Raw genomic sequence first — 72,089 nt, 5'->3', positions numbered from 1 at the left:
ATTGTATAAACCTTGGCGACGATGTGACTTCGTGCCTATTTGATGAACATTGGCGACTATGGAGTTAGCGCTTGTTGAGTAAACCTTGGTGACTATGGAGTTAGCGTCTGTTACATAAACCTTGGTGACTATGGAGTTAGCGCCTGTTACATAAACTTTGGTGACTATGGAGTTAACACCTGATAGCTATGGATTTAGTACCTGATAGATAAACTTTGGCAGCAATGGACTTCGTGTCAATTCCTTAGGTAAATCCTGAGGAATGAATGAATGAAGGATAATTGGTTATTAGGGTAAAACCTTAAAAAATAAAGAAGATAATGAGGATGGGTAATTGGGTTGATTATTTGATGATTAAATATAATAATTATATTATTGTGGGTTGAAAACCCTATATGCTCACCAGGCTCCCAAGCCTGACCCACTCAGTTTTCTTTGCATTACAGGTAATGACACAAGGGTATAAGTTGGTGGACTTGACGAGAGATTTTGGATTATAGATCAGTAGTTATAAATAATTGTTGTAAGGTCTACTTTATATTGTTTATGCTTTTGGTCTGTATCGGAACATGACATCCCGAGATTTTGTTATTTAATGAAAATACATTTCTTTAAGAAATGTTTTGATAAATTTTATTTTATTTTGGGAACAAATTCCACAACTCTTTTAATCAAATGATTACTCTGATTTTATAAAACAAAGCATAAACAAATCGGTCTTTTCTGACCATGAAATTGAGAATGTCACAGTGTGGTTGCAGACTTCCGGTACTAACAAATTATATGAATCATATAAACAGTCAATTTGTTTTTTTTCGAGTAAAGTGTTTGTTTGGAGTATGTAATAAACGAAAGTTGTTAGTAAAAAGAGATTTACTTTATATAGCCCATGAAAATGGAACCAAAATAATATTGGAAAAACAAATAATATCAAGACCTAAAAGCTAAAGTTACGTTTGACATATTAATTGAAAAAATAGTTGTTAGCTTAAAAGTTAGCTGATAGATGAAAAGTTAACTGTTAAATAAAAATTTAGCTGATAACTGAAAAACTAGCTGATAAAAAATGACATTTGAAAAAGCTAGCTGAAATATATAAAATAACATGAAAAAACATTTAAAAGAATGTTTTTCTATAATTAATTAAGAATTATATTTGAAAAAAAATAAAAGCTCCTAAAAATTTAGTCTAAATAGTTTTTTTTAAAAGCTAGCTTGTAAGGTACTTATTGGTACGCCAAACATAACAATTTAAAAAAAAAAAAAAAAAGATAATTTATCAGCTAGTTATGGCGCGCAAAACACAGTCTAATGAATTGTTAAGGAAAACCTCAATCTTATGTATGAGCGTTATCTTGTCGATTTAATTAGTTTGGTTTAATCGGTTTTTTAACATCTCAAAATTAATCGTAACCAAACCAAATAAATGTTCGGTAAAATTGGTTGTGGGTTATTCGATTTTTGGGTTTACTCGTTAAATATTAAAAAATTATCTTAAGGTTGTATAACATATAATAACTTGTATTTACTTCACTCCACGCATTGTCGTAGAGAACTCGTTTGCAATTAATAAAAAATAAAAACTATAAAAACAAATTATGCAAGGGACCCAAACCATAACTTTAATGCATTAGGTAACTCTTTTGTAATTTGTGTACAAAATATGATTACAAATGTTAATATTCCAAATACAATATGGTGCCGATACCACAAAAATGTCAAAATAAAGTTTTGATCCAAACAATTATGTGTGAGAGATCGACAAAACTAAGACTTAAAAATGTATCTTAAATAAATTAATGAAACAAAACTAAACAAATAATTATGTAAAAGACTAAAACAGTAGGTTTAAAATATAGTAATTAACAAAAATCGTAATTTATGAAATACCAATAATTTAAATTTAAAAATATGACGGTTAAATCAAAATATTTTGAAGGGAAAGTATAAATATTAAATCGTCCTATAACGAGTGTTTAAATCTCTATTTTCAAAGACACTCTTATTTTATAGTATATATATTATACACTTAAAAAATTGTAATATAATTTTCTTTAAGCTATTTTTGTTTTGATAATCATAAATGAAGTGAAGAGGATATTTACCTTACATAAGTTACGTCAATAACTTTCCTAATTAATATTAACCAATAAAAAAGTATGTGTTATGCTACGACGTTGAATGAAGTGTGGTTATATGATAACATGATTAGGTGTAACATCCTAAAAATTTAAGATTGTGTTCTTAAAATAATAAAGTAAATAACTAAAATAAATGATATATATAGTTAAATCATCAAATGATAATTATATCATTAGTTGATATGAAGTTTAGAAGGTTAGAAGGGAAAATAATAACATTTTGAAAGTTAAAGGACCAAAATTGTTAAAGTGGCAAAATGAGTTGATCAAAGAGTTGACTCAATTAATAGGATGAACTACTAAAGTTACATAATGGATGAAGGAAAAATTTATTATGTCAAAACTTAAGTTTAAATCACAAAATATGAGTTTACGGTGGAAATGGGCAAAATGAGCAAACTTGAAGGACCAAATGGTAAACTTTTGGAAAATACAAGCATTCTCCTTCCCCTTGTTCGTCTTTTTGCAGGAAGGAGGAAGTGAAATGGCGATTCAAGAGCAAGATAAACCCTAGGAGTTAGGGATGAGCATCGGAATTGGGTACCCGCTTTTGGAACCGGAACCGCCTCGGAATTGTCGGTTCTGGAACTGGAACCGCATTAAGCGGTTCCAGTTCTCATTTTTTCGGAAACCGCTACCCTCTGGGTACCTGTCGGAACCGCCTTATATATATATATATATATATATATATATATATATATATATATATATATATATATATATATATATATATATATATATATATATACACACACACACACACGCACACACACACACATACACACATATACATATACATATACATATATATTTCATTTACATATGTGTGTGTTACTTAGACTGGTTTAGAATATATTGGTCTGATTTTATCCATCTTTGGTCCTAATTGATTTGATTTGAATCGAACTAAATTGCAGTTTTTTTGATAAAATTTGACAAAAATTAATGTAACCGGGTTACCCGCTCTCAGAACCGGAACTGCCAGTTCCGGGACTGATTCTAAACATTTAAGAACTGCCTAGAGCGGTTTTGGTTCCGGTTCTAACTTTCAAGGAACCACTGATTCCGGTTCTTGCGAAATAAGGCGGGTACCGCCTATGCTCATCCCTACTAGGAGTCGATCTTAAGCCTTCTTGGTTCATTTGGTGCAAGTTGTGAAGAAACCAAGTGGTTCATGGTATACTTTCTTCCTCCCTTAATGTAAAATTCGAGTTTCATCTGTGGATTGGGAGTTATATACGATTGTCATCTCATGTGAGGATAAGGGTTTGGTTTTCTAACCTTCCTTGAGTTGTTTTGATGATTCTAATCTTAATCTAATCACCTTATTGATGGATTTGAGGATTTTAATTAAAACCGAAATCCAAATTGCGGATTTCTTGTTTATATGTTAACTTGGAATGTATTCAATGACCTAGATGATGTTTGACAACAATAAATCCAATTGGAATGATCAAACTCATCCATGATGGCAGAATCATGCTCATCCATGATGGTAGAATCATGTATAGGCTTAGATTGAAATGGATAAGGGGACAATATGATGAAAGCAATGAAATCCGATAAGTTGAGCAATTTTTAAGAAAATGAAGTACATAACCATGAATGGGTGCCAATATAATGATTTGAATGCAAAAACATGAAGACTTGAATGATATCTAGTTGAATTTATGGAGTATTTGGCCATAAGAGCATTTTAGGAATTTACTATGGAATTGAACAATTTCATTGATGTTAAGAGCTTAGTATGGTATTAGATCGTGTTATAACATGTTTTATGCATTAGACAATACCCAATGATGCAATAAATGATTTGGGAATAAATCATATAGGTTGAAGGATGTTATTGAGAAATTTGAGCTCTTAACTCTTTCAATGAAGATTTTATAAGCATTGGAGTGTAATTATGAAATTTAGGATTCCATGGTTAAATTAAACACTTACAATTGTATTTATTATACTTTTATGTGTCTGACCACATTTATATGAGTGTTCAATAAGTTAGGAACAAACTATGTGAATTTTAGAATGTGCAATTGGAAATTAGACTAGTTAAATTTTCATTTAAAGCTTAAAGATCATCATGATCTTAAACATTTCAATGAGCACTCAATGATCTTAAAGATTAAGAGGATAAAATACCTCCAAAACATATGTGACAACCTAAACAAGTACAAAGTGAATTGGAATGAGGCTTCAAGAGCTATGAAAAGTAGAGTCCTAGTTCGACAATCATCTCTGAAGAATCAACTTACCTAATGAATTGTTTGAGTATATGTTTGACTACATAGCTAGGGGAGTTCTTAGACAGTGTAATTCATATGCAAGGCAACCAATCTTTCGAGATTTGATAAATATGGTATCCCATTTTATCTATATCTATAGGTTATAAGTCCATGCTAGCAACATAATTCACTAGACCACCTATAATAGTTAAGTGTTGTCATCTACCCTGGTCAATGACCCAAACATACCTACCGATTGTCTGATATGGACCCACCATTTTTGGTCATCCAAGAAAGAGGAGGAATACGAAACTCTGCTATCTGATCTCACACCCTACCCCATAATTAGACCTATCTAATGTCCAAGTTATTGGGAACTAAATACCTTTTCCATGTCTAATATAACTAATCCAGACTTATACTAAAGGCAATATATGTCCATTACAAATCCTAATAGGCAGTACTAACTTACTTATATTATTAACACATAATACATATAAATACATCTAACACACAATAATACTTTTATTAAATTTATGTCCTTAATAGTAACTACGTCCTCGCTGACAATTGTAGGCGAGTCAAAGTTAGGGCAGCGTTTCATCTTAACACTTTTCCAAAAGACCTAGATTTACATAATGCTAAGTCTTGGTCTAATTTCATGATTCATGAACTATTATCCTAAGGGTTTAGATTCCTCAACGATCCCAATGTCTACATCAAGATCTATCAAATAAGAAATAACCAGGTAGGATCATATTGGAGGTAGGGTCTGTTTGATATATAGAGTATATTGTTTGGAAATCTCACTTTAAACACCTCACTAGATCCTGCCTAGACATCACTCCCTTAACTAGATCAATTAGTATAATGATAAATCTTTATTACAAGTTCATAATAACGACTTATGATTATAACGATAAGTTGCACTGAAGCATAGCAAGTGTAGCGAGATTTATATAGTTTTCCTGACCAAAAGTCTGGAAAGTTCGTAGATAGGAATCCGAATCATACTATACTAATTGTTGGACTCTCAGATCCTCCAGAGCCTAACTAGTTACCCAGAAACTAGAGAATTCTAATGCTAAATGTCAAATATTTTAGAGGAAATGCAATTGAAATGGTGTGAAGAAGAGTATGGGGTTTGCAACTATCTATAGGAGGTTTTGGGGAAGGCGCGCCGTGCACCATAGGGGAGCTCCACGCACTTTGCTGGGATGGCTCCACAAGGCTGTTGACACGTGTTCGAAGAAGGATGGGGCTACGTGGTGGATTATAGAACGTTGTGTGCACCTGTTTTCAAATTTTCAAAATTACGTAACTTCTTTCCATTTTGACATTCTTTATATAAACACGTATAATGGGTTTTACATGTAATAATGTGGAAGAATCCTTATATTCTTAAGGGTACATTCAAACTACTTTTATCTAAGTCATAACACAATGAAGTAACATACGATTGAACAAAAAAACTTATAAACCCTAGATGAAATCGAAATTCATATTAAATGAGGGTTACATACCTTTTGTAGATCCCAATCAAGATAATCAAAGTCTTCTTCTTATCTCCTTGGAAAACCTAGCTCCAATAGTGTGCGAGCGTCTAATGGTTCACACCTAAAATGCAAGAAATCCTAGGATTGATGGAGAGAGGGGAGAGAGGAGGAGACTTTCGTTCTCCCCCTTAAGGTATGTGATAGTCACGAATTTTGGATGCCCAAGGGTCCTATTTATAGTCCAAGATAACTTGGGGACAAAACAAGATCTAAATGATTAAATAATAAATTTAATCCCAATCCAAATCATTTCCTTATTTACCATTAGAAGTTTTCTGGAAATCCTTAGAAGGTCTCGAAAACCATCCATGCGATGGACTATTCTAGAATTGCCTCTTTTGTTCAATTATTGAACAATTACAATTCACCCCTTGCACCTTTAATTAATTCCAATTGATCTTGTATTAATTCCTTATTAATTCTGACTAATAATGAAATAATTATTACCTATTTCTAATTAATTTATTACTTATATAATAAATTAACAAATCTTTAATTAACAATGTTTAATTAATATATTAAACAAATAATATATTAACAAAACATTTTCTCTCTCTCTCTCTCTCTCTCTCCTTTGATCAATCCAAACCATTTCCTAGTTATGAGGGCAACCCAAAATGACTTTACTTTTATTCATCAACATTATACCAATTTGGTTAGGAACTTAGATACTTAATCCAAGAGTCTCCTACTTGGATAAGTTGCTAACTACAATTGCAAGTACAACTATGAATAACTAGTAAAGAGTGTTTTCCAAAGACACCGTCAAACTTTGATTAGACGTTGGTCTTAAGATAAGTGATCAGCTATCCTTTCGTCCTACAAGATATCATATGGACACGAGACATGGCTTAGAATAAATCTCATGGTCCAAGATTCTGTTTTTCAATTTCCTGGTTTATGACGACTGAATTTAAACTACTATTTGAACACATCAATTTAGTCTGGGGTCGGCGAAGCACTTCACATGTCGGCAACAAATCATTGAGGGGACCAAAGATATCATCGGATATATAATCATTGATTTCACTCACCAAATCAAGCATGGAATTACACTTTATAACACACAGTTACGATATGCGTTGGAGTAAATCAATTCACAACAGATTTGCAAAACATGACTTGTATATTTCTGTTTGAAAAATAGAAGATATTATCGTCTTAGAGTTACGCGTGATTTAATCCATAAAGTATTCTCAAAGTGTGGGTTTAACCAATACTTAAAAATCCCTATTTTCAAAGTACTCATGAATATTGTAGCAATCCCTATGCAATTTCCAATCGATATGGACAATCTAAAATCAAATCATGATAGTCTTAAATCAATACTTACTCTCAAAAGTGTGACTAACTGTGGCATTTTGAATAAATTAATATTCAAGAAGTAAAACGCAATGAAAGAAAAACTAGTAAACTAATTGTTCCATAGTTTCATACTCTTTGAATATAAATATTCTATATTATTTAATCATCATAACAATTATATATTTATCTATTGTATAAATGTTTCGAGGTAATCGACTTGACAACTAAACTTGTTAAAAATGCTCATGCCAATGCTCTTAACATGCATATCATGTTTTCCTTTAGTTATCATTATTATAAACAAATCATCAGAGAGATATTCACTTCGCAACTAGGAATCTATCCTCATGTAACCTTTTATACTAAAACTCAAAATGAATATCCATTTAGATAATGACTCATAGTCATCTATAAAATTCATGTTACTCTAAATCTTCTCAATCATGTTCTTTACTTTCTACAAGCAACCATTCCTTCGTATCTTTCAATACTTTAGAATATTCTTGACAATTGTCTAGCGATCTGGTCAAACAAATTTATAATACAATCTCACGATGCTTAAACCATCTGAGACATCAGAATAAGCACAAGTCATAGCATTCATGATCGATCCTATATCTAATGCATATGGGACTAGACTCATCCTGTCATTTTCATGACAAGTATAAAAGGCCATTTGAGATTCACTAAACTCCTTGCTATGAAGCATATGAACAATCCATTTCTTGGAATTTTCTATATTGAAACCTTTCAAGATATTGTGCTTTTAATAAATCGTATTAAACATTTCAATCTATATTTTTAGATCCAAATACCAAGTATAAATGTCATTTCTCCTTGTCCATCATAGTGAAACAATTCCCGAGCTTTTGCCCCTTGTAACTTAGGACAATGTTTCCTATGAGGGGTATTGTCATCTACATGTAATTCTAGGATGGCAATGACACTCCCACTAGCTTTGACATATACTAAAGACTCGTTTGGACTTTTAGAAAGACAACACTCTTGAGTTTCTCATGGAAGAACATATTCCTTCTACGCGATTCTTGTCTAAATCCATGTATAGATTTCTCAATCTTACACACCTTATTTGGATACTTTGTATGTTTAAATACTTTCAGAATATGTCATATATTCTTTGAAATTTTTCCTATTGAGGAAAGTCATATAAACATCCACTTCACCATATCTTATATCAATGGTAACAAATAACCAAATAGACCCTTCTCAGCTACTAGTGGGAATGTTTCCTGATAATCAATTTCTTGAGTTCTAGGCATATCCCATTTCTACCATACTAGCTTTGAAGGTATGTACATTCATATCCATGATTAGTCTTCACATTGAAGATCTAATCGCAACTCATTGTCATAAGACGATGTTTTGGATCAACCAATTTCTAAGTTAGTTACCCTTCATGGATTGAATTTCGCTATCATTAGACTCTTCTAATGGCAGCCATAGCGACCCTCATTTCTTCCTAATAGATATTAGACTTATCCAAATTGATCAATGTTTTATCACTAATCAACAAGTCTCCTTCCATAGTTAGATGAATTTCATAAAACTTGGGAGGTGCTCTAACTCTACTATATTTTGTGAAGAGGTAAGGTAATATCATTTGACTCTACTAGTTTATCACCCTCAGGTTGAGAGCTAGTGCTAACTATAGGTTCATTGTCGATCACATCTCGAATTTCTTCAAGTTCAATGTGACTCTCATTGACTTCTTGATATTTATATGATTTTTCTCTCAAGGAACATTCCTTTTGAGCTATAAGCACAAATATCAAAAGTCTTTAGTGAATACCCAACAATGTACCACTTCGTAAATCTCAATTCAAGTTGGTCATTGGTTTCTCGTCCAACGAAAGACCTAAAAACACAATATCTAAATGTAATGGAACTTTCCAACTCCACATTTCATCAGGCCTCATCAAAACCTACTTAGTTTGATACAATGTTTAAGAATTCTCTACTAATTCAAGTGTATATTCCCAAAATTTCGTGAATGGTAGAGAAGCACGACTCATCATAGATCGAACTACATAGCGTTTGATTATCCTTTTATTAACAACATTACATTATGATGTCCTTGGAGAAGTCGATTATGGAAACCATTCCACAATCTCCAAGATGATCATATAACTCGATACTAAGGCATTATCCTTTTCTTTCATATTGAAGAATCTTTATCTTCATGCCCAATCCTGATTCCCTACTTTGTTATGATACTTTTTGAAACTTTTCAAAGTGTCAGAACTAGGCTCAATCATATAAACATAACCACATCTATTGAGCCTATCAATAATTATAGTAGTATATGTCATCCCTTGTGGTGGATCTGATGGGTCCACACACACTAGTGTGTGCAAGATCCAATAATACTTTGTCTCCATTACATGCTCATGTGAATGGTGACTAAGTCGTACTGCCAACATACAAGACTCGCATACATCATCCAACTCAAAGTCGAATGATTCCAAGTCGGGTACAATTAGAGCTTGCTGATGCAATTCTCACTTATGTGGCCAAAGCAATCATGCCAAAAGCGTGATCATATCTAAACTATTTGGAGGAATCAATCTTCAAGTCATAACGTATATTATTAGAAACACAAACTGCAATTTCATAATGCCAGATGCAAGAAGATGATTTAAACATAAAACTGTCATATTTAGAGGAATCAATGTTCAAGTCATAACTTATATTGTTAGAAACATCTTTCCATTTGCAAATGAAAATTGGAATTCATGTTTATACAACGCATAGGATGAAACTTTGTTTCTAAACATCTTCGAAGCGTAATATCAAGCGATTATATTAATCCTAACTCCATTACAATACACAAGCTCGAAGTCCTCAATCATTGATACATGCAACATTCGTCCATTCCAATGATCGGGTTTAGCTCTTTATGCTTAACTTCCTTCTTTCCTATAGACTCTATAATGCCATCTAAATGTGATTATCGCATCATGCCTCAAGTTTCCAAGAATTGGATGTATTGAAGTTTTCTTATTTAAGTACTTGATGTAGATTCAAACATTTCACTTTTCCATCCCAAAATACTTAGGGCAATCTTCATTTCCTATGATCTCTGTCATTACATTAATTGCAACTTGCCTCTTTTGAATCACGGTTGTTTGGAATAGAGGACACAATAATTACATTCCTTCATAATGGGAAGTTCTGGTTGAAACCATTCCTTTCCATTTAGGATTTGAACATTTCCAATTCATTCCACCAACATTCAAAAGCGATAATTGGAATTGGATAAGAATTATAATTTCTTTCCATTTTCTTAGTTTTAAGAATCTCATCAATGTTTTATCCATACTATTCATATGATAAATTAAATCGAAATTATCATAAGGACTAATGAAAGATCCAAGCACAACATCTATTGCAAGACTCTTGTCAAGGGTAACATTGAGACTCTCGAGTTTGTCTATGTAGCTCTCATTGATTACATAAACAATCTTTTCTTCAATTCAAATGCAATTAGGAAACTTTTTGATGATTTTTCAAATTATTCTTGTCTTGCCTTTTGGTGAAGCATTTCACTCAAATGCAAATTCATTTCATATGTTTACATATTCACAAAAGAGGGTTACATACCTTTTGTAGATCCCAATCAAGCTAATCAACGTCTTCTTCTTATCTTTTTGGAAAACCTACCTTTAATAGTGTGCGAGCCTCTAATGGTTCACACCAAAAACACAAGAAACCCTAGGATTGATGGAGATAGATAGGGGGAGGTGGAGAATTTTGTTCTCTCCCTTAAGGTATGTGATAGTCACGAATTTTAGATGCTCAAGGGTCCTATTTATAGTCTAAGGTAACTTAGGGACAAAAAAAGATCTAAAGGATTAAATAATAGATTTAATCTCAATCCAAATCATTTCCTTATTTACCATTAAAAGGCTTCAGGAAACCCTAAGAAGGGCTCCAAAACCGCCCATGCCATGGACCATTGTAGAATTGCATCTTTTGTTTAATTATTGAATAATTACAATTCACCCTTGCACATTTAATTAATTCCAATTAATCCCAAATTAATTCCAGATTAATTCTGACTAATAATTATCCAAACATTACCCATTTCTAATTAATTTATTATTCATATAATAACTTAACAAATAATTAATTAACAATTTCTAAATAATATATTAATCATATAATATATTAACAAAACATTTTATCTATCTCTCATTTGATCAATCCAAGTAATTTCCTAGTTATGAAGGCAACCCAAAAAGGATTTTACTTTTATTCATTAACATTATGCCAATTTAGTTACGAACTTAGACACTTAATCCAACAACATAGCTATCCACAGGATCTACAACATTCATTTAGACTTCGTCGGCTAATTTTGACTTCATTTTTCTCACACGGACTTAGACTGTTAAAGCCCGTATAAAATGCATAAATTTCTCACTGGCGTCCGTTTTCGATAAACTTTATATCGTCATACTCCTATTAACGAGATCTTCAATTCTCGTTTAGATTGTTTTGGGTAAAATCAACCGATCTAAATTTCGATATTAGTGTTGCATACTGTTGCACTGAATCTTAGAAAAAATCACAATTTCCTCTAATGAAGTCAGATTTGGACATTTTCTATATGCACGCTCTCGGTTTAACGACTATATTGACTATCATTTAGATCACTTTGGCTAGTATGAAATCTATCTCCGATTTACTATTTTGCGACGTCCATAGACATACCAAATTTTAACACGAAACTTCAACTTACCATAACTTCTTCGCTCTAAGTCAGATTTGAACATTGCTTATATCTTCGGAATCCTTATTACGTATACTACAATTAGGTTAAGATTATTTGTCCTAAATAATCTATTATTTTTGACGCGTATTTTAATCCTATTTATTTTATAATTTTCGTAGAATATCGTATAAAACACATAAGCACATAAATATATGAATAATAATTTCTTATTTGTTAATAAAAAGATTACAATACTTGGCCAAAATGATTACAGATGATGACTAATCTAGCAGGAAACATGGGTGTAACATATACAGACTCAGATTTACGCATGGTTTTCGCCTATGTTCATATTTTTGCATAAGGAATAGTTTAAAGCAATATAATTTAGTAGTGGTGTAACAACCAAAAATTTAGAAAGATTTGAATTTTAGTCAAATATTGACCAAAATGGCAATTTGGTCATTTATAAGTAAAAGATGATAATATGAAGTTGTAACATCATGAAGATGGTTAGAACAAGTTTAAGTCAACATACGAGGTTAGATGAGTGTGACATCCCCATTTTCACAGAGAGGAAAGACCAATTTGATTATGCTTATTTTAAAATCAGAGTATCCTTTTTGAAAAGTAGTATCGCAGAATTTGTTCCCAGAAAACATGATAATGATGTTAACAAAACATTTTCGAAGAAATGTATTTTTTATTTAAAAAATTTGGATGTCATCTTCAATACAGAAACATAAGCATAAACAGACCTTACATTCATTTACACTAATGAATTACATCTCCTTTAATCTCTCAGTGTAATGTACCTTAGCATCGATACATATGATACAAATGAACTGAGTGGATCAAGTTGGGAATCCTGTTGAGTACATGGGGATTTCAATCCCACAATGTTATATATATATATATATATATATATATATATATATATATATATATATATATATATAATATTAGAAATCGCAATATACAATATCACCACATATAAACAATTTACCCACCCTGTCGATCCTCTCAACAACACAATCCATACTCTCGGATTTAAAATTAACAGCTTCGCCTAATCCATACTCGCGGATCAGATATGTCTAATCCATGCTCTCGAATCAATGACAAATGACTATACTCACTCCATACTCTCTGACTAGGGACGAATGACTATGTCTAATTCATGCTCTTGGATTAATGACTATGCCCTCTCCATACTCTCGGACTAAGGACGAATGACTATGTCTAATCATATTATGACATTTCCAAAAACATGGGTTTCATCCATAACAACATAAAACATAGTATCACAAAAACATTGTCAAAAGCGAAAATTGAGTTCTTGTTTTGAAATCAAACACTAAAGATAAACATAAATGGATGCTATGCCCTCGAAAATGTATGGAAAGCTGGAATGAAGGAATAAACGGATTAAGGGCTTATCTCGTTACGCCATTTGGAAGCAATGACCACGATGTGACATGGAGCTCGCCATGACGTGAAGAGTGTAGTATGCACGACTGTTTTGGCATTTAGCTGCCATGGCGTGGTGGTCTTATGAGTTAATGATTTGACCATTGACTTTTGGTATTATTGCTAGTTTTAGAAGGTAGACTAAGGGTTTACCTTGTATATTTTACTAGGTGGTGTGTAGTAACCGCTTTTCGACTGTGTGAGCTTGTTAGCTGTCGGCTACATTTGTCAGGTGTGTCTTCTCACAATACTATATAGGACACTAGGTATCAGATGTGCTTGTTGTCTTTGTGACTCTTGATGTTATGTTTTGCATGAAAGTCCATGGGGAAGGCCATGGGAATTGCAGGAGTGCTGTAAGATTACGAATTTTGCATGGTGCATTCACTTGGGATGAAATAGGCATGTAGGCTGAAATAGGCCGTTACAGTAGTGATTGTAAGTCTAGGATTGGGCCGATATCATTTCACATGGAACGAAATAGGTTCGATGGTTGAAACTGGTCGTATTGCATGTTCATGGTTACGTATGGTATGTGGTGTTTTGGGGAGCTCACTGTAACACCCGTAGACCCGGGCTCGTCAATTTAGAGGCAATAGGGGTCGAATACGACTTTTCGACAAAATATTATTTATAATAAATAGTCTTAGCTAAGTTGTAGAATATGTCACGAGGTTTTCGTAGATATAAAGAACGCCGAAATCCGAGTTATAACGAAGAAGTTATGACCCGTCGGAGTTTCGCGACGGAACCGGCACGACACCAGGAAGCGTAAATAGTGAATTTACGATAGAATGAGACTTAGCCTTATAGATCTAAACAAAAGTCGTAGAATGTGTTAAACTAAGAACATCGATAAAAAGAACGGCCAAATCTGACTTCGTATGAAGAAGTTATGATTTTTTGAAGTTTCGGATTAGCAGTGTACAACCCGAAATTCGAATATTAGATCGAGTGATTTTTAGCCAACACGACCTAAATGAGAATCGAAGATCTCGATAAGAGTAGCGTAAAGAGAAAAAGATGGGCGAAAATGAACGTCGAATGAAGAAGTTATGAGAATTTAACGGACCAATCTTGTACCGGCCTGTTAATAATATAAAATTTAAAATCGAGCCAAAATTAGCTGACGGAGTCTAAACGAAAGTTGTAGAGTACGTTCCCACCTTCGCGTGGATATAAATAACGTCGAAAAAGGAGCTCTTATGCGAAATATATGATTTTTAGAAGCCGAGATGGAAAATTGCGAAACTGAGATGACGTGGCAACATCTGGACCCTCCATCGCTGATAGACCTCGCTTCGGATCATGCCATGAAGCCTTCGCATTACGCCCCGCGTACTTCAGTTCTTATCCGTCCGATGGGTGCAAGACAGTTGGGTCCAAGCTGGTGGTCTTATTCGAGGAGTACGCCCAGCGTACGCTCGGTACGCCCAGCGTAATGACCGAAGCCTGGCACTATGAATAGAGGTGCGAAGTGCTCCGGATTCCACACACATTTCTCATATCTTTCTCTCACTAATTTCTCTCTCTATCTCATCTAAACCCCCTTAAGCCCTAGTTAAACCCATTAGCTCCTGATGGAAGCCCCGAGGCTCCCGGAGTCCCGAGAAAAAGAGCCTTTCGGTTTCGAAACGCTGCTCCAATTAAGTTCCGGTTTTCGATAAAATTCGCTGTAAGTGTGCTACGCTTACGCAATTTTTAATATAGCTTTCAAATAATTATAGGAATGTTATTAGGTCCTTAAAATAATTATTTGGGCTATTATTATGAGTTATATTGAGTAATAATAGTCAGACTAATTAATTTGTCGTGGTTATCGTTAGACTAAACTCTAGTGGTATTGGTACTAGGTTTTATCAAAGGAAAATTGTTTTAAGAGTATCGAAGCGTTGTCCGAGTGCTGAGTCACCACCTACTCAGGTGAGTGCATGGTCCCTTTCATCTTACACATAAATATGAAGTATTTTATATAAACTACGTGCTATGTGTGCATATTATCTGAATACTTGGTGTCTACGTTGGATGAACGTTTTATACATGTTTTAAAGGATTTAAACTGTATACGTATTTTATATATACGAATATGTTGGGTATGAGATGGGTAGATGAATGATGAGAGATAGAAGATGATGTGAGTATACATTGGCAGCTATAGACTTAGTGCCTATGGGACGAACACCGGTAGCTATGGACTTAGTACCTGTTAGACGTTGGTAGCTATGGATTTAGTACCTGTTAGGAATTGGTAGCTATGAACTTAGTACCTATTAGTTAGACGCTGGTAACTATGGACTTACTACCTGTTAGGAAATTGGTAGCTATGGACTTAGTACCTATTGAACACTGGTAGCTATGGATTTAGTACCCGATGAGTAGAATATAGCAGCTATGGAATTAGTGCTTTACGAACGAACATCGGCAACTATGGATTTAGTGCCAGTCCTATTACCCTGGAAGTAAGGGACTTCGGAATAAACGAATGCAGCATAGATGACTCTCTTAAGAGTAAAGAAGATAATGGGGATGGGTAATTGGGTTGATTGTTTGATTGTTTAAACATAATAATTATATTATTGTGGGTTGAAACTCTATGTACTCACCAGGTTTCCCAACCTGACCCACTCAGTTTATTTATATCATAGGTGACGATATGAAGTGACATTACACTGAGAGATTTAAAGAGATGTAGATCACTAGTGTAAATAATTGTAAGTTCTGTTTATGCTTATGTTTCTGTATTAACGATGACATCCCAAACATTTTAAAATGAAATAAATACGTTTCTTCGAAAATGTTTTATTAACGTATTTATCATGTTTTTCTGGGAACAAATTCTGCAACGTTTTTGTTAAAAGAAGTACTCTGATTTTTATAAAGCATAAACAAAATCGGTCTTTTCTGGCCGTGAAAATGGGGATGTCACAGTTGGTATCAGAGCATTAGTTTAAGCGAACTAGGAATATGGATTTATTTCTAGACTTAAACTTAGAATGCTAAGCGATGATTGTGAGGTGTGAGCACTAGCCTATTTTAGGAATGATGCCTAAATTGCTTTTATGTGCTAAATGCTTTGTGCATGATATGTTGTTAATTGTTCGGATCTATGGTCTGTTGCCGACCGGATCTGGAAACCTTATGTGTTTAGGATTCTAAACGTACGACTACGATATTAGAACTAGCATGTAAACGTTTCGGAGTGATAAGGATGATTTAAACGTCAATTCTAAGTAAAGGTCTAGATTCACCTTATTCGGTGTATAGATCAAGATGGCAAGAACCCGTAGCGGAAACGTAAACGCAAATGGGAACAGAAACCAACCCCAGTAGTTCAGCAAATACCTGTTGTAGAAGAAGTTGCGCCTGAGCCAGTCACCATGGTTGGAGTTCAATCCATGATTCGGGCTATGATAGCTGAACAAAGGGAGGAAATGAGACAGATGCTCCACGAAAATAGGGACGAACCTACCGTACGTGTTGAACCGACGGAGCCAGTTCCCGTGCAATCTGAGGAAGGGAACTACAGCCGCCGAGTGAGTCAAGTAGGGACTCCAGGTGAGCAAAGGGATGTCCCGGAAGGGAGAAACAACAAGGATGGGTGGATGTACAAGAATTTCTTGGGTGTGAAACCACCAAGTCTCTCAGGAAGCCCAAAGCCTATTGAGATTATGGATTGGATCTCCGAGATGGAAATGATGTTTGAAAGTTGCGACTGCAGCGAGAAGCAGAAGACTGTCTTCGTTGTGAGACAATTGAAAACTGGAGTCTTGAGCTGGTGGAAGCTATTGGCAGATACGATGCCACGAGGAGAAGCCTTAAGGATGTCATGGGAAGAGTTCTTGGAACAGTTGAAAATGCAGTACTGCTTGGAGGTAGATTTAATAGACCTAAACAACGAGTTCCAGAACCTGAAGAAAGGGAAGATGAGTGTGGATGAGTATGCCACCGCATTCACCGAGAGGATGAAGCTATTCCCCTACTTGGTGCCTACCGAACTCTCCAAGATTGATAGGTTTGCTAACGGACTGCACACTGAATTTGGCCTAATGGTCAAAATGGCAACTACCTTGAAAATAGCTGTTAGGGCAGCTAAGAACGTAGAGGCCCATATAAGAGAAAAGGGTCTAGAAAAAGATAAGGCAGGAGAGAAGCGGAAGTTGGAATGATCTTCAAGGTCCAACAAAGAAAGCAAATTCTCAAAGCTTGGAGGAGGAGATGGAGGTGAAGCGAGATGGTGTGATCAATGCAAGAAGAAGCATGGTGGGAAGTCCAACGAAGAAGTGACTTGTTACAAGTGTGGGAGGACTGGTCACTATTCCAAGGACTGCACACATAATGATAAAGTATGTTATGGATGTGGAGGCAAGGGGCACATGTCTAGAGACTGCCCAAGGAAAAATAAAGCAGCAAGACCAAAAACGCCACCAAGGCCAAGGGCATTTCACATGATCCTCGACGAAGCAGAGAACCATGCGAGGAATCAAGGATGAGGACTTTATACCCGAAGATCAAGTTATGCAGTAGCCATAGTATCGTATGATGTAGCCCGTTAGTGGCATAGTCCAGGGTGAACTTGAACACCTATGTAATAGTTTCAAGAAATAATAAAATCTTCGTTTTGTTATCTGGTGTGTTAAATTGTTATGTGATTTTCTTGTATGGTGACTTGGAAAACTACGAGACTATACTTAGGACTAGTATGCGTAGGTGTGAATGGTAGTAGAGGCCTATACTATCGGAAGCACAGGACTCACACTTGGATCAGGGAAAGTCACAAGGTTACCAAGAAGCTAGTAATTGATTTCTTTTTGTTCAAGTATGTCATTACCATTGTTTCGGTAATGACTAAGAAGATTGTTGATATTCCGACCCTAGTGGTCATATCGAATTGAGTCCGACTACGCTAAGTATGCTATGTGGTTTAGAAAATCAAGATCGATGTAGCGTCCGACTTAAACCAAACGATTGAAATCAAAGCGATCAATAGAAGTATCGCACTCGTTGTTAAAAAAAAGTTGGTAGTGTGATTATATCACATTAGAACATGAAGGAAGGCATAGCTTGTTTTAGAATTTGACACTAAGAGACCTGAGTCTAAGCGTGCATCGCATGATGATAGGTCATAATTTGGGGTCTAACCTGAGGTAAAGAGCAGGTGCACGATTAAGCACTGCTTACAGTCAATAAGTCTAAGAGATAAACTTGAAGGAATATAGAAGTTATAATTAATACCGAGGATGAAAAGATGACATATAGAGTCATTATACGAGCCCTGTTTCGTTGATGATTCCAGGACGTAATCATCCTAAGGGGGAGATAATTGTAACGCCCGTAGATCCGGGCTCGTCAATTTAGAGGCAATAGGGGTCAAAAATGACTTTTCGACAAAAGATTATTTATAATAAATAGTCTTATCCAAGTTGTAGAATATGCCATGAGGTTTTCGTAGATATAAAGAACACCGAAATCCGAGTTATAACGAAGAAGTTATGATCCGTTGAAGTTTCGCGACGGAACCAGCACGACACCAGGAAGTGTAAATAGTGAATTTATGATAGAACGAGACTTAGCCTTAGCAATCTAAACAAAAGTCGTAGAATGTGTTAAACTAAAAACATCGATAAAAAGAACGCCCAAATCTGACTTCGTATGAAGAAGTTATAATTTTTCGAAGTTTCGGATTAGCAGTGTACAACCCGAAATTCGAATATTAGATCGAGTGATTTTTAGCCGACATGACCTCAACGAGAATCGAATATCTCGATAAGAGTAGCGTAACGAGAAAAAGATGGGCGAAAACGGATGTCGGATGAAGAAGTTATGAGAATTTAACGGACCAATCCTGTCCCGGCCTGTTAATAATATAAAATTTAAAATCGAGCCAAAATTAGCCGATGGAGTCTAAACGAAAGTTGTAGAGTACGTTCCCACCTTCATGTGGATATAAAGAACGTCGAAGATGGAGCTCGTATGCAAAAGATATGATTTTTAGAAGTCGAGAAGGAAAATTACGAAACTGAGATGACGTGGCAACATCTGGACCCTCCATCGCTGATCAGACCTCGCTTCGGATCATGCCACGAAGCCTTCGCATTACGCCCCGCGTCCGAGGCCAAGTATGCCCCGCGTACTTCGGTTCTTATCCGTCCGATGGGTGCAAGACAGCTGGGTCCGAGCTGGTGGTCTTATCCGAGGAGTACGCCCAGCGTACCCTCGGTACGCCCAGCGTAATGACCGAAGCCTGTCACTATAAATAGAGGTGCGAAGTGCTCCGGATTTCACACACATTTCTCATATCTTTCTCTCACTAGTTTCTCTCTCTAGCTCATCTAAACCCCCCCTAAGACCTAGTTAAACCCCTTAGCTCCCGATGGAAGCCCCAAGGCTCCCGGAGTCCCGAGAAAAAGAGCCTTTCGGTTTCGAAACGCTGCTCCAATTAAGTTCCGGTTTTCGATAAAATTCGCTATAAGTGTGCTACGCTTATGCAATTTTTAATATAGCTTTCAAATAATTATAGGAATGTTATTAGGTCCTTAAAATAATTATTTGGGCTATTATTATGAGTTATATTGAGTAATAATAGTCAGACTAATTAATTTGTCGCAGTTATCGTTAGACTAAACTCTAGTGGTATTGGTACTAGGTTTTATCGAAGGAAAATTGTTTAAAGAGTATCGAAGCGTTGTCCGAGTGCTGAGTCACCACCTACTCAGGTGAGTGCATGGTCGCTTTCATCTTACACATAGATATGAAGTATTTTATATAAACTACGTGCTATGTGTGCATATTATCTAAATACTTGGTGTCTACGTTGGATGAACGTTTTATCCATGTTTTAAAGGATTTAAACTGTATACGTATTTTATATATACAAATATGTTGGGTATGAGATGGGTAGATGAATGATGAGAGATAGAAGATTATGTGAGTATACATTGGCAGCTATAGACTTAGTGCCTATGGGACGAACACCGGTAGCTATGGACTTAGTACCTGTTAGACGTTGGTAGCTATGGATTTAGTACCTGTTAGGAATTGGTAGCTATGGACTTAGTACCTATTAGTTAGACGCTGGTAACTATGGACTTAGTACCTGTTAGGAAATTGGTAGCTATGGACTTAGTACCTATTGAACACTGGTAGCTATGGATTTAGTACCCGATGAGTAGAATATAGCAGCTATGGAATTAGTGCTTTACGAACGAACATCGACAGCTATGGATTTAGTGTCAGTCCTATAACCCTAGAAGTAAGGGACTTCGGAATAAACGAATGCAGGATAGATGACTCTTAGGATAAATCCTTAAGAGTAAAGAAGATAATGGGGATGAGTAATTGGGTTGATTGTTTGATTGTTTAAACATAATAATTATATTATTGTGGGTTGAAACCCTATGTACTCACCAGGTTTCCCAATCTGACCCACTCAGTTTATTTATATCACAGGTGACGATATGAAGTGACATTACACTAAGAGATTTAAAGAGATGTAGATCACTAATGTAAATAATTGTAAGTTCTGTTTATGCTTATGTTTCTGTATTAACAATGACATCCCAAACGTTTTAAAATGAAATAAATACGTTTCTTCGAAAATGTTTGATTAACGTATTTATCATGTTTTTCTGGGAACAAATTCCGCAACGTTTTTGTTAAAATAAGTACTCTGATTTTTATAAAGCATAAACAAAATCGGTTTTTTCTGGCCGTGAAAATGGGGATGTCACACTCACTGAGCTTTGTGCCTACAGTTTTATGTTTAAATGTTTCAGGTACTTTTGGTTCGAATGGGAAGGGCCCAACTTGATCGCACTGCATCCCCTAGAGTTTTTTTTGCATTATCTTTTATGACCGATATTTTATGTTTTTATAACACATTATACTCTGATTATATTTGGGAGTGAGTGAATAAATGTTTTGGTTGTTTCAAAAGAGATTTTTTTACTTAATATTTTTTGGGATGTTACAAATAACAACAAAAAGATGAGCTTAGAAGACGTGCATAAGTCCAAAAGATGCTTAAGACGTTGAATCGTGCTAACTTGATACTTCCTTGATCCACTAGTACTCTTATTCTTCCTTCAAAGGGCAAAAACAACCCAAAATTGCTCAAAATGCTATAAGGGAGGGATTAGGGTTTGACAATGACTCTTTGGGGGTGATGGAGGCTGAGGGTGGATGACACTCTAGCTCAAGACTCGAAACATACAGTTTTGTGCGCATTGCGGCGCCATGCTGCGATAATTAAATGGCCACCACGCCTCGCAGACGTGGCAACACCATGCCATGGCAGCCCAACCACCACGTCACGGGAAGGCAAAACCCCCAAAACCTAAGTTAAAACTTTAACCTTTAATAGTATTAACTCATACCTAATTTGGGTGTTACATATGCAAAAAAGTTATAGCAAAACAGCTAGTATTTATAGAAAAAATGGAATGATTAATATTTAGTGGCATTTTTTTAAGCATGTTGCTATTCAAACAGCTGATCAAACACAAGCCAAAGAATTAAAGCTTCCAAACTTTCTCATTGGTCGTGCCCTCTCGTGCTAAATACAACAAACCGCTACTATCGTGACACCAAGAGTGGTGTTGCGGTGTGGCCTTGCCATTTGACCGTAAATGCTTTTGAAAGTTGTGAATTGCACCAAAACCCATAAGTAAGAATCGAAGAAAATACAAAAACCAATGAGTAAGTACAGAAAAAATAAACAAGTTTTAGATACTAAGGCGATTTTGCTACTGCTACTAATTGAAGATTATTCCTTTGGTGCTTGATATTCATGAGGAAGATAAGTGATAAATTTTTCACCAATGTCTTTTTCAAATATCAAATTCTACAAGATAGAATACAAACATAATAAAGTAATTGTTTTATATGTTATCTGAAACTATTCTAAAATTCTATGTGCCTGAAGTCGGATGACTTCACCATCTGATTTTTTGTTGTATTAGTAAAATTCAGGTTGAGCAAGTGAATCATTGACTACTTCACCATCTTTATATGATGGATCTCAAAAAATCAAGAATATAGTATCAAATGGGTAAATAAAATTAGGGAAAATCAAACACTTACATATAGTGTTAGAACAACTTCCATGACAAAGCCCCTTAATGCAGCTCCAATGGGTTCGCTGGTGGTTGAACAAATCGCGAGGAAGGGAGATCTAATCTCCGACAGGCTTCCCTTGGTTCACTATCTCCGTCTCCGTTAGCCACCAATTGTGGAAAGGAAAGGAACGGATGCAACAATGTTGCCGTCAAGTGGCAATGAAGGCTGCTCCTTCTTCTATCCAACAACAATCACACAGGGAGGGAAAGACTTCGGTCCTTTGTTGATCGAAGAAGAAAGAAACACAAAAACAATCAGAAAAATGGCCGGTGACTCTTAATCGATCGCAAGGAAGGGCAGCAATCGGTGGTGGGAAGTCACTGATTTTCTTCTCTTTAGTGGTGATGTTCCAGGCAGGAAACGAAGGTGAAGGGTATACATCAGGAACGATCCTCAAGGGGAGGTGTCTCTTGGCGGCTTAAGCGAAGGTAACAACCTCCTCATTTTGATTTCATCCTCCTAGTAGGTGAAAAAGAAGATGCGTAGGAAATATAAGAGAGGATATAAGATTGAGAGATAGAGAGAGAGAGAAACTATGTCAAATATATTTAATTTATTTCCTTTATTGTAGGATTTCAATTAAATGATTTCCTTAATTAAAAATACAAAAGGTCCAAAATACCCTTTAATGATTTATTTAATTATTTATTATTTCTTAAATTTTCATCGGTGCATTTAGACACACAATAGTTGCTAGAAACATTTGAATTTATCTCTCTCTCTCTCTCTCTATATATATATATATATATATATATATATATATATATATATATATATATATATATATATATATATATATATATATATATGAGGGTTCAATTGAGAAAAAAAAAGGTTGAAAATGGGGAATCATTCTCAGCCAATCATTTATTTTTGCCGCAAAAGCTCCAACTTACCGGCGGAAATGGGAAAGGAATGCACAATTGTTTTCCAACAAAACATGTTTCCTTTAAACTATGCTAATCATTACCTTAATATGTACAAAAACATAGTTTTTTTTTTATTTTTTTTTTATTTTTAAGGAATTATTTTTATCAAAAAATAATTTTAAATATATCAAAATTCATAATTTTTTATTCTCTATAAACAGACATCTATAGTGATATAGTTTTAAGATAAAATAAAAATTTTATTTTTTTTATAGTTTCAGCTTTCGTTATTCATAAGTGAATAAAAACGAATCAGTTTTTTACTACAGTACATCGTTATTCAATTATGAATAAAAAATATGATTAATTTTTTTTACAGTTTAGTATCATTCATATGTGAATATAGCATATAATAAACATAGTATATTCATATTTAAATATTAAACGATGCATTCATTTGTGAATATTACATAATATATTCACTTGTGAATTTTATATGATATATTCACTTATGAATATTAGATGATATTTTCATATGTAAATATTATATAGTATTACATAGTATATCATATGAGAATAGTACATAGTATATTCACTTGTGAATATTAGATCGTATATTCACTTATGAATTATAGTTGGTATATTCATATGTGAATATTGCACATTATATTCATATATGAATATTACAAGGTGTTTTCAGAAATATATATAATTTTTATATGTTATTCACACATGAATAACATACAGACTTGCATATTTGTTTTGTGTTTTAATAATCACTTGTGAATATTAGATAGTATATTCACTTGTGAATATTAGATGATATATTTACTTATGAATATTAGATAATATTTTCATATTTGAATATTACATAGTATTACATGGTATATCACATGTGAATATTACATAGTATATTCACTTGTGAATATTAGATAATATATTCTTTTATGAATATTACGTGGTAATTTAGTTTATGCATTTCATCAAACAGTTGGAGTGCATACAATTTAACTTTTTTAAAAATGTTAAAAACATGATAGTTTGACTATTTAAATCTTACAAAATAGTAGATAGATAGAGAATTATATGAAAATTTTCAAACAAAAAACAATTTGATCTTTTTCTAACCTCAATTTTGAAGTTTTATTTGAGAATCGATGTTGAATGAATGATATGAAGTGGATTTTTTGTTGATTATTGATGATGTTGATCTAATAACGTTGGACATATAATTAATCGTAGATGTTGAAGATCTGATCGTATTCAAGCAGAATTGAAGGTTGGATTGAAAGAGCAAAAAACAAATTTTTGTTGTCAACACGTGTTATTGACGAATATCGATGATTGATTAACATAGGATGACGTTGATCGATGATTTAATTGAAGAAATCCGGATGAATGTTGAAGGTTGGAAGAGAAATTTGGATGATAAACGATCGATTAGAATGAATTTCAACTGTTATCTAATTTTCTACACTTACGTATTTGTGATTGAAGGCTATTATATCATATTACAAGTTTGCCACCGTGTCCTTTATGTTTAAAGGCTAATTAAATGAATGGCTGAGAATGATTCTCCCATTGTCAACTTTTTTTATTTTCTCAATTGAACCCACCTCTCTCTCTCTCTCTCTCTCTCTCTCTCTCTATATATATATATATATATATATATATATATATATATATATATATATATATATATATATTTCATTAAATCTAGAAGAAAAGGAATCACATTATTCAGAAAATGAACTCTTTTTTTTTCCTTAAATCAAAATCAAACAACACATAATTAAGCCAAAAAAACAGCAAAGAGCATACAATATAATTATAATGATTGTTTGGAAAATCAAGAATGTAATTGCACCACCAGCCACATGGCTACAGCTGATTGGGTGGAGGCGGCCCTCCTTACAAGGCCAATAATTGATCATTCTCCTAATCCACTCTGGATTCTTGCTGGCAACCCTCCGCCCCCTCTCCCCTTCAATTCCCTTAAACCCTAATCTTCTCATAAAATCACCAACACCTGAAGGTCTTTTTTCGCTACAATTAATCCCCAAACTCCAATGCCCTAGAAAACCCCACTTCAAAAAATATGGCAAACATTCTTCTTCAACAACTTTTCATTAGCGCCCTTTTCACTCTCTCACTTTCAACTCATTTCTGTCTCTCATCCTCTAAACAATCGGCAACTATCTACGATATCCTTAGATCAAACGGATTACCAATGGGTTTGTTACCGAAAGGCATCACCAATTTCACTTTTGACGATTCGGGTCGGTTTGAGGTTCACTTGGATCAAGCTTGTAATTCCAAATTCGAGAATGAATTTCACTACGATCGGAATGTTTCCGGCACGTTGACTTATGGCCAGATCAACGGAGTCTCGGGTATTTCAGCCCAGGATTTGTTCATGTGGTTTACTGTTAAGGAAATCCGGGTCGATATTCCCAGTACCGGTTTGATATATTTTGATGTGGGTGTTGTGCATAAACAGTTTTCTTTGTCTTCGTTTGATACACCAAGGGATTGTTTGGTTGCTACTATGTCTGTTAATAATCAGCTCATCATTCAGAGTGTGCCTAAGGTAAACAGAATTAAATTTTCTTTGACTTTCTTTTTATTTTGACTTTTTTGCTATCGAGTTTGATAATTTGACCACCGATTAGAATGTATTACAAGAACTTGAAATCTGAGTTGTGTAATATGTTCAATTTTGAAAATGGGTTAGCTTTGACTTTGTTGTTTCTCAATGCCATGCTCTTGATTTTCTTGATTAGAATTGGGTGTTGAAAGAATCTTTAAAACATCTTCTATTTTTTTTTTATTAATAATCAACCAATTGCCTAATCAAAAGCTTGAAAGCTTACATATTGCACTTGAAGTAAAATTCTGATTGTGTTTCTGATTTTCAGAGGCTATCAAGAAAACTCCGGACCCCAAATCACCACCTTCAAGAAGATTTAATGGCAGTTTTGTGAATTTGAAGTTGTTGGCTGCATAAAGATGATTAAATTTAAAAATGGCACAATAGCTCAATCAAGTTATGGGTATTTCCGTTCCTTGTATGTACATGTTTTTTTTAGAAGATCCGAAAATCTTGTGGTGTTCTTGGTTTTGGGTGTTCTTTATATATAATAGTATAGAGTCTGTAAACAAGTCGCAAATCGACATTTTTGAAAGGATATGAAGAACACAATGCAGAAGAATGTGAATTTTCAAAGTAATACATATTGGAGCAAGGGATCAAAGGTTGTATATCAGGTGATCATACGAGTTTATTTTAATTCATATTTAAAATCATAAAACCATTCGTTCATGTATGAATTCTGTTTTTGTAATGTTAAGTACTAAGTCATACCTACTTCTTGATCGAATAAATAAGAAATATATTGGAGTATATATTTTGTTTACATCATCAACCATTTACTACATGTTTCTTTACTTATGATTGTATAAGTGGTGTATACTGTACAAGTATTTAATGCATGAGTGATGTGAAATTTATGTAGAAAATTGTTGTGATGTAGAAATAGAGCTTAAAAGTGGGTGGTTAGTAGATATACTCACCTACTTGTGGCTTGCCAATTGTTGATTGTTTACTATATTTGTAGGTATCCACACAATTAGTTGTTGCTTCAGGTGCAACTCTACTTTCAAATTATATAAATAAGGGGAAGGAAAAGTATATTTGAGATTTTATTTAGTAAAACAAATTGCAATTGAAGTTTAAGTACAATAACAATATTTATTTATGTTGTTTTTGTAATATCTCACAATAAATATATGTTAACTGGTTTATGGTCTTGATATTCTTATGTAAATCTCATTATGATTGTTATCAAATGATAACAAAGTAAAGAAATTATGTACACCAAAAGTAACAATCGGGTACCATTAATGATTAGCGGTTTAGCATGCACCACTAACACATGATAATTAGTGTGCTTAAGGTAATTATTTAATTTACTGGAGTAACTGTATGAAGTGTGTTTGATTGTAATCATGAATATTATTTCACAAATTTAGATTGTCAAAGTACACTTAACATTTTTTTTTGTGTAATATTAATATATTATTCGGTACTTTGGATAGTTAAAAGTCTATCTAAATTTGTGAAACAAATCAATATCCATTTATTTATTATTATCCATACAACAGGGATATTTTTTGTTTGGTTCTTTGATTTAGAACAAACCTCAACTACATTAACAATTTGTTTGGTTCTAATAACTAGAATACAGCGCATAGTTTATTACTTTCATTTTTAAGTGTTGTTAGCATAGATGGAGTAGCTTCTTTAACAACACATCCGTAACCACAAACAACCTCCTCCGATCTCTAGAGTTGTTGGTGGGTGTTTGTTTGACTAGTGATTTTGAGGGAGGTGTTCATAACATATTAACAGTCGATGGTTTAGGTTTTTGGTGGGAGCTAATGTAAGGGGTGATGAAAGAAAATGGGGTTATACAGGTCGGATTAATTGATGTGTCACGGGTGGGTCATTTTTAAGTGCATTAAAATGAGAAATTTTCTACTATTGTCTATGTGATATGTCCATGTGATATGTTATCATACGTTTAATTTTATCATAAAATAAACTTCGCAAAGTTTGTAACTTTTTTTTATGTTTTTACATTAACTATGTTTTGTTTTCTTCATATTATATGTATTAATACATAAATATGTATTTTGTACATAGGGTTATTACTGTAAAAGCCCTCAAATTTACACAAAATAGTTGATTATGCCCAAAGTACAAATTTATGTTCATTAATGCCTAACATTTGAGCAAATTTTACCACTTATGGCTTTTTATCAAGTTAACACCAGGTAGCCGGTCATCTACTCACTTGATCCTTCTTAACAAAAACTTGGTCGCTGCTCACCACCACCGACGCCAGGCGTCGTCACCACCACCACCTTCAGGCTTGTATCCGGCAACATCCCCTCCCATCTCCAACGGTGTCTTCAACACCCTCTACGACTTCACCATTACAATCACCCAAAAATCACAGCTTTATTTTCTTGTGTAACCCTAGCTACATGCTTTCACGACCTCCAATGGTCATCATCTCCAACTCCCTTTCTGCCTTCACCACCAACCCCCCAAATAAAACCCTAGCATCCTACATCAGATGAACCCGTATCCACCTCCAACAGACGAAATCCTAGCTGCCTCCATCGGAAGAACTCTGATTCGTTTAGTGCTTCTCACTCTTTCCTCTCAAACAGCGACACCTTAGCAACATTTGGCCCATCCCAGAGTAAAACTTTTGTGTTTCTTTCTCCCTCACGCAGGTATGTAACAACAATAGATTTCAATTGCACCCTTATCCCCTTCTCTTTCTGATTCGAATCGCACCATACCCTCTTCGATTTAACTTGGAGGGGCTATGGTGATGACTGGAAGTCTTTTTGTGTGTGAACAGGGTAGGGAGAAGACAATGGTAGCTAAAATGTCGATTATTGAAGGTTTGTGGAGGTTGGTGGAAAGTGGTTGTAATGGAGGGTAATGGTGGTTTTAAGGTGTTTGTGTGGTGGCTTATGGTATTAGGTTATCGATTTCAGGCATGTATGATAATGGATAAGCAACAGCAAGAGAAGACGATGAAAAATTGAAGGGGTTTAGGGTTTGCTTTCCAAAGTCTCGTTTCCAAAATCTTGTTTGATTTCTGAATTGAGTTTGAATTCTTCTTGTTTGAGTTCTGAATTGTGTTTGAGTTTTGAATTGTTGAATTCTTCTTGTTTTAGTTCTGAATTGTGTTTGAGTTTTGAATTGTCTTTAGTTCTGAAAATCATTTCCTTGTTTAAGTTGTTCTGAAAATCATCTTTGAGTTTTGAATCCTTGCTTGAATGTGTGTATGTTTGTGTTTCAGTATGTATGTTTGAATGGAGAAGATGATGGTGGTGTGATGATGGGTTTCTGTGATGGAAGGAGAAGGGTGGCGTTGGATGGTGGTGGATGATGGATGGTAGTGGTGGTGATGGTGGATGATGGACAATAATGGTGGTGGTGGTTTGTGTGTGGCTGATGGTGGTGGTGGTGGAAAAGTGTAGTGGTGGAGGTGATAAGTAAATATAAGAGCTTTTATGACAAAGGTGACTGGCACAGAAGGTAAAATCTGGCAAGGGGCAAAAGTGAACAAAATTTCCGGTAGTAAAGGCATCTGTGGCAAAAAAAAGACGGCTTTGGGCATAACCGGTTTTTTTTGTGTAAAATTAGGGGCTTTATGACAAAAACCCTTGTACATATTTATACACTAAAAATTGTTTAATTAAACATCACATTTATATTTTTTTTAAAATGTTGTTTCTTTATATATGTTTTTTTTCGCCTATTTATATGGTTTAGAACATATTTATAATTCTAAAGACGTACAAATGTATTTTTACTTCTAAAAAACATAAAAAATACGTATTTATGTTTTTATAAAATGGTGAAATAACTAAATTCTTAAAAATATTTTTTACGGTTTTAGAAGTATAAATACATTTTTACATATTTTTTATATTTTTAGAAATACCGATACCTATTTTTACATCTTTAATGTATAAATATGTTTTTAGAAGTGTAAATACAAATTTTTATATTTTTATAAGTATAAGTATATGTTTTTATGTTTTTTAGAAGTATAAATATGTAGTTCTACTTTTAAAACATGTTTATACTTTTAAAATTTAAAGACGTAAGGTTATTTTTTTCTTCTAAAGACAAAAACATATATATTTTAACTTCAAAAACCATAAAAATACGTATTTATACTTCTAAATAGTTTATTCAATGCTTCTAAAATATATTTTTACTTCTAAAAAAACATAAAAATACGTATTTATACTTCTAAAAAACATATTTACACTTCTAAATTTTTTATTTATACTTCTAAAAATATAATTTGAATCTTCTAAAAAGGTAAAAAAAATATGTAAAAATATATTTTTGCTTCTAAATTACATAAAAAACGATTTTAATAATTTTACATTTTTACCATTTTATAAAAATGTGAATAAGTATTTTTACGTTTTAGACCATATAAATACTAAAGAGGCAAAAAAAATGTATATAAAAATAGCATTTAAAAAAACATAAATACGATTTTATTTAAATATTGTTTTAGTATATAAATACGTAAATATATATATATATATATATATATATATATATATATATATATATATATATATATATTTATATGTGAATACGTATAATATGAAGAAAAAAAATAGTTAAGGTAAAAGCATTAAAAAAATTCAAACTTAAGGGTTTTCTTGTTAATTTTATTTCATGATAGACTTTAAAGTTTAAGATAACATGCCGCAAAGGTAACAATAGAAAAAAATAGAAACTTTCAGTTTTAATGCACCAAAGAGCATCTACAGTATGAGATTTTTCGAACAAAAAACCCTTGAAAAATAAAAAACATAGAGATGTAATCTGGTCTAAAACCAATCGAACTGGAACGAAATCAGAAGAACCGAAAACAGGTTAAAAAGTGAACGGAGAACCGAGAATTGGACCGAATATCACTAACCGGTTAGAACCGGTTCGGTTCTACTAGAAAATATGTTATCTAAGAAGGTGTTCGGTACCGACACCAGCCTGAAGTGAAATAAGCAAAAATGATGGATTGGGGGAATCGAGAACCAGGTTGAATACCACTAATCGGTTCCAACTGATTCCGGTTTCGATTCCTGTTCGATTTTTCGATTAAAAACTTATCCCTAGAGAAACCAATAGTAAGAGCTTTTATAATTCTAACCAAATGATTTTTCGTTTATTGTGTGAGACTTATATATTTCTAACCTATATATTTTTAACCAATTAAAATCATACAACATATAAACACAACTAATAAAAAGCAAACGAAAAAGCTCATATATTATGAGAGACACAATGAGTTTTTGTATTATGAGATTTTTCATGAAAAAAGTTCAAGCAAAAAACTCCATGTTGTGAATGTGCTAAAAGTGATTTTATGATAAAATCATATTTTTTTTAATAAAACTAAGGGTTTTTGTTTCAATAACCATAACACAAAAAATTAATTGAAAAGATAAATGCATTTTAGCATATTTAACATACAAAAACAAAAAAAATGTTAAGTTAAAGACTAAATCAACAACCTAAACCACATAAAAGTGATTATTTTTGCAAAAGAAAACACAGAAAACAGCAAACTATATGGACAATTTTTATAGTTTTTTTCAAATAATTATAACGGTTTTTCGAACATGCTAAATACACAATTTAATAACACAACATTACAACATTCGACGTGTGTAAATAATTATTAAGATATTCGTAAATTTGATTGAAATTTAGTAAAATAGGTGGACCTTAATGATATATCAGCTTTTATCAGTAAATTATTATAACAAATTTACAAATAGGTAACCATTTTAGTTGTTATGACTTTGTAAGACATGTGGAAGATATGATTGATAACTTATTGACTTATGTTCAAATCATGACACTACTCAGCTCATATAGTCATGAAAGTTCGTCTGCAGTGACTCCATGACATGAGACATAGCCTCATGTTAGTAGCGGGAGATTAGTCGGTGCACGAAAGCTGGTCTGGAACCCTCGCTAGGGAAGTTCCATTTCCAAAAAAGCTTTATAAATAGGTATGCTCATTTGCTTAAAGTGGAGGATATATATCCCTTCCAACCCACTCAATCCAATTGTACATCAACTCCACATCATTTTTTTTTTCTTTTCTATTCCACAACACATGAAAACTCGTCTTTCTCAACCTACTCATTTTTTTATTTTTAAAGAAACACAAACTAATTAAAAATTTATAAAAATAACTCACAAATTATTAAAATTATACAAAACTAATTCACAAAGAAATTTAAAACATACAAACACATTTTAGTACAGGTTTTATGCATGATGTACAAGTAACCTTTACTTGAAGGAGTGTGAGAGAGAGAGAGAGAGAGAGAGAAGCATGTTGTTGGGTTATGAGAATCCTTAGACAAAGAAAGGGACAACATATGTAACATAATAATCATAACCCATAAGGAACCTCTGTTCACCAGATCTAGGCAACTAGTACATAAATGAAAACAAGAAAGGTAGAATACATATACACTTGTGTTCTTTGACTAGTTTGATTTCTCCAATTGATTGGACTCGGAAGATCCAACATAAAACCCTTCTCTTGTGATCACACCGAAGAATCAAAAAGCAGATAATAAAATACACTAACTGGAAGCACACCAAAAATCGTAATGATTTGACACTAGATTAATTCTACACAACACGTAGGAGGAGCTCTGCGATGCGTGTTAGGCTTTTTAGGGTTTTTTGGATTTTCAAGAGCACCATCGAATTCTTTATAATTTTGACTGATTTCTCTAACTGTTGAATCTGGGTGTTGACCTCTCTATTTATAGGGTTTGAATTCAAACTCAAACGGATAAATATCATGGCTTATAATAATTATATCTAACTTTGCAGTTATCCTGATATTTAAATCCTTTATCTGGAACATTCCAAAATCTCCATGTTTCATTTAATTAAATAAACACTTATGTATGTCTCCTATATAAGTGACAATATATAGCAAGACCCTGATATTTGTGGGCAACGAGATAGCTTCCACACTTACCGTCCAATGCCACCAGGGTCGGTAGTTGTCTGTGTTGATGGTTCAAGAGGTGAAGTTCAATGTAACATCTTGATTCGGACTGTCCATGATTAGGGTTCGTGGGCCACGATCTAATGGGTAAAGAGCTTAATGGGTAAAGAGAATAAGTGTTTTGTGTGCTTGTGGCTTCTTCAGCCATGCAAAGGCTTAAAGTCATTAGCTTTATGGAGTAGGAGATGTTAGGAAGTCCAGATCTAAGAGATGAGTTAAGGTCTTAACGGGTTAAGATCCATAAATTAATTTAAGCAAAACTGAGAGTACGCCCAACGTAATTTTAGTATGCCCCGCGTACTGGGCTGAGGTCCCCGATCAGATTTGTGCATGCTTGAGTACGCTGAGCGTACCAAAGGAGGTACGCCCCGCGTAGCCCCTCTGTGGGCTTTTGGGCTAAGTGATGTGTTGGGCCTGGGATTCGGGCTTCACGCAATAGAGCCTTGGATCAGAGAATCATACGTATGTGCTTTGGGCTCTTGAGTTGGGCTTGCCTTTTAGTTTGGGGTTTTGGGTCGTGTGAGGCCCCATTTATTATTGGGCCTTGGTGGGCCCAATGGGTTCAGGGCATTAATGGGCTGGTAGGTGGTCTATCTTTAGACCCAAATAGTGAGAGGTTGGACTTAGCTCCTAATTGAGATAATTGTGGGTTTGGCACAAAGTTAGAGGTCGGAGTGTGGCAGCAATGTTTATAGGAGTTGTTCTTCATTCGAGGTGAGTCTTCTCACTATACTTTACCTTGAGTGGTAGTTATGTGTGACCGGAAGGTCTTATGTGCTTACATTGATTATTATGTTATCATGTTGTATGTGACATGATATGCATTATGTCTTTGTGATTTATGCTATGCAGAGTTTATAGATCGGACCGGAGGGTCCAACGATTCATGAGGCCGGAAGGTCCAACGATTCATGAGGCCGGAAGGCTCAAGTAGACCGGATCGGAGGGTCCAACGAGCTTAGGACCAGAGGGTCCACAGAGTTATGGAACTGGAGGGTCCCACTGAGACACATTGACCAGAGGGTCAAACAGAGTTATAGCCTTGAGTGGCTAATATGTGTTGTATGTGGTATTTTGAGGAACTCACTAAGCTTCGTGCTTATCGTGTTATGTGTTATGTGTTTCAGGTTTTTTTGTTTGGATCGCGGGACAACACCGGCTTGATTGTACACACCAGAGAAAGAGTTAAGAGGATCTTGGATTAATAATGGAGTTGTGCTTTGTAATTAAATAAAAGAGATTTTTATAAGATATGTTATGAAAAGTATGCATTTTAAAAATGAAAAATTGTTTTAAATTTTCACGTCGTTACATTCAACGTGATGTTGATGTTCATCTGAAGTTTACACGTGGTGAATGGGTTACCCTTCAATATGTTCTTCATGTTCCTCCTATCTCGAAGGGTTTGGTTTTTGCTTACAAGTTTGACAAGGGTGGGTTCAAGATGGTGCTTGAGCATGGCAAAATTACAATCAATTAGGGCAAAAGATATGTTGGGAAGGCGAACAATTGTTCTAGGATGTATCGTTTGTGCCTTAGTGATGAGGATAGTTCGAGTGGGCCAAGTGTTGAGAGTAATAGTGCTAGTTCGAGTGTTGTGAGTGTGCCTTGTGTTGCTAGTAATATGTAATTGGTGGATTGGTTGCTAATGTGAATGAAGTGAACTTTTCAAGTTATTTTGTTTGTTCAATTTCTTTATGGCATAAACGTTTAGCACATACTAATGTTAAAAACATTGAAAAAATGCAACCTAAAGGAATGTTAAAATATGACTTAAAAGATTTTGAAAAATGTGAAACTTGTGTGAAATCAAAGTTTACAAAGAAACCAGTTCCATCAGTTAAGAGAAATACATCATTACTTGAGTTGATTCATTTTGATATATGTGAATTAAATGGAATACTTACACGAGGAGGAAAAAGGTATTTCATCACATTTTGTGATGACTCCAGTCGATATCTACATGTTTATTTGATGAGATCAAAAGATGAAGCTTTTGATGCATTTAAACGGTATAAGGCTGAAATCGAAAATCAACTTGAAAGACACATCAAAATTCTTCGCTTGGACAGAGGCGGAAAATATTTCAACCAAGAGTTTGACACATTCTGTGAAGAGAATGGAATCAAACATGAGAGAACTTCACTATATACTCCCCAACATAATGGTTTGGCTGAAAGAAAGAACCAAACCCTTTGTAAGATGGTCAACTTATGTTGAACAAATCGGGACAACCAAACAATCTGTGGGGGGAAGCACTATTAACTGCTTGCTATGTTCATAATAGGATCACTAGTCGTGTGATTCCTACAAGCCCTTATGAGTCGTGGAAAGGCAGAAAGCCTAACCTAGACATTTTGAAAGTGTAGGGGTGTGTTTGCTTATTACCGGACTCCAGATCCTAAGCGAACCAAATTGGGAGCACGAGCTAATAAGAGTATATTTATTGGATATACTCATAATAGCAAGGCTTAATGATTATTAGATATTGAATCAGGTGTTGTCGTGTAATCCAGAGATGTGGAATTCTTTGAGGACAAGTTTTCTAGGGATGAAGAAAACTCCAGTTATACAAGACCTGCAAGTACTTCTCGTTAAATACTCCCACCTCTTCTTATTGTGGAGGAACCAATGGGAAGTAGTAGGGCTAGAATAGATAAAAGTTTTGGAGATGATTTATATTCCTATTTGGTCGAAGAAACACAAGAGAAAGTGACAAGAGAGGTCATCTTCACCAATAACTTGGATGATGATCCTAAGACATTTATTGAAGCCATGACGTCTAGAGATGCTCCTTTGTGGAGGGAAGCCATCAATGATGAAATGGATTCAATTATGGGTAATGGAACTTGGGAGTTAGCTGATCTGCCCAAGGGTAGGAGACACATAGGATCCAAATGGATATTCAATAGAAAATATCATCCAGATGGATCCATATTCGCCTATAAAGAAAGGTTAGTTGCTAAGGGCTATAGGCAACGAGAAAGGACGATTATTTTGATACCTATGCCCCGATTGCTAGGATTAGTTTTATTAGAACTCTCATAGCAATATCAGCTTTGAAAGGATTATACACTCATCAAATGGATGTGAAAATAGCCTTTCTGAATGGTTAACTTAAGGAGGAGATTTACTTGGAGCAACCTAAAAGTTTCGTGATACATAGACAAGAAAACAAAGTATTCAGACTTGTTAAATCCTTGTACGGGTTGAATCAAGCTCCTAAATAGTGGCATGAGAGATTTGACACCACTGTAACTGCTTTCGGATTCCAACATAATAGTGCTGACAAGCGTGTTTATTCTAAATGCTCTTTCGAATACACAGTTGTTATATGTATTTATGTTGATGATATGTTGATCATTGGCACTCACCTAGAAGGTATTATTGAGACGAAAAAATACCTATCCTCGAATTTTAAGATGAAAGATCTTGGAGAAGTTGATATAATTCTTGGTATCAAGCTGAAAAGGATAGGTGGTCAAATTTCTCTAAGTCAATCTCGTTATATGGAGAAAATTATGACAAATTTCAACATTTGAACATTAAGGAATTCAACATTCCTTTTGATTCAAGTGTTAAACTAAATGTGAATTCTGGTCGAGCAGTGGCTCAACTCGAATATGCTAGTGCAGTTGGAAGCATGATGTATGCTACTCACTGCACTCGACCTGACATCGCATTTGTTGTAAACAAACTGAGTTAGTATACTATTAATCCAGGGACGGGGCAGTGGACGACAGTGGGTAGAGTACTGGGATACCTGAAAAGGACAAGTACTTTTGAGTTGACCTATTCGTAATCTAATAGAATACTTGAAGGTTATTCCGATGTTAGCTAGATTGATCACACTAGTGATTCAAAATCCACAAGTGGTGGATTTATACTCTAGCTTGTGGTGCTATTTCTTGGGCGAGCAAGAAACAGACATGCATAGCTCATTCAACAATGGGAGCAGAGCTAATTGCCTTAGCAGTAGGAGGCAAAGAGGCAGAGTGGATTCGAGATCTACTTATGGATATCCGTATATGGGATATTCCAATGCCTTCAATACCCATGTACTGTGACATTGAGGCCACATTGTCTAAAGTATATAATGCAGTTTATAATGGGAAGTTGAGACATGTAGGTCTGAGACACAATTTTGTGAGACAACTAATTGAAAGTGGTACCATCAAGGTTGTCTATCTCAAGACAAGTAGGAACTTGGCAGATTCGTTTACCAAACCTCTGACGAGAGATTTGGTAACATCTACCACGAGAGTCATGGGTCTAAAACCACAATAGAATCACTTAGTGATGGAAACCTAACTTGACATTAGTGCTCATAATTCTCAAGTTTAAAGGGTAACAACGAAATCACTAATGATAGAAGGTACTATCATTAATGATAGATCCATGTGAGGTAGGATAGTACATCGTTGTCGAGAACGAGGTTGAGTTACAACTCTTAACAAATTTATGAAGGCATCTAAGGAATGGAGATGTTATAAAACTTTTCCAATATGATCTAGAGGTGGTGCCGCCTCAAGAGAAGATTAGTGGTTTATCTTCTAAAGGGTCATAAAAAGGGTTTATAACGTATGACCATATTAGCGCTTGGGGAGAACGCAAAGAAGACTTGTGATGTGTGGGGGTAAACCGGGGATGCCATTAAGGTTCGTGGTTTAAAGCTATACGTATACCATGGAATCGGTCTCTTCTTGTTTATTCTCATTAAACTAGAGTTTAATCTTCATGACACCTAAGTAACATCATCTGTCTGAGTGAAAGGAAACATTCCAACTTGGTGGGGGGATTGTTGGAACTTTATATATATAAATGAACTGCAAGTTGGTAATTTCCTTTTGTATCCCACATTGGTGGGAGGAAGAAATCTTTATGGGTTTATAAGCTTATTTTCTTGATAGGCCATCAAAGACTTTAGTGGATCAAAGGAATGGGCCAAGCCCACGCGCACACCTAGCCTAGCCTAGCACTAGCCGACGCTGCGAGTGCACGAAATGGAGCGATTTAGGCGAACTTTGCACTTCGCACGATGCATCGGTTGCTGGCAGCCGATGAGCTTTTATTTTTGTGTAATGCCCCGTTTAATTAAATAAATTAAGAAAAGTAAGTCCCGGACTAATTTGTGAAGAATTTTGAAAGTCGAGGGTTAAAAGTGTACGTTTAGGACTTAAATTGAAAAGATTTGAAGGCTTAAAGGTCTATTTGGTATGTTTTGGATTTAGTTTGAAAACGAATTAGGATGGAGGGGCTGAAGTTGATTAAATTGATCAAATGTTTGAAAAGGAACACGGGATATACCCGTATCCCTTCCCCAGATCGCATCCTTCAACCCTAAACCCGAATATTTGTTCCAGCCGCCACTACTCCTCATCTCACCACTCCGATCGGGCATGGAGGTCGCCTACAGCCTCGCCGGCGAGCGCCACCACCATGGGTAGGGTATCTCCTAGTCGCCGCAATGTCGATGTACCGTCCACCGCTCGCTACCGTGCTCTTGAAGCACTGTCACCACCACCCGCTGCCAGCAACACCAAGAACCACCGAGGGATGCATTGAAGACCGAGGGAGGTGCTGTGTGCGTCGTGTGAGGGTCAGGAACCACCGGAATCGCATGGTAAGTCCGGCTGAAACTCATCTTTCCTCGTTTTCTCGTTCTTTTATGTAGATATGACGTCTCCGACGTCGTTACAGTCGTCAGTGGCCATTGGGCTGTGGTTCTCGTCCTTTCCGGCGACACCTGCCACCCAAGCGGTGGTTGTATAGGCATGTGTTCGAGTGTACATGTTGGTTACCACATTCGTGGGGTCTTAGGTGCAGTTTTGGACGGAGAACCCTCTGCCACCACCATGCGGTGGTGGCTGCCAATGTTTGTTGTCGTGTTCTGCCGCCACCAGCCACCATGCGAGGGTGGCTGTGTGTGTGATTGGTTATGTGTACGCCGTTTTCATAATGTTACTGATGTGTAGGTCTTCTTTGGATAGGAACCGGAAAGAAAGATCCACCATTGCCGCTGCGTGCCGTCGTTCCACCGCTGGCTGCCGCCACGAGCCACCATCGGCCACCATGGTGTGGTTGTGTGTGTGTGTATTAGTTAATGTGTGTATTAGTTAGTGTGTGTATTTTGGATAAAAGCCTTGTAATTTTAATTAGCATGGAATAATGAAAATGAACCAAACCACCATCGTGAGGTGGTGGCCGCCGCCGCGAGCCGTCTTTGACCACCACTACCCGAGGTGGTAGTGGGTGGTGCCCCACTAGCAAAACCTAATGGGCTTATGGATTAGTTTTGGGCCTATTGGGCCATGTTTGGGTGGAAAACCCTAATTGTGAGTATTTGGGCCTTAGACTTATTGGGCCCACTTGTGGGCCATTAGGATTGGATTGTGAATTAAGCCCAAATTATTCCATGCCATTTATCTAGTAGAGTAAAGGAATTAATGGATCAAGTTCTTAATGGGCTAATTGAGAGAAATCCTAATATTTGAGAATTTATTAGGACACACACGAGAGTTATTTAATAAGTGAAATATTAAATAATAATCATTGGCAGAAATTAATCTAAGCAATAATGGACTTAATGGATTAAGTCCTTAGTAGGTTAAGCCCTTAATGGGTTAAGTGAGAAACACTTAACCCTAATCGTCATTTTATGAGAAACCCTAATTTCACTTGGGTATATTATTAGGCCATAGTTTGGGCCTAGAGAGTTGTATGATATTGGGCCCTAGAATGAGACATGTTGGACTGGACTGATCAATTGGGCCTTAAGGGAAGTCCATGTAGATGTTTGGGCCCAATTTGGAAAATTGGGCCATATGTTGGGCTTTGATCCTTAGTTGAATTTGGGCCTATGGATTGGGCTTTGGGCTTGGGTAAGCCAAGCTAGGGGTAATTTAGTAATTATCCAAAGTATGTATTTATAGTTATGTGTTAGAACCTAATTATTAATTAGGTGTTATTTTTGTGTTGACAGTTTGAGAATCTGTCATCCAGCAGCTAAGGTTGAGTCTGCGGGACTTTAGCAGTATGAGATTGTGTCTACGGGACTTCAGCAGTGTGAGTTGAGTTTCCTTTCAGTAGGAACAGGTCTACGACCACAATGTCGGCCCGTTTAAGTTAGTAGTAGTTCCGGACATCAGTTTGATGTAGTAGTTCGGTATGCTTGATGTCTTTGTGATACAGGCATGGTATGTGTTATGCGTTCCAGACTATGGTCCGATGCAGTATGCAGTATATGTGTGAAGGGTTTTGAGCATTCTAACACTTCCTAAGTATACATGCAACCCTAATAAACCTTGGATCTATGTTTGTCTAAGATACAGACAAATAATTATTTTTCCAAGGCTTATATCCTAACTAGCATGGCATGGGGAACTTGAATCAAATAAAGCTAGTAGAAACACTTACCTTGTAGTTGTAGTTGATTGCTTGGAGTTTTAGAGCCTAGCACCAATAGTGTGGATGCCTCAAATGAAAGTCACAAATCACCACAAACTTGGAACTTTGAGAGAATAGTCACCACTTCTCTTGAAATCGGCCCTCACCTCAACATGTGTCAACTAGTGTGATTTCAAGAACCAAGACCTCCTTTATATAGTGTGGTGGATTAGGGTTACATCCATGTAAACCCTAGTACCCATGTCTCTTCATTTCCATGAGATCCATGGGTTAAAGCTCCATGGAGTATCCATGGACTTCTCCATCCAAGCCTAGCCCATTCCAAATAAGCATAAGCCCACACTATATAAATATAGAAGCCCATATTTAATTAGTAATATCTTTGATCACTAAATTAATCCTAGATTAATTATAGATCACTACTAATTAAATAATATGATCTTATATTAATATATTAGAACTTATAATATATTAATAAATCATAACTTGTACTATTCTCAAATATTATCCATAAATTGTTCGGGTGAAGTGCAACCCAAATGGACCATGGCGGGTCGGGTCAAGTACATACCAAATATAGTTATGGACTTAGACACTATATCCAACAGTCTCCCACTTGGATAATTCTAGTAACTATATTTGCAAGTATAACTTCAGGAACCGATCAGCAATCGTAGCTCTTTAAACTCTGTTGAACTAGAACGCGCCATTTAGATAAGTGATCATATAATCCTCTGTTCTAGATATCAGCCGGACAAATACATGGAACATTGTCTTGCTTATTGTCCAGCATTTGTTTCCCGATTTCCGATTTGTTTGACATAGAACTCAACCGAACACATCAATTTAGTTCTGACCGGGCCCGGTACATAGGTCAAAACAAAATCATCGAGGGGCCCAGATATCAGCTTCTAATCCAAGAAGGAACAGATAAACTTCGAATCATATGTTTGTTCTACCACTCATTGAATTACACACAAAAGCACGTTTTATAACATCGAGTTACCAATGCGTTTTCGTACAATCAATGCATAACCAACTTGTAAGTAACAAATCATATCTCTAGGTTTGAAGACTTATATGATATTACCGTCTCACGATCACTCGAGATAAAATTCCATGAAGTGATTCCAGTGAGCGTGGGTTGAGTCCAATGCTCAGAACTTATGAGCACTCATGAATGTTGTAGCCATGTCCAACACCTTAGACCTCTACAACCAATCATGACAGTCTTGATTCATACCTACTTTCGACATATGACCGACTGTGGAGGTTTGAGTAATATGATATACCAAACATAATTATTCTGGAAGTCAAAACATGCAAAAGAAATATAGTAAAAGATCGACAAGAGATAGCAACATTTTACTCATAAATAAAACACCTTTTATTCATCATCAAATGTCAATTACACTTTACAAATTTCATAATTTATCTAACTACTAAAACTTATATCATCCTTCAGTCCTATGCTCCGAGCATGCTGGAGATGCTTAACCCTACTCAGTCCCTTCATGAGGGGATCTGCTGGGTTCTCATCCGATGAGACCCTCTTCGCCATGAGGAGTCCTTCTTCGATTCGATGTCTGATAAAATGGTATTTTCTGTCGATGTGTCTGGATCTACCGTGATCCCTTGGTTCCTTGGCTAAGGCAACCGCACTATTGCTGTCACAGAAAATCTCCATTGGCTCTTTTATAGCTGGTACAACTCCAAGGTCTCCGATGAAGTTCTTTAGCCATATCGCCTCCTTTGCTGCCTCGCTTGCTGCTATATACTCTGATTCACAAGTGGAATCAGCCACTGTCTCCTGCTTGGAACTCTTCCAAGAAATTGCTCCTCCGTTTAGGGTAAAGACCCAGCCTGACTGAGAGCGGAAATTATCCCTATCAGTCTGGAAGCTAGCATCACTATACCCTACAACTCTCAAGTCATCACTCCCACCGAAGGTAAGGACCCAGTCCTTAGTCCTTCGCAGGTACTTGAGGATATTCTTTACCGCAGTCCAGTGTTCCTTGCCAGGGTTCGCCTGATACCTGCTAACCATGCTCAAAGCAAAGGCTACATCAGGTCGAGTACACGTCATGGCATACATGATCGATCCTACAGCTAAAGCATAAGGAAGTCGACTCATTTCTGCTATCTCAGCCTCAGTACTAGGGCTTTGTGTCTTACTCAATCTGGCGTTACACTGAATGGGTAACTCACCTTTCTTGGAGTTATGCATGTTGAATATTTTCAACACTTTGTCCAAGTAGGTACTTTGACTAAGTCCAATTATCCTTTTACTCCTGTTTCTCAAAATCTTTATCCCTAGGATATAGGCAGCTTCACCAAGGTCCTTCATAGCGAAACACTTCCCAAGCCAGGACTTTACTTCCTGCAGGGTTGGGATGTCATTTCCTATGAGTAGTATGTCATCCACATACAGTACCAAAAAACTGACTATGCTCCCACTAGCCTTGATATAGACGCAAGATTCATCTTCACTCCTTGAAAAGCCAAATTCCTTGACTTTCTCATCAAAGCAAAGATTCCACCTGCGAGGTGCCTGTTTCAATCCATAAATGGATTTCTCGAGTTTACACACTCTATTGGGGTACTATGTACTGACAAAACCCTCTGGCTGAACCATGTAAACATCCTCAGCCAACTTTCCATTAAGGAAAGCGGTTTTGACATCCATTTGCCATATTTCATAGTCATGAAATACAGCTATGGCTAACAGAACCCTGATAGACTTTATCTTGGCCACTGGTGAAAATGTTTCATCATAATCAATTCCCGGAGTTTGAGAATACCCTTTTGCAACCAGTCGTGCCTTATAGGTGTGTACATTACCATCCATGTCGGTCTTCTTCTTGAAGATCCATTTTCACCCTACAGTCTTACGACCAGGTACATTCTCAACCAAGTTCCAAACTTGATTGTCATACATGGATTGTATCTCGCTATCCATGGCCTCTTTCCATTTAGCAGCCTCAGGGCCTGTCGTGGCTTCCGTGTAGCTGTTAGGTTCATCCAGACCTACTAGTGTCTCATCACTAATAAGTGTCTCACCTTCCGCAGTAATATGGAAGCCATAATAATGCTCAGGTGCATTCCTAACTCTCGTGGAACGCCTCAGAGGTACAGGCAGATCAACTGACTCAACAAGAGTTTCCTCTTCAAGTTGAGGGCTAGGGTTCGAAGTTCCTTCACCGCTTGACTCTTGAATTTCTTCAAGATCAATTTGCCTCCCACTGTCTCTTTGGCTTATAAATTCTCTCTCTCGAAAAACTCCTCTTCTTGCTACAAAGACCACATTATAACTAGGTCTGTAGAAGAGGTAACCAAAGGATTGTTGTGGATAGCCGATGAAAATACACCGCTCGCTTCGAGGTTCGAGCTTATCATGAGTCTCGCGCCTCACGAAAGCCTCACAACCCCAAATCTTGATGTGGTCTAGCTTAGGTACTTTGCCAGTCCACATCTTGTGAGGAGTTTTGGCAACTTTCTTTGTAGGGACAAGATTAAGAATATGGGCGGCAGTCTCTAAGGCATACCCCCAGAATGAGATTGGTAGCGTAACTCGACTCATCATGGAATGAACCATATCCAATAAGGTTCGATTACGCCTCTCAGCCACACCATTCAACTGTGGTGTCCTGGGAGGTGTCAATTGTGAGACAATCCCACATTCCCTAAGATAGTCGAGGAACTCTGAACTAAGATACTCACCTCCTCGATCGGATTGAAGCATCTTAATGTTCCTGCCCAATTGATTCTCGACTTCCTGTTTAAATTCCTTAAACCTCTCGAAAGTCTCTGACTTATGCTTGATTAAGTAGACATATCCATATCTACTGTAATCATCAGTAAAAGTCAAATAATAACGATTAGCATCCCTTGTGGCATGTTTGAATGGTCCACACACATCCGTGTGTACAAGGTCCAACAAACCTTCACCCCTCTCACACGAGCCTGTGAAGGGTGACTTTGTCATTTTTCCAATTAAGCATGATTCACAACTATCATCTGACTTTAGGTCAAACGACTCCAAGACTCCATCCTTTTGGAGTTGGCCTATGCGTTTCTTGCTTATATGTCCAAGACGACAATGCCATAATGATGCTTTATCCAAGTTATTATGATTAGTAGAATCAATACACAAAACATTATTTCCTAAGTTATCTATAACAGATACAACTTCATACACACCATCACAAGGTAATGCTTTAAAATAAAAAAACATTATTATAGAAAACATCAATAGAACCAACTTCATTATTAAATGAAAAGGTAAACCCTTGTTTATACAAAGCATGAAAGGAAATAATATTTCTTGCCATTCCTGGTGAATAACAACATTTATTCAAATCTAAATTAAACCCACTACTTAGCGATAAAGTATAAACTCCAATCTTGGTGACAGGTGAAGCTTTCCTATTCCCCATGATCAAGTTTATTCTTCCTTGCTCCACATCCTCACTTCTTCTTAGTCCCTGCAAGTCACAACAAATATGAATACCACAACCGGTATCAAGGACCCAAGATTTAGAATGGGGTGAGTTATTAGAAATGATAGTGTAAATACCTGCATGGTTGGGTTTGACTTTCCCATCCTTTACATCCTGCTGGTACTTTGGGCAGTTCCGCTTCCAATGAGACTTTTCATGGCAATAGAAGCATTCAGCCTCTTTTGTGTCAGAAGAAGGAGTGACGAAACCTTTCTTGGTTCCACTTGAAGAAGAGCCATCAAGGGTCCGAGCCTTGGTACCCTTCGAGGATCTCTTTCTCTTCCTCCATCGACTTTTCCCAATTGCCAAAACCGGAGTTGAGTTTGGAGTAGGAGTGATAGCAACCGACTTCCCCTTAAGACCTGATTCTGCGGTCTTGAGAAGTCCCTGAAGTTTGCTGAGTGTGACCTCTTCCTTATTCATGTGATATGTCATGCGGAATTGATCATAGCACGATGGTAAGGAGTGCAAAATGATATCTATTGCAAGATCCTCATGGAAGTTCACATTAAGCTTCAGCAAACGATCCACATACCTTTGCATTTTCTGCATGTGGCTCGTGACGGATTCCCCGTCCTTCATCATGGTTGTTATCATGGAGCAGATGATTTCATACCTCTCTTGTCTTGCACTTTGATGGTATCTTTCCATCAAATCTTGGTGCATTTCATAAGGGTAGAAATCCTCATAAGACTTTTGGAGTTCCGCTGTCATCGTGGCCATCATGATGCAAGCCACTTTCGTAGCATCCCTTTCATGTGCCCGAAATTCAGCGATCTCCTGAGGAGTTGCAGTGGTCTCATCAATCTCCTTAAGCTCCTTGTCAAGGACATATTCTTTGTCCTCGTAGCGGGTAATCATCCTGATGTTTCTGATCCACTCATTGAAGTTGGATCCATCAAAGGTGACTTTCCCACACAAGTTCATAAGGGTAAAGGAGCCATTAGGATTAGAGCCAGAAGCAACATTGTTTGAAGACATCTGAAAAGAAGAGAACAAGATTAGTTTAGATATAAGAGAGTCCTTAATAAAACACCCAAATATAATATTAAGACTAGGATCCAATCACAATATAATATAACTTAGAAGAGGTATGCCGTAATCTAAGCTATACCATATTTGAAAGGTAGGTGAATGATGATTCACCAATTTCCACCACAAAAACCGAAATATTTAAGTATTAGGTTTTTGATTGGTTCTTAGAAATTCCTAGATTCTTTGAGATTCAATGAACTTTTCAAAGGCATGTTTCAATCTCGAGTGTGCCCTCCAAGTTTTGTGACTGGGATGCCGAGGATCACAAAACGAGGTGTGAAGTAACCATGCAAATCACTTGGTACCCTTAAGATTTATCACTCAATCGATGTGCCGGTAAACCACACATGCTCCATCGATACTATAATAAACCCTAAGTCACCCTTTACCTACCTTGTTAAGTCCAAGTTAGTGTGCCGGTTAACCACACACGCTCCACCAACGACTTAATCAAAGTGTAAAGTGTGATTTCATGGATTAGCACCTTATTCACATTTTTCCTAAAGTAACTAAGATTGGGAATTTAATAAAACATTTAGTTACTTTATAATATTCATCATACTTTAAATGAGAATTTATAAGTCCTTGTCTTACCCGTTCGGCTAACGACCCTCCACCAGTCAAGCAAGCGGTGGGTGAGAGTGGACACCCATTAAGTCACCATTTTATAGGCAACAACCTTATACCCACCTTATAGACCGGCTTCGTGAATGAGGCGTACTAGCGGTAAGACGACTTTGTTCTTATACATACATATATATATATATATATATATATATATATATATATATATATATAATTATTAAATCATAATAATATAAGTATAAGGGTTGAATTTTAACTTTTAAAATTCTAAGGGTTGGAACTAAAGTTTTAACTTGACTTTACTTGTTCCAAAACTTGAGGGCAAGTTTTGTAAACTTTCAAAACTTTTCATATCTTGTAACTTATGAGTTTAATAGAGTAATAAAATGAAGACTCTTCACTTTTCTAACTCTTGTGTTCTTTTAATGGTTTTCAATCCAAGAGACTTTTGGTTTTCCATAACTTGAGGACAAGTTATGGACTCCATTAAATCACATTATGATCAAGAATTAATCTACCACATAGGTTACAAATAATTCCTATGATCATCTAAACATCATAAGAACAAGATCATGAACGTGAACACTTTCATATATCAAAATCACACTTAATCTTTGTAATTTTGATAACTAGTTGTTGTAAATGAGTTAGAAAAGACATTACACCTTCTAAAACAAGTTTTCAAGTACCAAAACAGTTTAGGGTAATGTTTCTAATCCATTTCCAGCAACTAAAGTCGAAAAACTGCACTCTGTCGACCCTACTCGCCGAGTGCATGAACCTACTCGGCGAGTAGCACTACAAGAAAAACAGCCTTTTACGACGCTCATTGCGCGTCGTAAAAGGCTCAGACGACGCGCAAATGCGCGTCAAGGAAGACCCTGTCATAAAGAAAGACGACGCGCATTTACGACGCTCATTTACGACGCGCATTTACGATGCGCGTTTACGACACGCAATGCGTATCAAGGAAGGCCTTGTCATAAAGGAAGAAGATACGCATTCACGTGTCGTAACCTTACGACACGCGTGTTAATGACACGCAATGCGTATCAAGAAAGCCACTGTCAAGAAAGGCCATGTCATAAATGAAGATAACACACATTTTTGCGTATCATAATTTTAAATGTTTAAAAAAAATATTATTTATAGATTTTTCTAATTTTCAAATTAAATAATACATTAAAAATCTCATAATACAAAATAAAATACCATAAATAACAAAGATAATTCATTTCACTAATATGTCAAATACAAATAACTATTCCAGTAGTGAGTAAATGTTATAAAAAAATGAACTCATTTATATACAATTGCATTATCTAGCTTCCTATGTGCCAAGAACTCTCTGTACAAAATGTTATCTTTGGTATGCATGTCTAAATACCTACTAACTCCTCCTATTCAAAAGATAGCCACCAATTTTCTCAGCAAAGTGTTGAAAAGGTACCTGCAATACAAAATCATTAACAAACATAATATATTTTAATTTTTTTATTGAAGTATATGAAAATTGAAGTAGTTAGTTTAGTTAGCTACCTCATTTTCCTGTTTGATATCATGTGTAAAGAATTGTTACATATACATCCTATACAGAGTAATAAAGTAGGAGGTTATTTCCTGTAGTTTACCCATAAAAGAAAGGAAAAAAAACTTATAGGTTCTGTAATATAGACACGTGCCAGGTCCTTCAAAAGGTGAATTGAGAGAAACAAATACGTTTGCAGCATTCATGAGCTTAATACTTAACCTCCTTCCCATAATTATTCTTTGCATTTCATTGTACAATCTGTTAATCAAATTTATATGTAAAAGGGTCATCAATTTGAACTCACGTTCCAACACCTTCTTTGAATAGATTACTATAATTTCTAGCCACAATTCAACTTATAAAAAGGAAAGAAAACAACAATCTAGCTTATAAAAGATTAATAAATAGAGGGCCTGAAATTGCTTAAAGCTCAACACCAGTAATCGCTAATCAATAAGATAATACTTTGTTTTTTTAACTTCTCCAACCATTGGTGGTTGTTGAGTTGACATGACATCTTGTTGGAAAAATCAGGGCTTCCTTCAACTTCTCTCACTTTGTCCATAAGAAGGGATGATGGGCTTACTTCCTTCAAATCAACATTCAGATTCTTAAACAAAACCTGAAAGGCCACAATAACAATAGTGAATATAGTATATTATCGGAATTGATGTTATAAACTTTTTGATTATGATGTGTGTAATATGATGTATGTGCAGAAGAGTAGGGATCTTGCTGGGTACCATAGTTTTCAGCATAAGTAACCTGAACAAGAAGGGTTTGTCCGCTTGCAGCCCTACCGTATTCATGGTACACATCGACCACACCATGTGTGGCTGCAACTGCAACTGGTTGTGCATACGAATCTTGACTGTTCACCATTGTCCTGCAACCTATATATATATATATATATATATATATATATATATATATATATATATATATATATATTACAACTGCAACTGGTAACACTGTAACACTTAGGCACCAAGAAGGGTATTTTTGGAAATTGTAAAAGATCAAAAAGGGTATTTCAGGAAAGTGAAAAACCCAAAAGGGTATGTCTGGAAATTGAGATACCTGAACAAGCTCTTCATTTTCAGTAGCACAATTGGGTTTATCTTCATTTTCAGTAGCACACTTGCAAAAATTTTAAACTTTTAAAACCCATCTTAGAAGGACTAAAGGTTAGAAAGGAGAAGTAATGAAGCTATGAGTTGAGAAACGAGTAATCACAGCAAGGTCTCTAAAACAGACCTGCTGTTCAAAACGGATTTACTCCAAAATCTAAAACAGAAACATAGCTTTAACTAAATTTTATAGAAAACTATGATTGTTCAGGATTCCAGAACTATAAAGAACTCCTTCTAACTCCAAAGGATGAATTAAATATGAATTTTACAAAAAGGTGTATCACTTCTATCTCCAACAAGACAGTCAAGTGAGGTTGGCCAATTCTACCCAACTTGTGAGTAGAATTCGTCCATACCAAAATTCAGAGAAGTAAAGGACATACAAATGAAAGTCTCAGAGTTGGAATTGAATGAAAAGCATTTCCCAAGCTCCGGATATAAAATTCACATTGTGGAAAATCACAACACTAGTAAAAGCTGGTGACTGCCCATTGATCTGGAGTCTGGATCAATTCTAACCAATTTATAATTGGAAATAACACCCCATCTGCTCCAGATCTTAAATTCATAATATCAGGAACATATAGAAACTTGGAATCACTCTGGATCCTTTTCCAAGCCTTATAAATGATGAAAACAAAATGACATATCAGAACAGACCCGGATCAGACCTAACAACAAAGATTCCATTCTTGCACATAGATAAAGTCCTTACCAGTGAAGTTGGGCTGCTTAAGAAAGTTAGCCAACTCAATTTGTGAACTTTGGGAACTGGTTTGGGGTCCGTTTGAGTTCTATAGCTCAAGGTATGATTTTTACAATATGACTATAGATCTGATGGAAAACAGAATCATAGCCACCCGTGATTCCATTGTTAAAAAAAAGTTCTACTAAGAACTGATACAGATACAAGACATGAAATCTAAGTAAACCATTGAGATGAACATGTAGTCAACATTTCATAGATGTAAACATGATATCCCATGCCTCTAACATGGAACATGATATACACATATCAAAACTTTTAATTGAATTTACAAATACATACACTAGCCAAAATCAAGGGATATCAAGTACCTTAGTTGATGACTTGAGTAGTGAACTACAGTCATTTTCTGTGCAATCCATCATGTAGATCATTGGAACTGGGTAAAAGAAGAATAAAAACCAATGAGTGGATAGAAAAAAAAGTAAACAAGTAAAAGGAGCTAAACAGAAAGTTATACCAAATGAAAATACAAATGCCATCTACGCCTTACCATTCCTTGAATGTCTGATATACCTCGCGAACCACAAGTTCTTCCAGCTTATGATCATCAGGTTGAACACTTGTTACTAGCATTGTGATATCAATATCAAAAAGTTTCCACCTCTAAACGAAGGCTGCAAAGATACAAGGTCGAACAAAATTACATTATTACCCTCACGCTAAAAGTAATGGGAATTTAATAGTGATTTATTAAAAGTAAAATTCCAACACTCCACTAATCAGCGGCCTTATCATGGCCCCTCCCTTGTACAATTTCAGGTGTCATACCTTATATTTAGTAAGGAATGGAATATGGGATATGGGAAATATACCTTATATTTAGTAAGGAATTGAATATGGGAAATCATTTCAAAATCTTCAGTGTCTGCAGCCATCACTACAAATTCAGAAAACCCCTATTCAGGTCCCTTGTAACTGTTTAAAAAAAAGAAAAAACAAGAAGTTAGAACCAACATTAAGAACAAAATATCAAAACAAGTCAGAATAATATTCACAAAGTTGATAAACTTTGGTTAAGAAAAAGAACAAGAAACATAGCCAATTTAGTTAGGCATTGAAACAAACCTGAATAATATCAAGCATTATGCAACTCTGGGAAAAGATAAGAACTTTATGGCCTTCCGGAATAAGATTACCCTGTAATTGAATAAAAAAATCACATTGTAAATTTGTACCTGATGTTATGAAACACACATTCAACTGATTAAGATTTTCACTGCTGTTATGAAAAATCTACATTTGTACCTGATGTTAAGAAAAATCACATTGTACATTTGGATGACCTAGAAGCAAAAGTTTTCACTTTATGTAGAACCATGAACTATATAACAGTGTATGGCATGACCAAGAGAAACTTTATGCTGCAAATCCTTCAAGGATGGTTGGCAACAATCATCTTTCATCTCATTATCAGACCGACTTCCAGCAGCAGCAGCTGGCAAGGAGCTCATTGATTTCTTCTAATAATGGGCATTGGAGTGAAGGTGAGAATGGAAATAATGATATGAGACTACTGTGACCAAGGGTATGATTGTCATTTTCTAACACAACATACCATTTTCTGTTTTCACCTGGAATTAATTTTCACAAAATAAAAAAAAACATATAAGGTTTTCTCAAGTATCAACTATAAAAAATAAAAACCAATTTCCACTAATCTCGATTGATGTTACTGCTATTCAGATGAAAGAAGAAGAGGAGAGAAGTAAAATAGAGAAAGGAAAAGAAGGAGCTACTGTGGATCTTATGCAAGTGCTTCTTGCCAGCACTAAAGAAGTTAAGGAAAAAAATGATGGGTTTGTTGATGTGGTGAAGAAAACCAAAGGAAATAATGGAAATTTGTTTTCAAAAGAAGCTACAGGGGGGAAAAACAGTTTTCGAGTCAGGGGAATCAAGGGAATTTCTCGAAAAATGAAGGTTCAGGGGTTTTTGCTGGAAACCGCAAGCAGGGGCAAAAAGGGAATTATCCGAAAATTGGAAATTCTGGGGCTTCTGCTGGAATTCGCTATCAAGGGTATAATGGGAATAATCAGGAAAATTTGGAATTTAGTTTTGATAGAGGTGGGAAGACAGGAGGTAAAAATGGGCAGGGGTATTATGGGAATATTCAGCCAATGAAAGGAAAGTCTAATGATTCAAAGATTGAACAGGGGAAAAGTTGGAAAAGTAACAAGGTTATGGGAAAGAACAAGGATGGGGGTGATGTTTTGGAAGTCAAAGGGTTTGTGGGGAATAGTTCTATGAGTCGGCCTGACCAGGAAGCTAAAAAATCAGAAGCAGGGGTAAATTTTAATGGTAACAGGCAGGGCTATATTCCGAAATCTGGGGCTCGATTTCAAAATCAATATTATGGCTTGCTTTTAAAATCGATTTCATTAATTTTATATAAGAAGGGTACAACTGACCTAATTTTATATAAGAACTCTAGAACTGATACATACCTTTCTCTTTGATAATTTCTTTTAAGATGACTATTGTTTAGGGCTATCAACAACACCGTCATCTCCGCTACCATAGTGTAATAAACAAAGCACCATTGAAGGCCCTTCATCATCTTCCGCTGCCATTACTTCCTTGAGTGAAAATTTTGAACTCGATGGGAGAGGAAATGAGTCGCCAATAAGAAATCTGAAATCATAAAATCAGATGGGAAGAAATCTGTGAAAAGAGTTGAAGTCGTTTGAGATACCGATGTAAATCCTTAGAAATCTCATTCGAGAAGAGAATGGAGAGCCGCTTCTTTTTTTGGCGCTGAATCGTTTCACCACCGGTCGATCACCACGGAAATAGGAGAACTGGAAGCTTAAAATAAAATAAAACCCTACACATATTTGTAATCTTTAATCGTCGGATCTGGGGCAGAAGTAGATGGAAGATGGGAAGTAGAGCAGATGTGAAAATAACCCTCAATCGCTAGTAGGCTATGGAATCGTTAGCTTGTGAAAATTTTGTGAGGCAGTGGATGTGGGTGAGAGGTGGAGACGATGTAGGGTAGATATGAGAGTCATATGGAAATGAATGTATGAGAAGAAGGCGGGTGTTTAAAAAATTTGGGGATTTCATTTTCCCTCTTAGAGACACACGTTTCTTAAAAAAATATAAAATGACATTCACAGAGGACGCACGAGTGCCCTCCGTGTTTTTAATTTTTTTTTACATGAGACACTATTTAAGGGCACGCAATAATGCGTGACCTAAATCCTTAAATTTTTTGAATAGACGACACTCTTTTAATGTCACTCTCCTTTGCGTAACATAAATCACCGAGTGTCGTGGTTTGCACGTCGTAAAAGGCTATTTTTCTTGTAGTGTAGGTTGAAGATACAAGTGAACTCGGCGAGTCCAGCAGTCAGACAACAAAATTTTCGACTTTTTCAAGCATATTGCAACAAGTATCAAACAAACAAACCTAGGCTCTGATACCACTGAAGGGTTTTGAGCATTCTAACACTTCCTAAGTATACATGCAACCCTAATAAACCTTGGATCTATGTTTGTCTAAGATACAGGCAAATAATTATTTTTCCAAGGCTTATATCCTAACTAGCATGGCATGGGGAACTTGAATCAAATAAAGCTAGTAGAAACACTTACCTTGTAGTTGTAGTTGATTGCTTGGAGTTTTAGAGCCTAGCACCAATAGTGTGGATGCCTCAAATGAAAGTCACAAATCACCACAAACTTGGAACTTTGAGAGAATAGTCACCACTTCTCTTGAAATCGGCCCTCACCTCAACATGTGTCAACTAGTGTGATTTCAAGAACCAAGACCTCCTTTATATAGTGTGGTGGATTAGGGTTACATCCATGTAAACCCTAGTACCCATGTCTCTTCATTTCCATGAGATCCATGGGTTAAAGCTCCATGGAGTATCCATGGACTTCTCCATCCAAGCCTAGCCCATTCCAAATAAGCATAAGCCCACACTATATAAATATAGAAGCCCATATTTAATTAGTAATATCTTTGATCACTAAATTAATCCTAGATTAATTATAGATCACTACTAATTAAATAATATGATCTTATATTAATATATTAGAACTTATAATATATTAATAAATCATAACTTGTACTATTCTCAAATATTATCCATAAATTGTTCGGGTGAAGTGTAACCCAAATGGACCATGCCGAGTCGGGTCAAGTACATACCAAATATAGTTATGGACTTAAACACTATATCCAACAATGTGTTCATATTATATGCCATGATCATGTTATGTTATGTTCAGTGAGTTCCGGACATCGGTATGATGCAGTAGTTCAATGTGCTTGATGTCTTTGTGATTCAAGTATGTCTTTGTGTTATGTGTTCCGGACTTTGGTCCGATGCATTATGCAGTATATGTGTTATGCTAGTAGTTGTGATTATGCTATGCTATGTTCAGTCAGTTTCCGGACTTCGATCTGATGCAGAGGGCAAGGCCCTGGTTAGTTCCGGACTTCGGTCCGATGCAGTTTCCGTACTTTGGTCCGATGCAGAGGGCAAGGCCCTGGTTAGTTCCAGACTTCGGTCCGATGCAGAGGGCAAGACCCTGGTTAGTTCCGGAGTTCGGTCCGATGCAGTGGGCAAGGCCCAGTAGTTGCTTTATATGTTATTGTACGATATGTGGTAGTTTGAGGGAGATCACTAAGCTTCGTGCTTACAATTTTCAGTTTTGGTTTCAGGTACTCAGTTTTCAAAAGAGGAGCTCGGGAAGATTGCAGTGCACACACCATTTGGTCAGCCTGGGATGTTTATACTCTGATATATTTGACAGTTGTTACGATATTTTGAGATACATAGTTTATGGTTCTTTTATGACGTTGATGAATATGATTTTATTACCGATTTAAAACGAAATTTTCAGGCTGTATTTTTGGGATGTTACATTTTGACAAGTTCGGGTCAAGCCGGTTTGACCGATCCGGTCAATGGTTGACCGTCGTTGACTTCGTGGAGGACAAGTCGGGATATTATGGAAGGATCAGGAAACGGCTTGCTTGGAGAGCAAGTCGTCGTCCTTGGGTTTCAAGGGCCCGACCTATGAGGGTCCGTTTCATGCCTTCTAGGATTTCGACACCTATAAATACTGCTCCCTAGGAGCCGTATTGGACACTCACGAAAATTCGAAGCTCTCTCTCTCTCTCTCTCTCTCTCTCTGCGATTTCTTCCAGTTTCTGAGTATTCACTTTGTGTTTATCGATTTCTAGTGCTGTTGAAAAATCGATATATCTACATTAAAGCCATGGGTTTTACTCTGTTCCTTACAGCCAATAAGAGCGAAGTAAAAACCTTTAAGGACAGGACTTCGATCCGTACAGTTATTCTACAATCAAGATCAGCCGTTAACATGTCAGTTTTACATTATTGTATTGCCTTTTACTTTCGTCCAACAACATGACACTCTTGTTCTACTTTTCTTACAATCAGATCTAATCGAAAATGATTAATCTGATTTTTGGACGAAACTTGGTAATCGTAGTAATAATGATTGGATCTATTATTCGCAACTAATCGACATATAATTCTCAATTTTATATGTCGGTTTCCTTACATGTCTATTGGTTTGATTTATAATAGGTTTAAGGGGACAATGTGTCAATTGGATCCATATCGTTGAGGAGGGTTAGGTCAACCTTCCATCATCGTTAATGTACCCGTACCAGAGAGTCTTCCAAAGACATCTTCTAGTACAAACCTAGCATTTGGCTAATATAATAAATATTGTCCATACTTAACATGCATATATAAGGGCTAGAGCCTGGAAGACAACTATTAATTATGAAGGTCATTCAATGTGAAAGTCTTTGTGCCGCCTACAATGTGATGGACAAAACATACGTATTTCGTATAACTCTAACATATCTCCGACATAACTTCTTAAGATACTTCTAACAAATCTCGTAGATCGTTTTTTTGGCATGCTTGAGTGAAAAATCAAATTGTATGTAAAATATATAGTTTATAATTTAATATTGTATTTTGAAAATTATCGTTTAACTATCCACGACATAAAAATATATTTACCAATGATTCCTTGTGAAATTATTATATAGTTACCAATATTCTAAAAGTTACTTTAAATTGCTGCATCTTTATTCTTTTATTTATATGAAAATATTTAAAAATAGATTTTAAATATTAATTAAAATTAAAAATATATATTAAAAAAATGCATGTATTTCGCCTTCAATCAAGTGCCAACATAAATCGACCACGTGTACACCTTTCTCTCATAGACAGACGCACCTTCCGTGTCCATACTATGAATCTAATTTCCCTTATTAGCCCCAAAAATAATACAATCAGAATTTTAAATAATTTAAATTGAATATTTTTTTATTATATTTTTTTTTATCTTCTTATCGTCGTTTCTTCATTCTTCTTCGCCCCTCCCCCCCATCTTCGCCGGAAAAAACCCAATTTATCTACCGGCGAGAAACCTTCAGCACAGTTACCTTTAAACCCTTACAAATGGCATCGTCAATCCCCTACCTTCCAGTAACGCCACCACTCAATTCACACACAAACACTTCAATACACAACCCCCTCATCTTCTTCCCGAATCCCACAAATTCGATCTCGTTAAAATCCATCAATCAAAACCCTCGTTTTTCTTCTTCCGTAATTAGAAAATCCTCTTCTATCAGCGCCGGTGCTTCTGCGGCATCCGCATGCTCCACGTCGTACCCTTTTATAGGTAAAGTCGGGTTGCATAGAAGAGAAGGCAACTTCATATTACTATCCTACGGCACGAACCCTAATACTGGATCCGTGATGGCCGTAAAAGCTGATATTTCCCAAATTCTCTCGGCGATGCTTCCCTTTGTGGTGGCGCTCACCGCAATTGCCGCGCTAACTCAACCGTTAACCTTCACCTGGTAATCATTTGTTTATTAATCACACCCTTTTTATCTCTTTCCTTTATGTCAACTAAAAAAGGTTTTAGTATATATATATTTTTTTACATGAACCACTGACACTATCATATGACACTTAATAAATGTCAATAAAATACTACTTGTTTAATCCAGTTTTGAGGTTTATGTATTGGGGTTTTAACATATGTTCTTCTGAGGTTTAATATTGGGGTTTTACCATATATTTTAATCGGAAAGAATCTTTCTTTTAGTTACTTTATGTAATGTTCTTGATTACAGGGTGTCAAAGGAACTCTATGCTCCTGCTCTTGGTGGAATCATGTTGTCAATTGGCATTAAGCTTTCAATCGAAGATTTCAAACTTGCGTTTAAGAGGTCAGTCTCTGCTTCCAATAACTAATAATTCTAAATCAATCCCGATTCCAAGTTTTGGATTTTGATTGTTTTCATCTGTGTTTGCAGACCTTTACCATTATCTATAGGGTTTCTTGCTCAATACGTATTGAAACCTGTTCTGGGCGTGTTCGTAGCAAGATCTTTCGGGATGTCTCCTGTGTTCTATGCAGGATTTGTCTTGATGTCATGTGTTGCAGGAGCTCAGTTGTCCAGCTATGCTAGCTTTTTAAGCAAAGGGGATGTGGCTTTAAGCATTCTCTTAACAAGTTCAAGTACTATCGCCTCTGTTCTTGTTACCCCTCTTTTAACTGGTCTTCTTATCGGATCAGTTGTCCCAGTGGACGCCATTGCAATGTCCAAATCAATCTTGCAGGTACTTAATACGTACAGATTAATGAACATGATCCAGTTTGATCTCCATGGGTTCTGATTTCCGAGTTTTTTCAGGTTGTTCTTCTTCCAGTTACACTTGGTTTAGTACTCAACACATACGCAAAACCAGTTGTATCTATCGTTCAACCCGTGATGCCATTTGTTGCTATGTTTTGTACCTCCATTTGTATTGGGAGCCCTCTGGCTATTAACCAGAGCCAAATTCTTTCTGCAGAAGGTCTCAAGTTGATTTGGCCTGTTTTGACATTTCACACTGCTGCATTTACCTTCGGTTATTGGATTTCCAAACTTCCCTTTTGTAGGTAAATAAACATATGCGGCTGTTTCTTGGTTTAAATCAGTAATAATGATAAAGTGTTGTATCCATAATATTCATCAATGTATTGGGATTTGTAGGCAAGAGGAAGATGTAAGCAGAACGATATCACTTTGCACGGGAATGCAAAGCTCCACGCTGGCGGGGCTTCTTGCGACGCAATTCTTGGGGAGCACCCAAGCGGTCCCGCCAGCGTGTTCGGTTGTTGCAATGGCAATAATGGGACTCTGTCTGGCGTCCTTTTGGGGAAGTGGTTATCGAATCAGAGACTTACCGAATTATCTCATCCCACAAAATGATTCCCCATGAATGATTAAATGTGATTTTTAAATTTGAGTATTTTTTTGGTGCGAAGAGCTAAACACGGGGAGGATGGTCCCCCTTATATGGTCTAGATAGTAATTACATGATAGAAATTAGTTCAAGATATGACACATTTATAAGTAAATGTTGCCAAGGATGTGACACGTTTTATTTAACTGTAGCTGTGTATAATAATAATAATAGTAATGTCTTATGAAAATAGTTCAAGATTTATTATATTTTACTTTCCTAGTTATTGTATGCTAATTGTAATGTATAATTATTATAATTTTCTATCATAAAATATTGGTTCTAGATGTTTTCCTTTTTGTGTTGACTTTCATTCTTCTCTGCTTGCTTCTTGTACATCGTTTTCCCTTTTACCTTTTATTTGTTTGTGTAAATTTTCTACTAATAAAAGAATACGTATTTATGTCATTTGTTATTTTCTTATAATTTATGATTTTCTTTTCAAATGTTGGTATAAAAATTACACTAATCATTTTATCATCATTTTTTTTTTTTTTTTAAAAGTATTGGTCGATAATAAGTTAGATAATTATTTATTTGATTCATGATATTTAGGATAAATCTAAATTCGTATTGAATAAGTTTCAATTATGATTGCCGATTATTATTTGTATTTTTATATTGAAAATCCTATAAAAACATGTTTAATTAATAGTTTATTGAAAGTAATTGATTAATAATTATGAGTTTTTACTATAAAAATTTAATTATTTTTGTAACCGTGGTTCTTACAAACTATAAACTAGTGTCATAATAGGATGAAGTATCGAAAGTGATTTAGAAATATTATCAATAAAAAAAAACGTATTTAAAAGGTACCAAATTTTAACTTTTGTTTTTAACATATCATTGTCATATGCAATAGCCTTTTCTTCCGATAAAAACAAAAATGATAGTTTGTTACATTTTTCATGTCTTTTTTAGTTTAACGACATTTTCAAGACATTTTACATAGCTAATTATCTTTCCTAACTTTTTTTAGTTTACAATTTGAAATCACATTTTTTTAATTCATATTTTTTAGCACTTGTTTATTACATATGACATTTATTAATTTTGTAATTTTATTAAGTACACATCAAAATCAATTTTTTTCATAAAAAATATTATCTTACAACAGTAACAAATTCATAAAAACTATAATCATTAAACTATGAATGTTATAACAAAGTTTTGTTTTACATGAAAAAATATATCGATATTAATATGTAATTATAGAATACAAAGATTATTAATTTTATATGTTTGGTTATTTTTAAAACAATAAAAAAGGGTACAAAATTAAAAATATTAATTTGCCCTCTTCGTTTGATCTAGTTGCATCTCAAATTTGTTTAGATCTATTCTTTTAATCAAACAAGTTAAAATGAAGATGAATTCTCATGGAATTCCGTGAAAATAAATGGCGTGGCTATTGGATCCGAGTGAAATGATAGTGAAGTCGCCGTACTTGTTTGAATTTTTCTTTAGTGTATCGTACTTAAGGGAACATCATCAACACTATATCCTTAGTCATGGTACAATGAAAAGAAGTACGAAGGGTAGTCTAAGAGATGGGAGATCGAGAAGGCTGGAGAGATCAAGAGGGCTGGAGTCAAGTTCGCCGTTGAAAAAATTATGGGAGAGACTTCATAGTTAATGGGAAGGCTGTATCCTTCTATATACAGAACTTCCCTCCAGATTGGGATGAATCTGCACTGTGGCGGATGTTCAGTAGATTTGGGACCGTTGTCGACGTCTACATAGCAAAAAAGTTGAACCGGCTCCAAAGAAATTTCGGGTTTGTCCGATTTATTCGGGTCCAAGACTGTGTTTCATTCGAAAAACGTCTCAACGAGATCTTCATTGGAGCTCAGAAACTGGAAGCAAACGTTGCACGATATCAAAGGGCTGACAATTTGAACCGAGTAAGAAACTACCATCCCACAAGAAGACAACAACCAGACCTAGTTCCAGATTCAGCAAAGAACACACGAAGACAAGGTAGATCGTTTGCCGAGGTGGTCAAGGGGGCAACGTCAAGTGCAGATATCGAAACGGGGGAGTCAAGTAAAGCAGTGGGTGGTTCGACCCAGACGAGAAAAACAATAAAGATGTTATCCAGCCCGGAGTCAATAGATGCCATGCAGAACACCTTGGTGGGGACAGTTGAAAGCTTCCAAGACCTAATGAACGTGAAAGCTTTCCAAGAGGTAGAGGGATGCCCGTCAATGAATCTGAGGTACTTGGGGGGTCTAAAGATGTTGCTCGAATTCGTGAATGAACAGGAAAAAGATGAGTTCTTGAATAATGGGAAAGAGATATGGAAGTCGTGGTTTAAAGAGGTCTCTAATTGGGAAGCAGGAGAAAACTTTAATGAAAGAATTGCTTCAATAATCATTCAAGGAGTGCCACAACATGCATGGTGTGAGGAAGCTTTCAGCATCATTGCTAGAACATGGGGGACGGTGGTAATTCCGGAAGAATGCAATACAGATTCCCCTAATCTGGCTTTTGGTAGAGTCGGAATCCTCACAGCCCATCCTGGAATCATCAGTTCTTCCATAAAAATCACGGTGGACGGAAGACCTTATTTGATTAATATCATGGAGGATATTTTCGAATCCCTGAAACTTAGTCCGGTTCTTGCTGCAAATGATTTCTATCAAAGGATGTCTTGGTGGGATGAAGCCAGTAAAAGTGAAAATGGTAGCCTCAACAGTGAAACTTCGAACCGCTCTGAAGCCAGCCTCCAATCTCCGCGAGCATCGCCGGCAAAGACCCAGCAAGAGCCGGACGTCTCTCCGGTGTTGTATGGGAAAGCGTGGAATCAGAATGTGAATGGGGAAGTGGAAGTGTCGCACAGTATGGCGGCCGATGAAATTCCTCGATCCTTTAAACCTGTGGAAAAAAGCAATGAAGCTGGTTCGCCACTGTTCCCGGGTGTAGGCCAGGTCTCATCCGGATCCGGTGCTTCGAAGACCCGACATAAGGTCCAGGCCCAATTTCCTCCCACTTCTATTTCCCCCCAGCCCAAGACTAATTTCCCCCTGGACCTTAATATAGCCCCATCACTTTCAAATCCATCTGGAAACATTGACTTATGCTCTGAGCGTAATCAATCTAGAATATCCCCCTCTCCCGATCGGACCCCCCTGGCAGATCGCTCCCCCGGCGGCTCACAATCCACTCAAGACATGTTGATCCGGTCCCAGCAGCCTGAAAATTCGGAGAACCAACCGGTGGAGTCGAATGCTACTTCAGTGGAGGTTTTCAAGACCATCAATGTCGGAGAATCGGTGGGTTTTCAAGTAGGTAATCATTCAGACCAAATTAGACAGCTGATTAAAGCTCGTGGCGTGACTATCATTGAACAATGAATATCTTCTCCAACAATGTTCGTGGAATCGGGTGCGAGGTCAAACGGGGCTGGCTCAGAGATTGTCGCATTAAATACCACTCTTTTTTTATGGGGCTTCAGGAAACTAAATCCAGGGACATAATAAACAACCTGGATAGGCAAATATGGGGCTCTCCAAATTTCAAATGTGAGGTTATTGATCCAGATGGACTCTCTGGTGGTATTGCCTCATTTTGGGACCCATCTCTCTTTCAAGCCTCTGAAGCAATTAAAGGTGAAGGCTTTCTTGCAATCAAAGGTGTTTGGCTGGGTTTGAGGAAGTCTTGCTGTTTTGTCAATGTGTATGCTCCCCAGGAGCCTATAAGGAAAAGATCTTTATGGAATAACCTGGTCGGGTTGGTCAACTCAGATTCGGACGCTTGCTGGTTCATCTTTGGAGATTTTAATGTTGTCAGGCTACCGGAGGAAAGGATGGGTTCCGGGTTCTGCCAAAGTAGTGCCTATTACTTCAATGATTTTATTCATACTCTAGGTCTATTAGAAATCAAAATGGGGGGGCGCAGATTCACGTATATGAACTCTGCTGGTGACAAGCACAGCAAGCTGGACAGATTTCTTGTTTCTTTAAACTCCTTAAATTCTTGGCCGAATTTAAATGTCACTGCCTTGCCTAGAGTACACTCAGATCATTGTGCAATTCTCCTTTCAGCTTCCCAGTTAGATTTCGGCCCCACTCCTTTCAGGTTCTATAACTCATGGCTCGAGGATCCGGACTTTGCGAAAATACTAAGTAATGGTTGGTCAGTCAGTAATTGCCCCAGGCGTCAGCTATATCTATCTCCTCTCTCCTTGGTGGCAAATAAATTAAAGAACCTAAAGGAGCATATCAAAATTTGGAGGAAGGAGGTGATCGGGAGATCGAAAAAGGAATTGGATGAGCTTACAACCCAAATAAATGACATTGATCTCTTGGCTGAGAAGGGGCTGATAAACAATGAAATGCTCAAAGCCCGTCAGAACGCTCAACAAAAAATCATTGAAATCGAGTCCGAGCGCATTAAGGACCTGAAGCAAAAGTCTAGAGTTAAATGGGCTCTAGAAGGTGATGAGAATACTACTTTTTTTCATGGACTAATTAACAAACATAAAAGATCTCAGCGTATAAATGATATTAAGGAAAACGGTTTCTGGATCACTGATCCGGTAGATATCAAGGAGAGAGTTCTAAAGCACTTTGCCGATAGATTTGCGGAACCTATTAGATCGCGCCCTAAGTTCATCAACTCCAATTTCAAGAAATTGCCCCCCTGTGCTATTGAGTCCTTGGAAGACCCTATCTCCATCGATGAGATCAAATAAGCAATTTGGGCGTGCGGCTCAGATAGGGCCCCCGGGCCTGATGGATTCTCTTTCGCTTTTCTAAAGAAGCATTGGGAGGAAATTGGTAGTGACTTCTACCTAGCAGTCAAGCATTATGAAGCCTCAGGGCTTATTGATGAAGGATGCAATTCATCTTTTATCACCCTAATCCCAAAGATCCAGGACCCGATCACGTTAAACGATTTCCGACCTATCAGCCTAATCGGATGTCTATACAAAACGATTTCAAAGGTCCTTGCTGAACGGCTGAAAAAAGTGATCCACCATGTGGTAAGTAAAGAGCAAACAGCTTTCATTAAAGATAGGAACATCCTAGATGGGCCTCTAATCCTCAATGAAGTTATTAGCTGGTTGAAGAAGAACAAAAAGAAAGCGTTCATTTTCAAAGTTGATTTTGAAAAAGCTTTTGATTGTATTAGTTGGGATTTCTTGGACTCAATCATGCAACAAATGGAATTTGGGGATAAATGGCGAGCCTGGATTCGTGGATGTTTAACTTCAGCAAGGATCTCGGTTCTTATCAATGGTGCAGCAACAAAGGAATTCAGAATGGAGTGGGGTGTAAGGCAGGGGGACCCGCTGTCTCCTTTTTTGTTTATCTTAGCCGCTGAAGGTCTCCATGTAGCTCCGGAATCGGCAAGAGAAAATGGTGTTTATAGTGGCGTTCAGCTCCCTCGCTGTGGTCCATCAATCTCGCATCTACAGTATGCTGACGACGTGATTTTTTTGGGTTCATGGTCGCTGGAAAACACGAAAAATCTGATTAGAATATTACGGTGTTATGAGTTGGCTTCAGGGCTCAATGTTAATATGTCAAAGAGCAAAATTTACGGACTTGGTGTCCAGTCTTGTGAATTGGAGTTGGTGGTGTGCAGCTTTAACTGCTCGATCGGTTCATTCCCGATTACCTACTTAGGTCTCCCAGTTGGTGTGTCGATGGTTCGTGAAACTCATTGGAAGCCCTTAATCGAAAAATTTCGAGCAAAACTCTCGAGATGGAAAGCCTCCACCCTGTCGTTTGGGGGTAGATTGACCCTTTGCAAATCCGTTTTAGGTAGCCTCGGCTCATATTATTTTTCGCTATATAAGGCCCCTTCAAAAGTACTTAAATCTCTGGAACGAACTCGGATGAATTTTTTCTGGGGTGGGAGTTTGGAAGCAAGTAAAATGGCCTGGGTTGCTTGGGAAAAAATACTAGCTTCCAAAGAAAGAGGGGGTCTTGGGATTGGCAGTTTGAAAGCGCAGAATCTTGCTCTTATGGGTAAATGGTGGTGGCGTTTCAGAACCCAACAGGACAACATTTGGGCCATGGTAATTCAAGCCATTCATGGTTCAGAGGGTGGTGTGGCTCGTCCAAAGGCTGTTAGAAGAAAAAGCAGTTGCTGGGGCTCGATAGCTTGCCTACCATCATTTTTAGACAAAGACCAGGTGCCTTTCCTTTCCTTCTTTCAAAGCTCATTAAATCTCGATGGTTCATTCAAATGGTTATGGTCTCTTGATCACTCGGGTGTTTATACTGTATCCTCACTGCGGAAACACATTGATAACCGGTCCCTGCCTTATAGTAATGCTGGTTGGAAATGGAACCCGCTTGTGCCGGGTAAGGTAAACATATTAGCCTGGAGAGTCAGCCACTGTCGGCTTCCATGCATGGAGAATTTAAATAAGCTTGCTATCAGTTCTTCAGACTTATGTCAAATGTGTCATGAAGCCACAGAATCAGTAGATCACATCTGTGTGGGATGTCCGATAGCAAAGGAAGCATGGGCGCAGGTATGTAGCTGGTGGCGTCTACTGGGGAACTATCCAAATGATTGTAGGGAGCTGTTAAACTGTAAAGAATCATTAAGGGGACATAATAGACTGGAAATGATACATGAGGCTATAATGCTGGTGTTCTTATGGGTAATGTGGAGATTCAGGAACAACAAGGCTCACTGCTCAAACCTAAACTCCGGATCAAGATTGGCTTTGGCTCTCGAGGTACAAACATTTTCGCATCTATGGATCAATGCGAGGAATCGGAAGGGAAGGAAGCTTAGATGGCTCGAGTGGTGTTGTGATCCAATCTTGGAGTGCTATGGCAGGATGTAGATATTTTAGTTTATTTCCCTTTCCAGTTTTTTTCTTTCTTTTGGTTGTCTTCTGCTTTTTTGTTTGCTTCTTTTGGTCTTTCCTTTGTTGTTTTGTTGGTTTCTTGAGACCATTGTACCTCCTAGCTCCTGGCTAGCTTTTTCGTTTTTTTTATATGCCTGCCGTTCTAAAAAAAAGTCAGTCATGGTACATATTGTCAACGAACTATATATATATATATATATATATATATATATATATATATATATATATATATATATATATATATATATATAGAGAGAGAGAGAGAGAGAGAGAGAGAGAGAAATTAATTAATATTTTTGGTTTTATACACTTTTATTGTTTAAAAAAATAACAAAACATATCAAAAATAATAAGTTTTATACTTTACATTTAGATTAGTGTCGATATATTTTCAATTAAAAAAATTGATGTTACAACATTCACTATCATGGCGTATCCCATTAAAAAGCATAAAATAAATATATCATCTACATTCCTTTCACTAAAAAATTCATATATTTTTTTATTAAAAAAACAATAATGATAATTTATATCATTTTTTGGGATTTTTTTTGATTCTCTTTAATAAATATCATTAATATAATCATAAAATATCATCTAAATACAATTCCTAAACAATCTCAATGTATACATTAAAATCTATCAAGTAAAAACAACCAGGTAAGATCATATTGATGTATGATCCATTTGGTATATAACTATAGCTAGTATACTGTTTGGAAATCCCACATTAAACACCTCATTAAATTTATCATAATCACCCCGTAAGTTGATCAAGTAGTATAATGACTTGGAAACAATCTCAATGTATACATTAAAATCTATCAAGTAAAAACTACCAGGTAAAATCATATTGAGGTATGATCCATTTGGTATACAACTATAGCTAGTATACTGTTTGGAAATCCCACATTAAACACCTCATTAAATTTATCATAATCACCCCGTAAGTTGATCAAGTAGTATAATGACTTGGAATTACTGATAAATCTTATTTATAAATTTTTAAGAACGACTATAAATATAAATATAAGTTACACTTGAAATAAAATAAGTGCAACTTAACTTATAGAGGTTTTAGCGAAAACCAGGAAATTGCACGGACAAAACTCCAACCCGAACACCTCTTTTTGTAACACTAGTCAAAATAGGTCAACAACAGTCACATATGATCACGTCAAACAAGTAATATAATAAACTTACTTTATAGTTCATGGCAAATTCTAATAAAAATATGAACTTTCATACATACCTTATGATATAAATCAAAGCACACATCCATAAAATTCCAAATGTTTTTAACAAATCTTAATCTAACTTCGCATGAAGAAGTTATAATAAACTCTAACACTATAAATCTCTATAATAAGAAAAAATTAAAATATAGTGAGAATTAGCTATTGGAATATAAAAGAAAGTTGTAGTACTTGGAAATACCTACCCGTGGATATAAAGAACGTAGAAAATGGAGTTCGTATGCAAAAAATATGATCTTCCGAAGATCAAGGAGTCCGAGAGCATGACACGTGGCAGAAACCCGAATTTGTTATAGCTCACGACGTGAGCATGTATTCTCACGATGTGAGAGTGCTCCAAGACACTTCTCAAGGCTAGAAAACAAATAGTAAGTCTACGGAGTGATATGTTTAGGGCTCACGACGTGAGCATGTTATTCTCACGACGTGAGATGTCAACCAGACACCTTCCGAAGCTAGAAACACAAATGGCAAGTCTACGAGGTGATGCAGCCAGACCACACGACCTGAGCATTGATTTCTCACAACGTGAGAGGTCCTTCGACATCCTATAAATAACAAGTCCGACCCTAACCCTCCTTACACCACAATCTCTTTCCCCTCTCTTGTTTGTTGAAGGCGTTCCTTGTCCCAAGACCGACGATCACGAACCGCTAACCATTTCTAGTTAGATTCAATCAAATCACGCTACTAGAGTGAGTTTCATGGCCCCATTTTTTTAAATATTTTTTGGGGGAAATTCATGCTAAATATTATATATGAGTTAATATTATGTTTATATGATAGTATATTCATATGAACATAAATAGTTATATTAACCGATATATAGTTGTTTTGTATCATATATACCCAGAATATATCTAATATTTTGAAATCATACCACTATCTTAAACTTGTTAGCATGTTGTTATCATAGATTTATATAGCTCCAGAGTTATACTCGGGAGTTCTATATACTATGTTGTGTTATAACCCCAAAGTTATACTCGGGGGTTCTATATAGACTTGTTAAGTTTGTTGCTATTTTTGGTTTTATGTTAGATGAAACCTGGTTTTTACTTCAAGTTATAACTGTCATACTGCCTAAGTATTATGAAATTAGGAGTAATGTTTAAAGCGTAGTCTAGTAACTTAGGGTTTTAGACACGAGTATGCTTTCACTATTATAAATATAGGAACTCGACAAAGTCTACATGAGCTATTTTATTCATCAACTAAAATTGGAAATCTTAAGGGAAATCCTCTAACTTGTTACCGCTAATCCCATGTGAGCGAGGAAGTTGTGTATAGATCTATGCGGGTTAACACCCCCGACCGTGGTTGCTAGTTACAACCCAATGGTTTATTTCGAGTGACAAGGAAGTTGAATATAGATGTATACGGGTTGACACCCCCACCCGTGGTTGCTAGCTACAACCCAATGGTTTATTTCGCTGACGAACTTGCCTAATTTGTTTTATTCCTACGTCGATGAAGCGTGCAGAATCTATTACCAAGGTACTACACTTGTAGTACTAATCAAGGGTCTTGTATGTCATATAGCCGCAGTTATGGACTCATGGTAGCACAATTTTAGAAACCTTATACTTTGTTGATATACAAGTATTAATGTTAAATTGTTAAGTATAAGTTTCTCAAACACTTATACTTATTCATTAAGTAAACAATTATAGCTAGCACACATACTCTAATAGAATTGAAATAAGATTTATACGTAGCGATTTTTAGTCGTATAGAATTGAAATAAGATTTATACGTAGCAACCTTCGTTTGTGTGGGATTACAAACACTTATATTCATAATATACGAAACTTATATGTATACTAATTATTTTGTAAGTAAACCATTATACCTAGGATATATATTGTATGTTAGAGACAAGTATGAGTCAGAATGATATTTTCAAACTATGTTCTATACTTTTGTAACTTGGAAAAAATATTATTTTTACTTAGAGTCAAAACCTGTGGACTCACTAACTTTATGTTGACGCATTTTTAAAATGCATGTGTTTTCAGGAACTAGATAAACTGTAATGTTTCTTGAACAACGAAAGTTTTATTGCTATCCTTTCTGTTCATAAGGAACACACACACACACACACATATATATATATATATATATATATATATATATATATATATATATATATATATGTTAAGACGTGTGCGATAATTCGGATACTATGTAATAATCACCAGGCTACAAGAATAATGTAACTTTCTATCATCAATAAATGTATGTAGTTTATAATAATTCTTTTTGTACTGTTCAATATATGTTTGATAACTGTGATACAAAGACTGAAGTTACACCGCCCAGTGTTATTGCCGCCGGCCGGAGGTGTGACAGATTGGTATCAGAGCTATTAACTATAGAGAACGAATACTTTCTTAGGAAATCATGACTATAGTCTAGGGCTTACTCTATTAGGTTTAGATATATCCCTTAACCTACAATTTCAAGTATTATTAATTATCTACTGAAGGACTACTTACGTGTAACGACCCAAAAATCAAGGGTAAAATTTCATTTTTAATATAGCCAAAACGTAGATATCATTTATTCCAAACATTCTAAAACATCGCTGATTAAAAAATTTATCTGAGTTCATCCCAAAATCATTCATTGTGGAAAACATGGGTGTATGCGCTGCGATCAAGTCAAGCCCTTTCTTTCCAAACCGATGATACCTGAAACAATAAACAAAACTATAAGCACAAAACTTAGTGAGTTCCCCAGAGTGTACCCCACACAATCCACATAACCACATAATCCATACTAGCTATAACAGCTACATAAACCATATCAATCACATAAGCCATGTATATAAACATATATGGACTGCCATGGGCTCCCTCACATGGTCTGATATCCAACTACCACGGGCTCCCCCCTCCTCGGGGTCTTCCATGCAATTATCACAAAGACAACTAGCATATCACATACTGTCATAAACAACTATCATACCACATGTCACATAATCAACTAGCATATACAAGCCAAGTATCTAAACATATAAGGATGCCGTGGGCTCCCACAAGGTCTTACTCCAGGATGCCATGGGCTCCCCACATGGTCTTAAACCTAAGTGCCATGGGCTCCCCCATGGTCTTTAATAGGAAAGCCATGGTCTCTCCACATGGTATTACATCCAAGTGCCATGTGCTCCCCCATGGTCTTTAATAGGAAAGCCATGGGTTCTCCACATGGTCTTACATCCAAGTGCCATGGGCTCTCGCATGGTCTTCCAGACAAGTATAACACATATACGACTATCATACTCCCTAGCACAAAACCAGCTCATATGCCACATAACACTACATCAACTAGTGTACCACGTATCATAAAATGGGACGACCTTGGTGCCTTAGACCCATTGGTATGGTGAGGAGACTCACCTCACATTGCTAAAGTCCCGTGGATAAAACTCTATCTGCTGGTTGACAGGTTCCCGAACTGTCAACATCAAAACGATACCCAATTAATAATTGGGTTCCAACATGTTACCATAAGTCCATGCTTGGGGTAAAAAGACTACTTTACCCCTAACTTAGCTTTATTCAGTCCAAGGCCCAATCCAAAGGCCTAAAAGTCAAACTATGGACCAAAGCCCAAGACATGGACCAATTTTCCAAATTGGGCCCAAACCTCTACATGGGCTTATCTTAAGGCCCAACCATTTGGTCCTGTCCAACCACTTGGTATTCCAATGGTCCAACCTCTCATAATCCTCAAGGCCCAATTATGACCCATCTATGGCCCAATTTTCCAAATTGGGCCCAAACCCTCACATAGGCCTTACCCTAAGGCCCATCCATATATTCTTAGTCCATATGATTATTCTTGGATCGCCCATCAATAGCCCAATCACCAAAACCCAATAGAAAGTCCCAAGCAAGATTAGGGTTTTCACATAAAATGACGATTAGGGTTAAGTGTTTCTTACTTAACCCATTAAGGACTTAATCCATTAAGTCCATCAATCTATTGGGTCAATCATATAATGTGGCCGGGCTTAATACATAATTCCAATCTAGTCATCTAAAAATACGGGTCCTGATAGTCCAAAGTCCATATATCCAAATTAGGGTTTTCTAAATCGTAATTAGGGTTTCCAACCCATTACAATACAATTAGGCCCAAAAGATAAGTCCTTAGGCCCATTAGGGTTTCATCAGGTCAATTAGGGTTTTGCTAAGTCGGGCACCACCCACTACCACCTCGGGTAGTGGTAGTCAACGACGGCTCACGGTGGTGGTGGTGGTTATGGTTCTAGTCTGTTATGTCCAAGCATCCAAAAGCAAGCTAAACACAAGTAAAAGCACACCGCCACCCGATACGACGACTGGTGGTGGCGGAAAGGTGGCAGCCACCACCTCACGGTGGTGGTTATGAGTTTTCTTGATTATACTAGTCACTAATTACAGTTTACAATGCCAAAATCCCAAATAACACACACACGCTAAGATAAGCACACACACACAAAACCACCCTTGTGGTGGCTGGTGGTGGTACATGGTGGCAGGCACCACCTGACGGTGGTGGTAGTGGCTTTTCCGAGAATTCCAGCTAACGGAAACGCTCAAAAAAACGATTAGCAACAACAACAATCTACTTTACGCCAAAACGGATGTAGCCACCCACCTGGTGACACACGGTGACAGCAGTAACAACTCTAGCATCCACAACGTCGGCTGACGGTGGTTGAGGGGCTCCATGATGACGACTGGAGAATGAGAAGGAGAAGAACGACGACATTCCTGTGGTTGCTGGTGGCCTTTCACTGATCGGAAACGGGTGTAGTGGCGGCTCATCGTCTTCATCGGTTGTGGCGCAATGACAGCAGCAACCTTGTCATTCACAGCCCATGTATCGATATTCCTTGCTCCGCCTCTGGTCAACAGTGGGTCTCTCGGTCATTAGAATGGGGCACGGTGGTTTGAGACCTTAACAACGGTGGTGGTGGCCGGAAATTGAAGAAAGAGGGTGGCGGCCGGTGGTGGAAGACATAAGGTGGCGGCCATGTCATTTAGGGTTAGGGTTGGACGAGTGGTGACGGGTTATATACCCCGATCCCTTAAGCTTTATCCCATAATAAACGAAATGGTCCCTTCTTCTATTATTCTTTTCAAAACGAATCCGTAATTTACCATTTAAACCCCGCCTTATGAAATCCTTTACAAATCAAGTCCAGAATTTTACCAATCAACCCCTCATTCTACAAATTATTTTCATCTGAAGTCCAAAATTTACCCTTTTGCCCCTGCTTCCATAAATTCATTCATTCTAAATCCAAATGATACCAAACACCCCCTGACTTCTGAAAAATCTTTACAAAATAAATCCTGAAATTACACTTTAACCCTCAACAGTCCAAATTATATTATTTGGCTCCCCGAAACCAACGCCCCACTAAATATTATTGGTTTTAGGGCCATTATAAAATAATATAAATTATAAATTCACATCTTGGGGTTCCTGGTTTATTATTAATTACTCTATTTCAAACAAGATGTTAAAACTCTCCCTCACTTAAATTAGATTTTGTCCTTGAAATCATTCCTTACCACTCCTCATACGCCAAATAACTTGAGCAACATGGCCACAGTCTCGGTCATACCATAGCCTCTCCAAGGCAACCAAAACCAACCTTGCAGGG

General features: G+C 36.3%; 3 protein-coding genes and 1 long non-coding RNA gene across 4 annotated transcripts; all 4 read left to right on the top strand.

Annotated features, from left to right (window-relative positions):
* Positions 1-25,332: 25,332 nt before the first annotated feature.
* LOC111903957 (uncharacterized) lies at positions 25,333-26,818 on the top strand. Its single transcript, XM_023899735.3, has 2 exons — positions 25,333-26,005; positions 26,334-26,818. The coding sequence occupies exons 1-2, from the start codon at positions 25,514-25,516 to the stop codon at positions 26,397-26,399; spliced, it is 558 nt and encodes a 185-aa protein (XP_023755503.1). The 5' UTR covers positions 25,333-25,513; the 3' UTR covers positions 26,400-26,818.
* An 11,522-nt stretch (positions 26,819-38,340) lies between these two features.
* Positions 38,341-39,539, top strand: LOC111903969 (uncharacterized). The gene is made up of 2 exons (XR_002854391.3): positions 38,341-38,691; positions 39,044-39,539. It is a non-coding gene; the product is annotated as an uncharacterized LOC111903969 (long non-coding RNA).
* Positions 39,540-56,313: 16,774 nt separating this feature from the next.
* On the top strand, positions 56,314-58,564 carry LOC111903958 (probable sodium/metabolite cotransporter BASS3, chloroplastic). The gene is made up of 5 exons (XM_023899736.3): positions 56,314-56,895; positions 57,175-57,270; positions 57,358-57,664; positions 57,739-57,986; positions 58,081-58,564. The coding sequence occupies exons 1-5, from the start codon at positions 56,489-56,491 to the stop codon at positions 58,307-58,309; spliced, it is 1,287 nt and encodes a 428-aa protein (XP_023755504.1). The 5' UTR covers positions 56,314-56,488; the 3' UTR covers positions 58,310-58,564.
* A 3,124-nt stretch (positions 58,565-61,688) lies between these two features.
* On the top strand, positions 61,689-65,147 carry LOC128128865 (uncharacterized). Its single transcript, XM_052767629.1, has 2 exons — positions 61,689-62,775; positions 63,055-65,147. Exons 1-2 carry the CDS (start codon positions 61,689-61,691, stop codon positions 65,145-65,147), a joined length of 3,180 nt encoding a protein of 1,059 aa, XP_052623589.1.
* The last annotated feature ends 6,942 nt before the right edge of the window (positions 65,148-72,089 follow it).

Source organism: Lactuca sativa, chromosome 9 (assembly GCF_002870075.4).
Source record: "Lactuca sativa cultivar Salinas chromosome 9, Lsat_Salinas_v11, whole genome shotgun sequence".
Taxonomy (NCBI): Eukaryota; Viridiplantae; Streptophyta; class Magnoliopsida; order Asterales; family Asteraceae; genus Lactuca; species Lactuca sativa.
The sequence above is the reverse complement of the archived record's forward strand: the minus strand, read 5'-3'. Positions and strand labels throughout refer to the sequence as shown.

Excerpts from the sequence above, each read along its gene's own strand:
- LOC111903957 (XM_023899735.3), top strand. The coding sequence starts at position 25,514 with ATGGCAAACATTCTTCTTCAACAACTTTTCATTAGCGCCCTTTTCACT. Across the intron at positions 26,006-26,333 it reads TCATTCAGAGTGTGCCTAAG|AGGCTATCAAGAAAACTCCG; the intron begins GTAAACAGAATT and ends TCTGATTTTCAG.
- LOC111903958 (XM_023899736.3), top strand. The coding sequence starts at position 56,489 with ATGGCATCGTCAATCCCCTACCTTCCAGTAACGCCACCACTCAATTCA. Across the intron at positions 56,896-57,174 it reads CAACCGTTAACCTTCACCTG|GGTGTCAAAGGAACTCTATG; the intron begins GTAATCATTTGT and ends TCTTGATTACAG. Across the intron at positions 57,665-57,738 it reads TGTCCAAATCAATCTTGCAG|GTTGTTCTTCTTCCAGTTAC; the intron begins GTACTTAATACG and ends GAGTTTTTTCAG.
- LOC128128865 (XM_052767629.1), top strand. The coding sequence starts at position 61,689 with ATGAATATCTTCTCCAACAATGTTCGTGGAATCGGGTGCGAGGTCAAA. Across the intron at positions 62,776-63,054 it reads AGTTAAATGGGCTCTAGAAG|ATAGGGCCCCCGGGCCTGAT; the intron begins GTGATGAGAATA and ends CGTGCGGCTCAG.